We start from the raw sequence: 72,089 nt of genomic DNA, 5'->3' as shown, positions 1-72,089 counted from the left end.
GTCACCTCAACTCAGGAAGACCATCAGGCTCTGTTTCACTTCCCTTTCCTGAGCCACTGCCAAGAATTTGTTTCCAAAAGAAAGGGCAATTATACAGTTCATCTTATTTTATTCCCTTCTCTTAGACATCATAGTACTGCACTGCCTATTACCCAATATCTGAAAAAGGTGTTGCATTTTTTTTGGTCAAATTATCTGGTATTTTATTTATTTTTTTAATGGAAGACAAGGAGTAGTGTGGATCTGTAGTAGTTAGTCTTTTAAGGGCCACAGTCTTACTTTCAAACTCTCTTATCAGGAATTATATCCACCTGTATACTCTACATTTTGGCTGAGATTTAACAAATGAGTCCAAGATCTATAGCCCACTCTGAATCAGACTTAAATTCTCTAAACAGGTGCTATAAACAGTTTAGATTATAGTAAATTTGGCAAGGCTTATCTTCAGAGGCAACTGCCTTTTACTTCTAAATCCTTTTATGTTCAAATTCCTGCAGTCTCAAAATCCTTTCTATCAAAACCTTTTTCTCAGGAAGTCTAAAACATTTTAATAGTGATTAAACCTTAACTGAAGGAAATTAAGTTCCAGTGCTGATACATTTCAACAGATGGTGGAGACTTTGAGGCAGGCAGGAGAGCCACCTGGTGGGATCCTTCTACAGAGCTGCCTGTTTGTAAACGCAGGAGACAGTCCTGGTTTCAAATAATCATTTCCTTATTTGTCTCAAATAAAAACACACCTTTGTTTGAATTGAGATCTGCTCCACTGAGGGATTTTCTGCTTTGCGTTAAGAGTTCAAGTCCTTGAGTCTCTTCTTCACCCAGAAGGTGCGCCATACAAGTGTTGGATGCCATGTACAAAGCTCCAAAGTTAACTAGACTCTGTGTATGTTATGTGTGTGTGTGTGCGTGCGTGCGTGTGTGTGTGCACACGCATGCACACATGCGTAAGACAGAGAATTTCTCACTGCACTAATGTTCTCTCCTTCCAGAATGTCATACCAGCATCCATGTGTGGAACCATTAGGGCCACTTGCATAATTCAGTATTGCATTATTTGAACAAATGACCCCTTAGAATTGCAGCATTTAACTCACTGATTGAGCCAGACTATGGGTTTAAATAATCTTTCTGTGTGGAGCTAAGGATTAAATTAGGCAGTTTATACTCATGAAGAAAACTGTTACACCTTTGGCAATATGTGGCCAGATAATAAGCTTTAAAAAATCAGCCTAATGTAAGCCAAGTGCCCATTGAAATCTTATTGATTCTTCAAGGCTCAGCTCAATTACCACTTCTTATAAGAAGTTATGATGGTTTGTTTTACATGTTAACTTGGCTAGGCTATAGTTCTGAGTTATTAAGTCAAATACTAATCTAGATGTTGCCTTGGAGGTAGTTTGTAGATGTGATTAACATCTATAATCAATTGACTCTAAGTAAAGATAATGTAGGTAGACCTCATCTAACCAATGAAAGTCTTAAGAGTAAAAATTAAAGTTTATGGGAGAAGAGATTCTGGCTCAAGCCTGTATCATTAACTCCTGCCACCCTGCCCTAGGGATTTTAGACTTGCCTCCATATTGCATGAGCCAATCCCTTAAAAGTCTTCAAATACATATATTTATCATTTATATTCTATGTGTATAGTGTGTGTGTGTGTGTGTGTGTGTGTGTGCGCACACGCATTAGATTCTGTTTCTCTGGAGAACCTTGACTGAAATGGAAGTCTGTTTCATCTGTGACATCTCTAGCCCAAAGCCATTTTTCCTTCCTCTGACTTAGTGCTCATCATATATTATCTTTATTTTCAAAAATGCATGTCTTATCTCCTCCAGTACATTAACTGTATATATTTATAATATATCCAGGACAGACTAAATGGCTATAATTAAGACTCAAAAGTATAGTCGATTTAAAAATAAAAAAAGAATTTTTCTCTCTTTCAGTATTTAGTAGGGTGAGCATTCCAGGTTGATAGGTGACCTGTTCTCCACAAGGTCAGAAAGCACCCAAGGATCCATACTGTTTTTCTGTCACCTCCATGAGTGTTGTCCTTGTCTGATCATAGTTCCAAATTTATCTCTTGATATTTTGAAGGAAATTTCCAAAGCCCTGTAATTCTTAAGTCCACTGGGCTACTGCCAGGTCCCCATATTCCAGCTTTCAGCACACTTGGCAAAATATTTGAAAAGTACTTATGTTGCCTCACTTCCTTACCAACAATACTACAGTTATAATTGTTTCTCTTTCCACCACAGAATTTGCCAATACCACTTTATTGCACCTTTCAATGCATGGAAACTATCAAATGGAACCTGTTCTTATCTCTCAACTTCCAGCACCATGGACACTCTGGCAGCTAGTCAGTTGTTAAGAAAACTGTTCAATGGTTACCAGGAAAGACCTCCAGGAAACCCTCAGACTTGCTAAGGATTAGCGAAAAAGTAAAAGCATCAATTCAAGATCCTTCTCACTTTAGTCCCTTCTCTCCCATTGTTACTTACAGCTGCAGTAGTTATACTGAAACGCTTCTCCCTACACTCCAATTATCTCCCCAAAAGCCAAGTAAGATGAATATATAAGTCATATAAAAACAAGAAGAGTAGCTATGGCTAACTCTAGTACTAAATTCATCAGCAAGGGGTTTAACCCTAAAGGGAGTTGATAGTGGAAACCACCTCCCTTCTTCAGAATGTTTTCTGATGGGATAAAGCTGTTCACTAAGATAGAGGTTCTCTAAGTGCTGCCCCTTGACCAGCAGCATAAACATCACTGGGGAATTTGTTAGAAATACAAATTCTTGGGCCCTAGCACACTCCTGCTAAATTGTAAACTTGGGGAATGGGATCAGCAGTCTGTATTTTAACAGCCCTCTGGGTGACCGACTCAAACAAAAGATTGAGAACTATTGTACTGAAGAGATCTGGGAAAACTCCATCCCTTTTCCACCCTGAACAAAGGTTTTAGAGATAACACCCAAATTGGATACCCTAATACCTCAATTCAGACCCGTAGATGAAGCCATAGCCCTTTCTATGTCTTGGTTCTATATATCAATGTCTCAAGGAGTCTATTTAGATCAAACCCACTAATTTCCCTTCCTTACTGCCCTTGCTTCTCATTTCTGAGCCCTGCATAGCCTCTTTGGCTCTGACTTGTTTTGGGCCTTGCTAGCCAAGCCTTCTATATTGGTGCCTTGTCTGGTTTGTCTCTTTGGTTTCTGAACCAACCTCTTCCCTGGATCCTTTCTGTTTCCCCTTTGCTCCAAGCCCTGCAACTCCTGATCAGCTCTGGTCCACTCCAGACCTCAGAAGGGGAGTCAGAATGCCAAATTAACTCTCCCCCTTTTTTTTTTTTTTTTAAAAAAAATCAAGTTACTAGGCTAGTTAATTAGGGAAATGATTTAGATGACTGATAAAATTTAAGAAGGGCAAATGTTAAACATTTCTGTGGAAAACATTTCCTCAGAAAATTAGAGAGTTATTATATGACCCAGTAATCCATTCCCAGGCATATACTTGAGAGAATTGAATTATCCATTTGTAGAAAGACTTGTTTACAAGTGTTCAAATCAGTACCATTCACAATAGCCAAAAGGTAGGAAAAAACCTAAATGTTAATCAGCTGATGAATGAATAAGTAAAATGGGGCATATGCACACAAAGGAGTATTATTTGGCCATAAAAAGGAGTGAAGTACTATTACAGGCAACAACATGGATGAACCTTAAAAACATTATCCTAAGTGAAAGAATCCAGATGTATTGTGTGATTCCATTTATATGAAATATCCAGAATAGACAAATGCAGAGATAAAAAAAGATTAGTGGTTAACAACAGATGGAGAAAAGGGAAAGTAGGGACTAACTGCTAATAGGCATGAGGTTTTTTTGGGGGGGGTAATGGAAATATTCTAGAAATAGGTAGTGGTGATTTCTGTACAACATGGTAAACATACTGAAGTGTACATTATTAAATGGTGAATTTTATGTTACAAGTGTTATGAGTTATGAATGTTAAATGTTGTACTTGAGTCTCAAACATCATTTGGATCCTATCAATTGCTGAACAGCAGTATGTGTGAAAATGACTTGGGATTTTTTTTTGGCTATAGTCTAAAAGAGACAACTTTGCCATCTGACTGCTGAGAGAGCTAATGTGATTCTTTATTGCAATTATAGAAGACAAGCATTCCAATTGAAGAAGAAAGCAGTTATTGTTTTTGCTATGTTCATTGGAGTGGACAATTTCTAGGTCTTGGGTTCAGTTCTAGGCATTTAAGAACACTGACAAAATTCAAGAATAAAAAAGATCATCCTTATTGATGTGACAAAGTGGGTAAATCTCAAAAGCATTATGGTAATTAAAGACATATTAAAGCCTACACATTGATTCACTTTTTATGACGTCCTAGAAAAGACAAAACTACAGCAACAAAAATCATATGGTTGCAGATTGTTAGGAGACAGGATTGACTGTCTCAGGGGCACAACATTTTAGAGAGATGTAAATACCTTGATTGTGGTGGTGGTTTCGTGACTGTACATTTGGCAAACTCATTGAACTACACACTTCAACAGGTAAACTTCACTATATGTAAGTTGTACTTCAATAAGAAAAGAAGAAATGTGCTTTGGTGGCTCAGTTGGTTAAGCATCTGCTTTTGGCTCAGGTCATGATCTCAGGGTCATGGAATCAAGCCTGACATCAGGCTCCCTTTTCAGCAGGGAGTCTGCTTCTCTCTCCCTCTCCTTCTGCTTCTCCCCACTGCTTGGGCTCTCTCCCTCTCTCTAATAAATAAATAAATAAATAAATAAATAAATACTATCTTTACAAAAATAAGAAAGAAAAACTAACAAATTTAATTTGAGAGTGACCAACTTAGTCTGCATGTGACCAGTACTTTCTTAGTTTTAGCACTGAATGTTCAACATCTTGGGAAACCCTTCAGGCCTGGATTATATATATCTCAGTATGGGATTAGTGAGTCCAGGATAGTGGAGGAACTTGAAACTATACCTAATGGGAGAAATGAGGGATGAAGAGTTGGCCCAAAGAGAAGCCCTAGATCCAAAGTCTAGAACTTAAAGGGAGGCAGATTTGGGCTCAAGACTGAAAAGCATTCCTATACAATACTCTCCCCTGGTGGGATGGGCTGCCTTGCCCAGCTATGGGTCCATTCCCATGATAATATTTAAGTAGCTACCCAGGGATCACTTACAGGTATAATTTTGGAAAGAATCCATACATCAACAAGAAGCTAGGCTATATCAGTTGTTTTTAAATGGTAGTGTGCCCACTGTCAGGCTGGTGGTCCGAAAATAGTCAAGGAAGTTGTTAAAAGTACAGATTCTTGGGGCGCCTGGGTGGCTCAGTGGGTTAAGCCTCTGCCTTCTGCTCAGGTCATGATCCCAGGGTCCTGGGATTGAGCCATGCATTGGGCTTCTCTGCTCGGGGGGGATCTTGCTTCCCCCTCTCTTTCTGCCTCTCTGCCTACTTGTGATCTCTCTCTCTGTCAAATAAATAAAATCTTAAAAAAAAAAAAAAGTACAGGGCGCCTGGGTGGCTCAGTGGGTTAAAGCCGCTGCCTTCGGCTCAGGTAATGATCCCAGCGTCCTGGGATCGAGCCCCACATCGGGCTCTCTGCTCAGCGGGGAGCCTGCTTCCTCCTTTCTCTCTCTGCCTGCCTCTCTGCCTACTTGTGATCTGTCTGTCAAATAAATAAATAAAATCTTAAAAAAAAAAAAAAAAAGTACAGATTCTTGGGTCTTATTCCTGGGATCCTGACTGATCGGTTATAGATGGGGCCCAAGGACCAAAATTTCCTTTTTCTTTTTTTAATAAAATTTTTTTATTTTGTGATAATTATAGATTCACATGTGATTGTAAAAAATGATAGAGATCTTTGTACCCTGTACCCAGTTTCTCCCAATGGTAACGTCTTGCAAACTGTAGTACAAGATCACAACCAGGAGGTTGACATTGATAATAGTCAAGATACAGAAATTTTCATCACCACCATTTATAGTCACATTCTTTTCTCTCCCACTTATACTCCCTCCTTAACCCCTAGAAACCACTAACCTCTTCTTCTGGTCTATAATTTGTCATTTTAAGAATATTATATAAATGGAGTCATAAATAGAATACCTTTAGGTTTTTTTTTTTCACTCAACATCGTTCTCTGGAGATTAACCCAGGTTGTTGCATGTGCTAATAGTTGTTGTTGTTTGTTTGTTTTTTTTTGTGTTTTTTTTTTTTATTGCTGAGTAGTATTCCATATTGTGTACAATATGTTTATTCACCTGGTGAAGGACATCTAGGTTCTTTCTAAGAGTTTGGGACAATTATGAATAAAGCTACTATAAACACTCATGTGCACATTTCTATGTGAAAATTAAGTCTTGTTTTCTCTGAGATAAGTGCCCAGGAGTACGATTGCTGGGTCATATGGTAATTGCATGTTTAGTTTTTTTAAGAAGCTGCCATAGTGTTTTCCTTAATGACTGTACCATTCTATGTTCCCACCAGCAACGTATAAGTGATCTAGTTTCTCGGCAATCTTGCCAGCATTTGGCACAGCCACTATCTTTTAATTAAGCTATTTTGTTAAGTATGTAGTAATAACTCCTCATGGTTTTAATTTGTATTTCCCTAATGGCTAATGATGTTGAACATCTTTTTATGTGCTTACTTAATACCTGTATATCCTCTTTGGTTAAATATCTGTATAGGTCTTTGCCCATTTTCTAATTGAATTGTTGGTTTTTTGCTGTTGGGTTTTAAGAGATGTTTATATTCTAGATATTTCTCCTTTGTTAGATATGTGGTTTGCAAACATTTTCTCCTAGTTTGCAGCTTGTCCTTTCATCCTCTTAACAAGGTCTTTCTCAGTGAGAAATTTTTTTTCAATTGTGGTGCAATCCAATTTATCAGTTTTTGCTTTTATGGATCACAATTTTGAGGATTAAGTCTAAGGACACTTTGCCTAGCTCTAGATCCTGAAGATTTTCTCCTATTTTTTTCCTAAAAGTTTTGTAGTTTTATGTTTTACGTTTAAGCTTGTGATTTATTATGTGTTAATTTTTATATAAGGTGTACAGTTTAGGTTTAAGCTAATTTTGTGGCCAATCTAATTGTTTTAGTGCCATTTGTTAAAAAAGACTATCTTTCCTCCATTGAATTACTTTTGAAACTATAAAAAATTAGGTGCGCCGGGATGTCTGGCTGGCTCAGTCGGTAGAGCATGCAACTTTTGGTCTCGGGGTCCTAAGTTCGAGCCCCTCTTTGGGCATAGAGTTTACATGAATAAATGAATTAATACTTAAGAAAATTACGTGGGCACATTTGCATGGATATATTTCTGAGTTTTTTATTCTGTTCTGCTTATATATGTGTTTACTCCTTAGCAGTACTACTTAGTCTTGATTACTGTTACTATGTAAACATTTATATCACCTGTAAAGAGGGAGGTTTTATTTCTTCTTCTCAATCTGTATGCATTTGATTTCCTTTTCTTGCCTTGTTGCTCTGGCTAGAACTTTCAGTATATTAACAGTGGAGAGAACAGACATCCTTGCCTTATCCCTGATCCTAGCAGAAAAGTGTATTAGTTTGCTTGGGCTACCATTAACAAAATACCATAGAATGGCTTAAACAACATAATTTTATTTTCTCACATTCTGGAGGGTAGAAGTCCAAGACCAAAGTATAAGCAGGTTTGGTTTTTTTTAGGCCTCTCTTTTTGATTTGCAAATGGCTGGCCTGGCCTCTTGCTATCTCTTCACATGGCCATTCTCTGTGCATACATACCCCTGGTATATCTCTGAATGTCCTAATCTCCTCTACTTATAAGGATGCCTAATAGCCTATCTCCAAATACAGTCAAATTATGAAGTACTGGGGATTAGGACTTCAACATATGCATAATTCAGCCCATAACAGAAAATATTTTTTCACATTGAGTATATTAGCTTTAGATTTTATTTGCCTTTTACCAAATTAAGGAAGTTTCCCTTTATTTCCGTTTTCCCTGAGAGTTTTTAATCATGAATGAGTGCTGAATTTTGTCAAATGTTTTTTCTGTATCAATTAATATGATTATCTAGTTTTTCTTCTTTAGCTTGTTAATATGATAGAGTACATTGATGATTTTCAAATATTGAGCCACCTTTGTATCCCTGCAATAAACTCCACTTGGTCATAGTTGGTTCAAATACTGCTGAGTGTAATTTGTTAATATTTTGTGAAGTATATTTCCATCTTATTCAGGAGAGATGTTGGTCTGTAGTTTTCTTTTTGTCTTTGTCTAGCTTTGCTATCAGAGTAATACTCAATTCATAATACTCAATACTCCATTCATAAAATGAATTGAGAAGTATTTACTTCTAATTTCTGGAAGAGATTATGTAGAGAATTGGTGTTAATTCTTTTAAACATTTCTTAGAGTTCTTTAGTAAAATTATCTAGGCTTAGAGATTTCTATTTTGGAAGCTTTTAAATTATGAATCCCATTTCCTTAATAGTTATGGGGGGGTTCCAATTATCGAGTCCATATTGGATAAGTTGTGGTAGTTTATATTTTTTGAGGAATTGGTTCATTTCACCTGAGTTGCCAGCTTTCTGAATGTAGAGTTACTCATAGTATTCACTTGTTATTCTTTTAAAGTCTGCAGAGTCTATCATGATATCCTTGTTTTATTACTGATAATAGTAATCTGTGTTTTCTGTTTTTTCTTTGTCAGTCACACTAAAGGTCTGTCAGTTTCACTGATAGTTTCACAGAACCAGTTCTTGGTTCTTTGCTTTTCTCTATTGTTTTTCTATTTTTAATTTCACTGATTTATACTCTTACACTATTTTCTTTCTGATTTTTATCTTCTCTTCTTTTTCTAGGTTCTTGAGGTGGAAATTAAGAAAATTGATTTGAGGGACGCCTGGGTGGCTCAGTTGGTTAAGCAGCTGCCTTCGGCTCAGGTCATGATCCCAGCGTCCTGGGATCGAGTCCCACATCGGGCTCCTTGCTGGGCAGGGAGCCTGCTTCTCCCTCTGCCTCTGCCTCTGCTCGCTCACTCTCTCTCCCTCTCTCTCTCTCTCTCTCTGACAAATAAAAAAAAAAAAAGAAAATTGATTTGAGACTCTTTTTTTTCTAATGTATGCACTTAGAACTATAAATTTTCCTCTCAAGCACTGCTTCACCCAATTATTTTTGATATGTTGTCTTTTCATTTATTCTTGTTTCCAAGTGTTTGGAGATTTTCATTACCTTTCTTTTTTTTTTTTTAAGATTTTATTTATTTATTTGAGAGAGAAAGAGAGCATAAACGGGGGGAATAGGCAGAGGGAGAGGGAGAAGCAGACTTCCTTCTGAGCAGGGAACCCAATGCAGGGCTCAGTCTCAGGACCCTAAGATCATGACCTGAGCTGAAGGCAGACACTTAACTTATAGCTGAACCACCCAGGTTCCCCTCATTACCTTCTGTTACATTTGTTTATTTATTTATTTTAGAGAAAGAGAGCATGGGGGTAGGGGTAGAGGGAGAAGGGAGAGAGAATTTTAAGCAAACTCCACACTGATCACAGAGCCCTACACAGGGCTTGATCCCAGGATCCTGAGATCACCACCTGAAGCTGAAACCAAGAGTGACATTTAACCGACTGTACTGCCTAGGCATTCTGATTTTCATTACCTTTTAACTATTGATTTCTAATTTGATTCCATTGTGGTCAGAAAACATACTCTGTACGATCTCAATTTTTCTACATTTGGTTAGTTTTATTACGGTGTCCAAAATAGAGCATCTCTTGGAAATATTGTGTTTGAATGTGTTGAAAGAATGTGTTTCCTGCTGGTGTGGGGCGGAGTGCTCTATAAATGTCAGTTAGATACTGTAGTTTGATGTTGAGTTCTTCTGTATCCTGCTAATTTTATCCATGCTTTGTTTTGATTAATATTTGCATGGCATATGTTTTTCAATTTTCATTTTAAATTTTCAACCTGTTTCTCTCACTATATTTGAAGTGAGTTTCTTTTAGAGATTACATAGTTGGGTCCTGTTCTTTGTTTTTAAAATTTAAAAAATTTTTTATATTTTATTATTTATAAGTAATCTCTACACTCAATACAGAGCTTGAACTCACAAACCCAAGATCAAGAGTCACATGCTCTACTAACTGAGCCAGTCAGTCCTCCTGGGTTCTGTTTTTTAATCCTCAGTGTCAATCTCTGCTTTTAATTGGTTTATCTGACCATACTCATTTAATTTAGTTATTAGTAAAGTGTGGTTTAACTCTTCATTTTTTTCTGTTTTCTGTTTGTTCTGGGGTTTTTTGTTTATTTGTTTCTGTTTTCTTTTACCTGCCCTTCTATGAATTGTTTGAACATGTTTTAGAAAATTATCTTAATTTATAGATTTTGAGTGTATCTCTTTGTTACAGTTTTTTAGTGCTTACTAAAAACTTATACATATATATTTATATATTTACACATTTATATTTACATGTATTATATACATTTTTGTATATCATATATACATAACATGCTGAAACTTTTCTAATTTTTCACTTATTTCAAGCATGCTCATAATTGCTCATTGAAGCATTTTAATAATGATTGTCTTAAAATACTTATCAGATAATCCTAACATTTCTGTTACCTTGGTGTTGGCATCTCTTGATTATCTTTCTCATTCAATCTGAGATCTTTTTGACTCATGGTATAAGTGATTTTCAATTGAAGTCTGGATATTTTCATTATTATGTTATGAGATGTTAAATCTTACTCTAGATCTTGCTTATGTCTTTTGTTTTAGCTAACTTTCTATGCTATCACTCTGAAGGAAGAAGAGAGCAGTGCAGTACCACCTCTTTATTGCCAGCTGGAGGTAGACAACTAGATCTCTCCCTCAGCCTATGTTGATATCCAACCGGGTGTAGGGGAGACTCCTCAGTACCGCTGTGTGAAGATAGGAATTCCAACTCCCCAGTAAGCCTCCACTGATATTTCCTTGGCTGGAGAGGTAGGAGTGTTTCATCATTGCTTCCCATGTGGCCTCTACTGGCACCAAGGGGGGATTGGCTGTCTTAATAGTGACACAAGTCCTCCAGTAGCCCTCCTTGGACAACACCATAACACGAAGGTGAAAGAAGGGGTGGAAGTCCAGACTCCCCATGTAATTTCCACTGATATCATAGAGATGGCCTCAAACTGCCCATCCCTGTAGGGATGAAAGTCCTGGAAATCTACTCAGGCTTTTCTGACACTACCCAGTGGTGGGGTTAAGATGCCTCTTCACAGCATGGTCTGAGTGGAATTCCAGGATCCCCACTTGTCATTTACTGATATGGGTTAGTAAGTCCACAGTTCTTTTATATAGCATTTGGCTAGAGTAGAGCAGTTATTGCCTCGGTGGTTTTTCTCTTGCTAGGCTGCCTCTTTCCTTCTGTTTTGGTCAAAGAGACTAGGTTTATGTAGGAGTTTTCTTTTGTCTGCGGCCATTGACATTTCCAGATTGTTGGTTTCCGGGATATTTAAGACAAAAGAAAATCCCAGGAACTCACCACCATGTTGTTTCTTGAAATCCTGGCAAGTCTGCTTTCTTCTCTCAACTTTTCAGAGCCTTCTTGTGTTTATTTATATATAATGTCCAGGAATTTAAGTTATAATTAGGGAGGGGGATAGAGAAAATATTTCCACTTTTCTGGAAGGAGAAGTCCTGAGGGTTTTTCTTTTTTTGACACTTGTAGCTGAGTCCACGTGTGGAACCACTGGATTAGGTAATGGTGAGGCTCATTCCAGCTCTAAGATGCAGTGTTCTTTATTCTGGTCTTGGATCTGGGACATTAGAAGAGATCTTACAGGCAATTAGATATTCTCCAACTTACCCAATTGGTTACTAAACCACATAGGATGTGCTTTCCTCCCAGACCCCCATGACTTTGTTTCAAAAAGGTGGGAGTTGGGGCACCTGGGTGGCTCAATTGGTTAAGTGTCTGCCTTCCCCCCAGGTCATGATCTCAGGGTTCTGAGATCAAGCACCAGGTCAGGCTCCCTGCTCAGTGGGGCGTCTGCTTCTCCCTTTCCTTCTGTTCCTCCCACTGCTTGTGCTCTCTTTTGCTCACTCTCTCTCTCCCAAATAAATAAATAAAACCATTAAAAAAAAAAAAAAGGTGGACAGCTGTTGAAAATGGCAGTTATCAAGTTCCTTCAGCCATGTACCAAGGTGTTAAATTGGGAGCTGCTCCTCCGTATGAAAAATCTGAATTTCCCTAAACCATATGAAGAATAAACTTACAGCTCAGAATTCCCTAACAGAAGTTTAGCAATCTTTTTTGAATCTTAGACTGAAATCTCCGTAATTTTAACATCCTATTCTTAGTTTTTTCTCAGTAGATATTTATACCTTTTAAATAGATATTTAAGATGAGATCTATTGTTGTTATGCTTATAAAGTCATCAATAGAACTGTCAGAAGTGGTGTTCACTATCAAAATTTTGGTTTTAATATCAATATGTATGTATAGAAGAAGAAAATTCTTCTCTACCCTTTAAGGTTGTCTGGCTGAGTATGAGCAGTAAACTGAGAACAGGAGATTAACAGGAGGAAAGGCATACAAATTTATTTGATTCCAGGTGCAGTAGAGTGGAGGGAGCTGTGGTCATGAAGAAGGGTAAAAGAGAGGAGCACACAGGGGAATACCCAGGGAGAACATTTCCTGAAAGCCACTGGCTTGGAAAATGAGAGGGGCTGAATTTCAAGAGTTCTTGCAACCAGTGGGGCTTAAAGCCTGGAGCTTTTAAGTTCAGCAGACTTGGCTGGGATAGAGCCCTAAGGGCACTGCCCTACTCCTGGAGAGAAGGCAGGCAAACAACTCAAAGGAGGGGTGGGGCAGACAGCAGGGAAACAGTGATCTGAAGAACACCTGGGGCACACAGGGGGATTGTTGCTCTTCTTGGAGGGAATCCCTGAAAGCCATTTTTCACAGAGACACCTCTCTGGGAACAAAAAAGCTGGCTGGCAACATTTTCCTCTTCTGCCCCTCAGCATACACACAGAGCCACCTGCAGGAAACAGTGTAGTACCAACACTGGCTGCCTAACTTACTTACACTAAGCCCCACCCACTTTGTGCTCTGGTGGGAAGGCTCCTCTCAGTTAAGTTGCTTCATCACCAGTGAAGAAGAGCCCTCCCCCTGAAGACCAGCACAAACCCTTGCCCACACTATGTCCCCCAACCAGAAAGTTCTACAGGGCCTCAGTTCTGGTAGAAGTTGTGTCAGGCCCCATTTCAAAAGCAGACCAGAGTGCACCTAGTTAAACTCACCACATTCAGGCCAGGGCCCAAACATTGCCCACAGAAGTCACGGAGAGCTCTGCAGATGACAGGCCTGAAGGATAGAGCAGCCAAAACATTATAGCCGAGTGCACACAGTACACATTGGAGAGACTCTCTAAAGTGCCAGACCCCAAGCACCACATGGCCTCATTTTCATAAGGCCATTACTTTCAGATGTAGGAGACATAACTGGATTTTCTAACACAGAGAAGGAGGCAGAGACTTAGACAAAATGCCAAGACAGAGGAATTTATCCCAAATGAAAGAACAAGATAAGGCCATTGCCAAAGATCTAAGTGCCACAGATATAAATAACATGCCTGATGGGGAGTTTAAAGCAACAATCATAAGGATACTCACTGGGCTTGAAAAAAGAATAGACAACATCAGTGAGACTCTTATTACAGAGATAAAAAAGATTTTAAAAAATCAGAGATGAGTGTAATAAATGAGATTGGAAACAGGTTTGATGCAATGAACAGCAGGCTGGAAAAAGCAGAGGAATGAATTAGTGATCTGGAAGACAAAATAATAGAAAGTAATGAAGCTGAACAAAAGAAAGAAAGAAGAATTATGCAACATAAGAACAGACATAGGGAACTCAGTGACTCCTTCAAGCATAATAACAGCTATCTTATAGGAGTTTGAAAAGAAGAAGAGAGAAAAGAAGACATAGTTTAAGTAAAGAGAAACTAGCAGAAAACTAATCTGGGGAAGGAAACAGACATTCACGTACAGGAGGCACAGAGAACCGCTATCAAAATCAATAAAAGCAGGCTAACACCAAGATATATTGTAACTAATTTTGTAAAATATAGTGACAAAGGAAAAAATCTTAAAAGTGGCAAGACAAAAGAAGTCTTTAACTTACAAGGGAAAACCCATGAGGCTACCTGGAAATTTCTCAATAGAAACTTGGCAAGCCAGAAGGAAGTCGCATGATATATTCAATGTGCTGAATGGGAAAAGTCTGCAGCCAAAAATACTCTATCCAGAAAGGGTATTGTTCAGAATAGAAGGACAGATAAAAATTTTCCCAGTTCGTGACCCACTAAACAAGCCCTGTAAGAAATATTAAAGGGGACTCTTTGAATGGAAAGGTCAAAAGTGACAAAGATAAGAAAGGATCAGAGAAAATCACTAGAAACAATGATGAAACAAGTAATAAAATATATATCTATCAATAATTACTTTGAATGTAAATGGACTAAACACTCCAAGACATAGAGTGTCAGAATGGTTAAAAAAACAAGAACTATCTATATGCTGCCTATAAGAGACTCATTTTAGACCTAAAGATGTCTTTAGTTTGAAAATGAAGAGACAGAGAAACATTTATCATGCAAATGGATATGAAAAGAAAGCCAGAATAGCAATACTTATACTGGACATACTAGACTTTAAATCACAGCCTGTAACAAGAGATGAAGAAGTGGATTATATAATCATAAGGGGGACAATCCAACAAGAAGATGTAACAGTTATAAATATTTATGCACCCAAAGTGAGAGTACCAAAATGGAGCATCCAAATATATAAAACAATAACAACATAAAGGAACTGATAAAAACACAATAATTGTAGGGGACTTAAACACCTCCTACTTATATCAAGGAACAGATCATCTAACCAAAAAATAAGGAAACAATGGCTTTGAATGACATACTAGACCAGATGGACTTAGTAGATATATTCAGAACATTCTATCCTAAAATAGCAGCATATACATTCTTTTCAAGTGAACACGGAACATTCTCCAGAATAGATTACATATTAGGTCACAAAACAGGCCTCAACAAATACAAAAAGATTGAAATCACACAATGTACCTTTTATGTCCACAATGCTGTGAATTTAGAAGTCAACCACAAGAAAAAATTTGGAAAGACCACAAATACCTGGAGGTTAAACAACATACTACTAAACACTGAATGGGAGAACCAGGAAATCAGAGAAGAAATTTAAAAATACATGGAAACAAAAGAAAATGAAAACATAGTGGTCCAAAGCCTTTTGGATGCAGAAAAGTAGTCCTGAGAGGGAAGTAGATAGCAATACAGGTCTGCCTCAAGAAGCAAGGAAAATGTCAAACAATCTAATCTTACATCTAAAGGAGCTAGAAAAAGAACAATAAACAAAGTCCAAAGGCAACAAAAAGAAGGAAATAATAAAGATTAGAGCAGAAGTAAATGGTATAGAAACTAAAAAGCAGTAGAACAGGTCAATGAAACCAGGAGGTAGTTCTTCACAAAAGTTAATAAAATTGATAACTCCCAATCCACTTACCAAAAGGAAAAGTGACCCAAATAAATAAAACCACAAGTGAGAGAGGAGAAATAACAACCAGGATCACAGGAATACAAACAACTATAAGAAAATATTATGAAAAACTATATGCCAATAAATTGGACAACTGGAAGAAATTGATAAATTCCTAGAAACACATAAACTACCAACACTGAAGCAGGAAGAAACAGAAAACTTGAACAGACCCATAACTGGCAAAGAAATTGAATCAATAATCAAAATACTCCCAATAAACAAAGTCCAGGGCCAGATGGCTTAATCGGCGAAATCTATCAAACATTTAAAGAAGAGTTCATACGTATTCTCAAACTATTAAAAAAAAAAATAGAAAAGGAAGTACACTTCCAAATTCATTCTATGGAGCCAGCATTACCTTGATTCCAAAACCAGATAAAGGGTCCACTAAAAAAGAGAATTACAGGCCAATATCTTTAATGAAGATGGATGAAAAAATTATCAATAAAATACTAGCAAACTGAATGCATTAAAAAAAATCTTCATCACAATAAAGTGGAATTTATTCCCAGGATGCAAGGGTGGTTCAATATTTGCAAATCAAACAATGTGATATGCCACATTAATAAAAGAAAGGATAAGAACCATATAATCATTTCAGTAGATGCAGAAAAAGCATTTGGCAAAGTAAAACATTCATTCATGATAAAAACCCTCAACAAAGTAGGTTTGGAGAGAACATACCTCAACATAATAAAAGCCATCGGTGAAAAATCTGCAGCTAATATCATCCTTAATGGGGGAAAATGAGAATTTTTCCTCTAGGGTCAGGAACAAGACAGAGATATCCACCTTCAGTACTGTTATTCGTCATAGTACTGGAAGTCCTAGCCACAGCAATCAAACAATAAAAAGAAATAAAAGGCACCCAAATTGGCAAGGAAGAAGTCAAGCTTCAGTATTTGCAAATGACATGATACTCTATACAGAAAACATGAAAGACTCCACCCAAAATGGCTAGAACTGATAAACAAATTCAGTAAAGTCACAGGATACAAAATCAACTTACAGAAATCTGTTGTATTTCCATACACTAATAATGAAGAATTAGAAAAATAAACTAAGGAATCAATCCCATGTACCATGCACTAAAAACCATAAGATAACTAGGAATAAGCCTAATCAAAGAGGTGAAAGACCTGTACTCTGAAAACTATAAAACAATGGTGAAAGAAACTGAAGATGATATGAAGAAATGAAAAGACATTCCATGCTCATAGATTAGAAGAAAAAATATTGTTAAAATGTCTGTACTACCCAAAGAAATCTACACATTTAATACATTCCCTATCAAAATACCACCAGCATTTTTCACAGAGCTAGGGCTAACAATCCTAAAATTTGTATGGAGCCACGAATGACCCCTAATAGCCAAAGCAAACTTGAAAAAGAAAAGTAAAGCTGGGGGCATCAGAATTCCAGATATTAAGTTATACTACAAAGCTGTGGTGATCAAAACAGTATGGTAGTGACAGAGAAATAGACACACAGATCAATAGAACAGAATAGAAAGCTGATAAATGAACCCACAACTATATGGTCAATCTTTAATGAACCAGGAAATAATAGGTAATGGGAAAAAGAGTCTCTTCAACAAATGGTGTTGGGAAAACTGGACAGCTACGTGAAAAAGGATAAAACTGGGCCACTTCCTTATGTCATACACAAAAATAAATCCAAAATGGATTAAGGACATAAATATGAAAACAAATCATAAAAATTCTTTTTTTTTTTAAAGATTTTATTTATCTGACAGATCACAAGTAGGCAGAGAGGCAGGCAGAGAGAGAGGGAGAAAGCAGGCTCCCTGCTGAGCAGAGAGCCCAATGTGGGGCTCGATCTCAGGACCCTGAGATCATGACCTGAGCCGAAGGCAGAGGATTAACCCACTGAGCCACCCAGGTGCCCCATGAAATCATAAAAATTCTAGAAGAGAACAAAGACATTAACTTCTTTGACATTGGTTATAGCGACTTTTTAGATATGTCTCCTGAGGCAAGGGAAACAAACACAAAAACAAAAATAAGCTATTGGTACATCATCAAAATAAAAAGCTTCTACACAGCAAAGGGAACAACCAACAAAACTAAAAGGCAACCTATGGACTGGAAGAAAATATTTGCAAATGACATATCGGATAAAGGGAGTATCCCAAATACCAAAGAACTGATACAATACCCAAAAAACAAATACTCTAATTAAAAAGTGGGCAGAAATCATGAATAGACATTTCTATTGCATTATGTGTGTGTGTGTGTGTGTGTGTACACACACACACACACACACTGAAATATTATTCAGCCATAAAAAAGAATGAAGTCTTACTATTTGCAATACCATGGATGGATCTAGAAAGTAACTAGACTGGAATTAAATTTTTTTTTGAAGTATATTTTAAAACACTGCCTCCCAAAAGAAGAAAAACAAAAAGACAACTACAACAGAAAAATACAAAAAGCATTTAACTGATGATTTTTTGAAACTTTTATTTAAATTTCAGTTAGTTAGCACAATGTAATATTACTTTCAGGTGTGCAATATAGTGATTCAACACTCCAATACAATACCTGGTGCTCATCATAAACACACTTCTTTCTCCCCATCACCTATTTCACTCATGTCTCACCCACTTCCCTTCTGGTAACCAGTTTGTTCTCTATCGTTAAAAGTCTGTTTCTTGGTTTGCCCCTTTTTGTTTGTTTGTTTGTTTCATTTCTTAAGTTCCACATATGAGTGAAATCATGTTATTTGTCTTTCTCTGACTACCTTATTTCACTTAGCATACTCTCTAGCTCCATTCATGTCATTGCAAATGGTAGGACTTCATTCTTTTTTATGACTGAAAAATATCCCATTGTTTGTATATACACACATATGCACACGCATACATATACACACATACATACCACCTCTTCTTTATCCATTCATCTATCAGTGGACACTTGGGCTGTTTCCATAATTTGGCTGTAGATAATGCTGCAATAAATGTAGGGGAGCATGTATCCCTTTGTATTAGTGTTTTTGTATTTTTGTGTTTTGGGGGTAAATACCCAGTAGTGTATTTACTAGATCATAGGTTATTTCTATTTCTATTTTTAATTTTTTTGAGGAACCTCCATTCTGTCTTCCATAGTGGATGCAGTAGTTTGCATTCCCACCAACAGTACACAGAGTTTTCTTTTTCTCCACATCCTCACCAACAGTTGTTATTTCTTGTTTTTATTTTAGCCATTCTGACAGGTGTGAGGTGATACCTCATTGTGGTTTTGATTTGCATTTTTCTTTTTTCTTTTCTTTTTTTTTTCTAAGATTTTATTTATTTATTTGACAGACAAAGATCACAAGTAGGCAGAGAGGCAGGCAGAGAGAGATGGAGAAGCAGACTCCCTGCTGAACAGAGAGCACGATGCGGTGCTCCATCCCAGGACCCTGAGATCATGATCTGAGCCGAAGGCAGAGGCTTAAACCCACTGAGCCACCCAGGTGCCCCATACATTTTATTTTTTTTCAAAGATTTTATTTATTCATTTGACAGACAGAGCTCACAAGCAGGCAGAGAGGTAGGCAGAGAGAGAGGAAGGAAAGCAGGCTCCCTGCTGAGCAGAGAGCCCAATGCGGGGCTCGATCCCAGGACCCTGAGATCATGACCTGAGCCGAAGGCAGAGGCTTTAACCCACTGAGCCACTCAGGCTCCCCTCAAGTCAACAGTAATTATTAATAGTCCATTAGGTCTCAGGCATGGTGTTAGGCTGTTGGAGAATATAAAACATTGATCCTGCTCTTCAAGGTGCCTACAGTTACTGAAATAACGCGCACATCCTTGGGAAAGTAAACAATGATAGCAGTTTAGGTTCAAAGATAGATGATATGAGCCAGCATATGCTAAGTGTCTGAACGAGTTAATTACAAAGAAAATCTCTATGGGAGTTTTGAGGAAGAAGAATAACTTCAGACTGGAGTTTTCAGAGATAGTGATAATTGAACCAAATCTTGAAGGGTGGGAGGAATGTGGATAGATGGAGGTGAATGAGAATGGGCATTTCAAGCCTTGAAATTCCTTCTGATAGTCTTTTTAAAGGAAACTGGGTAATTTTTGTGGATAATTTGAGTTACTCATGACCCAGCATACTGATACCAGTTTAAAACCCTTCTCTGCCCTTCATTCTTTTTTCTTGTTCCCCTATGGTGGGTTGATTGACATGGTTGGGAAAAGAGTCAGTGGTCAAGAAATGAAAGAGGATCGGAGAATAAGAAAATCCTCCTGGGAAACCTGCTTGTGGTTTCCTTTAATTTTATATCTTAATGTGGATCAGTGCCAAAATAGATCCTTCACACAACATACAATTTATAGCCAATTTAAAACCAAATGGTTATCCTTGTTCTATCCAGAGTTACAGGTTTTAGGGGCTGTGATCCTTATGCTTCCAAAAGTGAACCAAGGGCATGCAAATTGTGTCAACCAGAGCTCAAGGTTATTGAAAGAGAAATTGCTCCAGCATGCCTGGTGATCAGCATCTAAAGGACGAAGATGGGAGATGATCACTTATCATTTGACAATTGCAGTACACAGAGTCAGAAAAAAAAAAATAGGTCTGACACCTGGGCAATTAAATTCTTAATAAGTTAGTGATTACACTCAACTGTGCTGGATGTGTTGCAGGAAGACAATGAAGTCCATTTCTACCTAAGTTGCTGATTGTACCTCCCCCCCTTAAGCTATTAAGTTCAAAGATGTGGCTCCCCCCAGGAAATAAAGCATGCTCCCTGCCTTCCCAGTCCTCTACTCCATGCTGGCTGAGTTTTCATTCTAAGTACTTGCTTGAGCATTTTGGAGAATCTTCTTCTCAACAGGACGTTGGTATCTGAGCAGAAAAGAAAATTGTTTCTATTTCCGACTCAAAGGTGGTTGTATTTACATAAGCTCCTCTTTCATTTAAATCTGTCTTAATCCTCAAGGATTTAGCAGTTTAAATGCAAAATGCATTTTTTTTAATAAATGAAAAAACCATAAGAGAAAACAAACAGTACAGAGAAAGAATTTTAACAAATCACCTTTCTCTTTTATTTTCATTTGTCTTGCCTAAAAGCCATGGGCTTTCAAGATATTTGCTTGTATTTTCCCAGTAAAAGGTTGAAATAAAAATATATATGTATATACATATGAAATGAAGGAATGAGGTCATTATTTCATCTGAAAGTACAATGTAATCATTTTAATCTTACTTCCAACCCATCTTTAAGGTAATTCTGTGAAATTTCATTTTGAGTTGGGTAGCTGAATTGAAAGGCAGCCCATCTACATCATCACTCCAACAGTTACATTAAAACATGTTTAATTATTAGCTCTTCTGATTGCAAAAGCATGGCCAATGTAGCCTCCCTCCTCCCCCCGCCCCCGCCCGCCCGGAGTAATGTGCAAGAATTTATTCTGTGTCATGAATGGCTTAGTTGAGAGTTCTTAAAAATTTCTTGCCTGATGAGGTGCTAATGGTGAGAGCCCAGTTCTGCACTAAAGGACCTGCCAGCAGGGTAGAGACATGACAAAAGCTCCTGGTTTGCGTTCATTTCTGAACTTACTCTTCCATTTAATCGAGTCTACTTTCACTCTTGGCTATGTTGTAGAAAGGCATTTTGTTTTTTACAAACAAAAGTACTTAGCCTCTAAAGATCCTTTTTCTTTTTCTTTTTTTAAAAATAAGTGCAAAGGTTTCTTTCAGCTTTAAAATCCTTCTATGGATTGTAATTTTATTTAGGTCTTTTCACATTATCATTACAATCCTTATTTGCATATACTTTTTCTTTCATAATTTTTTCTTTTATGCATGAGATGCTGTGTTGAAGTAATTCTACAATATTTGCATTTTAATACTAAAGGAAGGTAGTAGAGTAATATGACCTCCTTCCAGTCAGTATAAACAGAACTGTCCACTAATCAACATTATTGGCAATTCTAATACTAAAGCCACTAGAAGCTTAAAATTATCTTTATTTTTTTTATTTCATATTTCTTATTACAAACTAAACAAAGGATATATAAAGGACTCAAATTTGTGTGGTAGACTTTCTTTTTCATATTAAAAAAAAATCCAGCCTGTATAATTTTCCAGATTAGTCTGGTACCTTAGCAATGGAGTGAGTGATATCTTTCTATCACTAAGCATGGTGTATGTAATGAAGAGAAGTAACATTTATTTTTCACCTACTGAGTGTCAACAACCTATATAAACATTATCTAATTTAATCCTGTTTCGTGAACATTATTAACCTTATGAAAATTCAGGATGGCTACTACTGTCAGTACAACCCACAAAAAAGTACCAGTCACCAGTTAGGTGACACTAATAGGTAGATACCTCAAAGCCTATATCCTCCTGGTGAGTCAATAGCCCATGTAGTAACCAATCAATATGCAGAAACCAAAACGTGGATAGGTTTCCAGTTTTGTTAAGGTTGTTTACAAGCCGTAAAGATCATGAGTTCTTATTCCAGTTTCTTCCTTCCAACCTACTTCTGTTGCTTTTTGTTTTTCATAGCAACCTTCTTCAGTTTACATACCAAAAGGTACCTTCTAATAGACTGTCCCTGGTCAACATTTCTTGAGAAATATTGTGGCTGGTTTAATCAAGGTCTCATTAAAAGAAAAAAAAAGGAGTTTAAAAGAAAGCCAATTAAAATGTACTATTAAATATAATACTATAGGACCCAGAGGGCTATTGCTTTTAAAATAAATCAGATTCATCAGTATTAAAAAAAAATCCACTATGCTTTCATTAATTTATCCCATGTATATACTTACGTGTGTGTGAAATAGCCTACTTACATAATTAGTGCAGTTTCTTTACAGTAGTAAAAGACTAGAAAGAACCTAAAAGTTTATCAACAGGTAACTGACTATATAAAGTTAACATATCCATTTAATGGACTACTACACAGCTGCTCAAATGAATGAGGCAGCTCTATAGGTATAATAGAGCTCTAAAATATATTAGAGGGACAAAAAAAACAAAGTGCAGAAGAATGTACTTAGTATAATTTATGTACAGAAAGGGGAACATAAACACATACCCACATATATACTTGAGTTATGTATTAAATGTTTCTGTATTACAGACAAGAAGACAAATATGGGCTTTAGGTGGGTAGGAGGAGTAGGTGAGTAAAATAAGTTCTTTTCACTATATAGCCCTCACTCTAGAAAAAAAAAACAAAACACCACTTGAAGTAAATCTATGGGTTTGTATTTTTTTCTTCCTGGAAGTTTAGGCCATTCCACCCCACCTTTTTAAGTAGGCTCCTTGCCCAGCATGCGGGTTTTAAACTCATGACCAGATCAAGACCAGACCAAGAGTCAGATGCTTATCTAACTGAGCCACCCAGCAGGCACCCCCCCCCATAAAGAAACCCCCTTTTCCAAGCATTTATCCATGGGAGCTGCCCCCCACCAAAACTCTTTTTTCAAGCTCTTATCTATGAGAGAAGGGGCTTTTGGTATTCATTTAATGCCATTTCACTGATTTTGACAAGTATCTATTACTTTTATGAAAAATGTGATTTAACTGGTAGAGTTTTTGCATCCCTTTCTTTATGCTTTCTTAACAATTAAAAAGTTTTTTTTTTTCTTTAAATTTTTCTGAAAAAGCTGTTGCTATGGGGTGCCTGGGTGGCTCAGTGGGTTAAAGCCTCTGCTTTCGGCTGAGGTCATGATCTCAGGGTCCTGGGATCGAGCCCCGCATCGGGCTCTCTGCTCAGCAGGGAGCCTGCTTCCCTTCCTCTCTGCCTACTTGTGATCTCTGTCAAATGAATAAATAAAATCTTAAAAAAAAAAAAAGCTGTTGCTGTTGCTATTTCTGTTGATTAGTAAATATTACCAGGGTCATGATCTGCAGAGGCCAGTTCTCTTCCAAGGTTTATTCAGATTGTACCTTTTCTGGAGCATTTTTGAATTCAGCTTTATTGCGTTAACATGTAATGTCTTTTGCCCTATAATTCACCCATGTGTCATCTCCTCAAGTTCTCATAAAGTTCTAGTAAAATCCTTACAAAAGGCCTGGGCTTTTCACAAATTATCATGCTTCTTAAGGGCACAATTTCCTGTGCCTAGGAAGTCCATTGAGAGGACTCAATAAAATGCTTTGCTCTCTTGGTTAAGGTGACAGAGTGAATAGCATAAAGAAATGGCATATGGAGGTGATCAGCTTCCCAATGTGAATATTCAAACAAAAAGTCATGCTTCAGAAGCAGTTGGTAAGAAACTGTTTCTACAAGTAATCTACCAGATCTCTTCAAAGCCTTGTTACTATTTGATTATGTGACCTCTGATTTTGGGGAAGTTGTTGATGTTAATTTATAGAATCAAGTAATAGGCCAGTTCACACAAATGGATGACAAAATAGATGTGGGCACATTATCCAGTTAATTTTATTTATACGTCTTCCAGTTCTATCATGTGTTCTAGCTCTTGTAACTTGTGTACATTTTTTCTTCATATGACATTTAAAAAATGTACATTAAATTATTTGCCTTCATGTTTCCCATTAATTGTTCTTTTAAAGATAAGTTTGACTTGTTTTCTTGTTTTCTGGCTTATTTATCAAGTGGAGTGAAGGTGATGATAAAAGAAGCAAACAAGGAGGAGCAAGACTATGTTCCTTCTTCCTCCTCAGCCTGCTGGGCTCCTTTTAGTACCCTTTCTTGGCAGGTTTTTAACTCAAGGAGCAGCTGGTAAAGACATGTTTGCAGAGTCCCAAACCAGTATCATAAGCAAGTATAGAAGGGTGTGTTTGGAACTGAGAGAAAATAATTTAATAAATGGAACACATTCATGCTTCCTTTATATAAAACCTAAATGGATTCATATGAAATTTTGTTTTTATGTATCTGATTAACAATAGTTCTAAAACCACTTTTTACTCACTGGTTTCTCTTTATCTACATCTGAAATATGAAATGGTTAGGTAGTTTTTTTTTTTTTTTTAAGATTTTGACAGAGAGAGACACAGCGAGAGAGGGAACACAAGCAGGAGTGGGAGAGGGAGGGAAAAGCCCACCCAAGCAGAGAACCTGATGACCCTGGACCCTGGGATCGTGACCTGAGCCAAAGGCACACGCTTATCAACTGAGCCACCCAGGTGCCCTGATATGGGTAGTTTTATGTTACAAATCCAACTAAGTATTTGAGTACCTATGAAGAGCACTAGACTAGGCCCTGAGAGATTTAGGATATTGTCTATTATGTACAACGAATTAAGTACAAGAATGAAAAGATAGAGGTCTCTGTCCTGATGAATTTTGGGAAAAAAAGACTAATTTTTTGAACAATACTGTTTCTAGTTATAAGCTTAGATCAAGAACATTCCCACTAGCATACATTTCTGTGGCATTTACCAGTTATGAAATGTAAATTATTCCTTATCTGCTATATGGTAATACATCAAGGGAAGATTACCTTTTCCTTCCATCATGAAAAATGATTGTTATAATTTCATCAAATGGCTTTAAACTGGTCTAACAGTATTTCTGCAACCTACTTAACAGATAATGTTAAAATCACATTATCCACAAAGCATGAACCTTCAAGATTTAAAAACCATTGAGTATTTAATAGCCTAATGTAGGTAATGTTTAAAAATATATTCTCGAGTAGATTGATTCATTATCAAGGCGATTTTCCTATCCTATTTAAATAGAAGAGAGGGGTGCCTGGGTGGCTCAGTCAGTTAAGATCCTGACTCTTGATTTTGGCTCAGGTCATGACCTCAGGGTTGTGAGATCCAGCCCTGTGAGGAGCTCCGTACCAGGCGTGGAGCCTGCTTCTTGAGTTTCTCTCCCTCTCCTTCTGCCCTTCATCCTGCTCCCTCTTTAAAAAAAAAAAAAAATTGAATAGAAGAGAAGTATCCTTTACTTTTTAACATTTTCTGTCTTTACTACCTTCCTCTAGTTTAAAAAAAAAATAACCCCAAGCTGGGAAACATGCAAGTTTGTTTTCTGAAGAGCAATGAAATGTTAGCTGGAAATAAGAGTCTGAGTCAACTTCATTTGAATATATATTTTATTTAGGATGCGGCACTAACAGCATGATGATAAACTGTCACAAATTTATACCAAGAAGCACACAATCTTTCAAATGTGGTGTTTTTCACAAGTAATTTAAGTTTAGCATTATTGTTATTTGAATCAAAGACGACATTTAGATTCTTCAGCTTTAGAGCTTTTAGTAACATCAAAATGATTGTCTAGTCAGGCAGAAGAAAGAAATTCAAAAGCAGTTTCTTTTTCTTCTGCCAGTTCCTTTGCAGTTAGGTCCATCTTCTCACGTGAGAAGTCATTAATAGTGAGACCTTCAACAATCTTCCAGGTCTTATTCTGTTTGAAAATAATTGCAAATAAAAGATTTACAATTAAACTAGAATTGATCTTCCAGCAAGCAACAACTCAGACTGAACTTAAAGCTACAGGAGTATCTGTTTTTAAAGACTGATTCTAAAGAAATCAAAATCCAGATCTTAACAGATAATTCTGATAAAAGTTCAACACTTAAATTTAAAACTCACTGAACCTAGAAAAAAATCTTTAAAAGAGGATTTTATCAGCAAACATTAAAAAAACCCTAATGCCTTTAGTATGGCTATAATAAAAGTAAGGTACTATTGGTAGATATCCAGTATTAGAGTCATAATAACAAAGTGTCTAATATCAAGAGTTGAATCTTGCTTTCCAGATTAATTTCAATCTTTTAGTAACCCGAAGTTGTGCTTTGCAGAATTTTAAAGTTGAGAAAAATGTCTCATTTAGTAAAGGAACAACTTCCTAAATTATACCAGTATTAATAAAAACATGCAACTACTTTCTCAGAATGGGACAGAGGGAAATAACCCCAAAATACTTTACCTTGATCGTAACAGGGAATGAGTACAGCAAATCATCAGGAACACCATAGGAATTGCCATCAGAGATAATGCCCATGGACACAAATTCTCCCTGAAAATAACAATCAATGTTTTACATTCTTGGGGGTGCTTAGGGATTAGTTTATGCAACCAAATGACACATGAATTAACAAAACTTTCTTACTATGTGCGTAACTTCAATACTGTATAGGGAAGCATCACCAGGCACATCCCTGACAGGGTAACTTTTATGGGTATTATCTCACTTCACTCTCCTAATCCCTGTGAAGTAGGCCAGAGAAACACAATCCTCATTTTATAAATGAGGAAGCTCTGGCCCAATATAAGTTTTAAGAAGGAAAAAAAAAAAAAAAAAAAAAGAGAGATCACGTCCACCAAGTGTGCTAGGTGTTTTCTAGTTCTCTCATCTAATCCTTAACAACCCTAAGGTAAATGCCACATAAGATAACCAAAGGTTAATTAACTTTCCCAAGATTATTCAGCTCATAGGCAGCTGATCTGGGATATAAACCTAACCTGCCTAACTGCAAGGTTATGTTCTTTTCATATCACAGCATCAGAGGACAAAGATCAAAGAGTGGCCTGTGCAAATCATGGAGTCCTCACCTCTGGGGTTCCAAACCAGATGTCTCTGACGTGGTCACAGATGGCTTTTGCAGCAGACATCGCACTGGAGAGCTTTCGAGCTTTGATGACAGCAGCACCACGCTGCTGCACAGTCTGGTTGGGGACAGGCAGAGATAGCATTACTTGATCATGAAAGCACAATTTTCATTACTACCAAACTAACCCTGGAGTGAGAGACCGCAGCCACAGTTTAATGTATTCCCCTCCCAAAATCATACAATTACCCAGCATGGGCCTTACCAACCTATTTCAGTTATAAGCGTGTCTTTTTGAAAAAAGAAAACTACAAATCCACATAGAAAGTTTACTACACTCCACACAGAGAAATGGATCTCTTTATAAAGATTAACTGGAGGACTACAAGGAACTCTAGTTTTCCCCCACTTTAGCAATCAATCTTGACTACCACACAGCAGATCACATAGGATCACGACTGGCTCTGTATGCAGTCATCAGAAAAACTGCGAAAGGCCTGCTCTCCTTGAGAACCACGCCACCAAATGGAGAGACACTTGGAGACGGTCTTGGAGAGACAGTTGGGGTCAGCAATGTGGTGTCTCTCTCCAGAGTTCTCTATGCTTGGCTGTTAAGAGATTTTTCTTACGGTGATGAATTCTCCCTTGAGCCAGCTGTCATCTTTCAGAGCATCATAAACACCAACTTCCTTTCCTTGCAGTTTCACCTTGGCGTGGCTGACATCTGGGTACTGAGTTGAGGAATGGTTTCCCCAGATAATGACATTCTTTACATCATCAGAAGTCACACCAAGTTTAAGAGCAATCTAGTTAAAGAGAAAACAAATGCATTACTAAGATAAATGCTTTTTATTTCAAACTGTGCCTGTGTGACAAACATCTTTAAGGCCTCTGAAACTTCAAGAGAATCCACAAGTTTTATCTATCTGTATTATAAAAAAAAAGAAAGAAAGAAATATTGCTTGGTAATTTCGTAAAAGCTTAGCAGTATAAACAAAATGTGAACCTGAAACATTACAGGCTAGAATATTTAAGAGTAGAGAGCATCCTACAGTTTATGATTAACTTATCAGTACAGGGGGTTTATTAAGCACAAAATGCCAACATAAAACACCAAGCAAGAGGTTAAGAATATACAGATGTGACCTTTGTTTTGTTGTATTTACTTGGAGATGTCTCCTCAGCACTTCTGAGCAATCAGGTTAGAGTATGGGAATTTCTCCATATTTAGGTGAATTTTTTTTTATATACCACGTATCTAAATTAGCTAATTTTCAAGTAATCTTAAATATGAAATTTTGGAGTTGGAAGAGGCTCAGATTACTAAAAAGTATGGTTGTCTTCAATTTACAGATTAGGAAACCAAAGGAAAGAGCTTAAATAAAATACTAAAATGATACCAAATATGACAATTTCTAGCTATAGGTTTAAAAAGCATTTAAGAAGACAAGTGGCTGGCTCAGTTGGGGGAGCATGTGACGCTTGACCTCGGAGTCCTGAGTTTGAGCCCCATGATGGGTGTAGAGATTGCTTAAAAATAAATTTAAAAAATGTAAAAAGCAAACAAATAAAAATCACTTTAAGATCCTGCATGCCGGGGTGCCTGGGTGGCTCAGTGGGTTAAGCCTCTGCCTTCGGCTTGGGTCATGATCTCAGGGTCCTGGGATCGAGTCCCACATTGGGCTCTCTGCTCAGCAGGGAGCCTGCTTCCCCCGCCCTTCTCTGTCTACTTGTGATCTCTGTCAAGTAAATAAACAAAATCTTAAAAAAAAAAAAAAAAAAATCCTGCATGCCTTGTAGTCACATGACTATCGTTTATATCGTGTAGTACACTAGCCACAGATAAGGTTCGAAAATTATGCTTTGAAAGATATCAATAGGGCGCCTGGGTGGCTCAGTGGGTTGAGCCTCTGCCTTCAGCTCAGGTCATGGTCTCGGAGTCCTGGGATCAAGCCCCGCATCAGGCTTCCTGCTCAGTGGAGAGCCTGCGTCCCCCTCTCTCTCTGCCTACTTGTGATCTCTCTCTGTCAAATATATAAATAAAGCATTTTTAAAAAAAAGATACAAATAAACAGAATCAGTTCACTTATTTTGTTATTCACCTAAAAAGGGAATGTGCAAAAAGAAATTATGGTTAGTTTTATGCATAATTTGTTCTTAGATAGCAGAATTGTGATGAACCAGAAGGGAATGTTTTAGAAAAAAATTTTTATGATTTTATGAGCTGATGTGTTAGGGTATTGTTGTGGGTGATTTTTCCTTCTTTTATATTATGGTAAAAATGGGAGAAAAAAATAGCTGCACCAGAGTTCACTGTTTTTGCATGAAAAAAGTCAGTCTCAAAAGGTCTCTTACTCACTACATGATTCTATGTTTGTGACATTCTCAAAATGACCAAATTAATTGAGATGAAGAACAGATAAATGGTTGTCAGAGCTTAGGAATGGAGAGGGAGTACATAACTATAATGAGGCAGCATGAGGAGGTTCTCTTATGGGTCATCAAAAAGTTCTGTATCTTCACTGTGGTGATTATAGTAATCTATGTATGTGATTAAAGACAAAGAAATGAATGTAAACACTGCAGAAATCTGAGTGAATCTATTAATAGTGTTGTGTGTAGTTTAGTCAATTTCCTAGTTTTAAAAAAGTTCTATAGACATGGAACATGTTACTGATGGAGGAAGTGAGTTGATGGGGATGTGGGATTCTCTGTACTATTTAACTTCTTCTGAGTCTATAATTACACCAAAATAAAAAGTAAAAACAAAATAGCAACCAACCAAACAAAAAGGATACTGATGAAAAAGGCCAATACCTGAAATGTTTGCAGTGACCTGAGTCATCTTTATACCAGTTTACTCAGTCAAGTCAATCCAATTGTGTTTACTTTCACTATGACCCTAACGTTGAGACTTCTTAAATCCTAGAATAAATGATTTTAATTCTCTTAAAATTCTGTTTTTGATATTTAAAATCACTTCTCAGCTAAACCCTGCTTCATCTAGAGTTCTGGAAGTATTAGGACTATTTAACATTTAGTCTTCACAAATTAGCTGGACAGTTGGTTTCTAGAGAATCCAGCAACCCATCTGCTTAGTGGTGCAGGCACAATGGTGTATTGTGCAGTAAGTACCATTTTCTGTGTGTGCCATGACCTTCAAGGACTTGGGAAGAACTGCCCTTACTTCTATTTAGCTAGTATCTATTTAGCTAGTATCACAGAGAAAAAGGAAAATTTACCTGAGGAAAGTAACCCAAGATGTCTATTACCAAGAACTTAGAACCTGTAATTTTGCTGAATGTCAGCCCCAACTGCTCCAAAGTATGATGAAGCTACAGGAAACTCCTTACTTATTTTGTCCTGCTGCCTACTTCCTCTTTTTATTTTTTCTTGAGCTAATTCACTTCTGAGTGGATAGCAAAGTCAATACTTTGCAGATGCAGTCTCTGAATTTCATTCATGTTAGAGCTAGTCTAAATTAACATGTATCCAGGATTCCACTTCCTTGCTCCCTTAGACCTTTCATGTCTAACATGTCATTCTGTTAAACAGTTTTGGACTAATTCTCCAGCCCAGTAATTCCTCCTGCTCCTCCACACCCCCATACCAGCTATTAGTTTTATTGCCAAAATACCCTGTCGGCATTCATATGCAGCTCTGATTTGCAAATACACAGGGGAATTCTGCAGGTGATGAACAGTCACTAGGGAGGTAGGTCTTCTGATTTCCAAAATGAATTATGTAAGGCTAGCAACATTCATGTAAGAAATTAAGTCTTTGAGCCTGTTATTTTTCTCACTGGATGAACAACTCCTACGGGAAGAAGAAACTGCTTTTTCAAAAACTTGCCAGAAGTTCTCACTATGCCAGACTGACATATTGGAACATATGCCAAAAGTTAAAGTCTAACAAGACTACTACTTCTCTCTTTCCTCACTCAGACTTTTGCCCCTACAGGGAGAACTGTTTTGGGCACTGGGACAAAGTATCACTTAGTAGCACCTCTGGAAGCAGAATTTTCCAGTGCCTGCCTCCACCAATGCCTCAGTTGAAACAGCAAAAACCAAGTTTTTCAGTGGAGTCATTTTACCTCTTTTCCCCTGTTGCAAGTAAGTTACCATCTGGCCATCTAGAACCTACAAATGTACCACCTAAAACCATCTTCTCCTTCATGACTGTTTTGTAGTATACAATCTCCTGCCTCCACTTATTCAAATGAACTCCCATTCTACCCACTTCGACTTTAGCTAAAAAGTAAGGAAAAAGACCCAATTCACAGCCTAAAACCCCACAGGAAATATTTGCAACCTAACAGATTATCTAACAACCTTCTAAATTAATGGAATTTTCAAGGAGATATATGAGGTGTGGTTCTTCTCAACTCTTAGCTATAGGCCTCTTAATAATTAACACTGCTAATAAAAATCATTACTACTAAATAAAGCCAATCTTTATTGAGTTTTATTATGTGACAGGTACCATAAAAGAACTTAACATAGATCTTATCTCATTTAATCCACATAACCTTCCCTTGAGGTAGAATTATTATCCCATTTTATACCTTGAATACACTTCCTCAAGGTCACAGAGCCAGTAAGTGGACTTGGGCCACATAATCTCTTTATGTAAGAACACACCTAAGGGTTTGGGAGTCAGGCAAATCTAGCTGGCTTCATCATTTACTAGCTATAATGACTATGATCCCAGACCATTCTGGGCTTCAGGTTTCTGTGTATAAAACAGAGATAATGACATATCTCATATAGGTATTAGAAAAATGAAATGATAAATTACACACACAGCATTCAGCTTAGGGTAGAGGCTTAACAAATGTCAATTCTTTTTTCTGTTACTGGGTAACTCCAAAGCTGGAAGATGATCAATTCTCAGTTTAAAGCAATGGTTTTTCAACTTAGACCTCACACCATCTTTTGATAAAATGTTTTCTTCAAACTAAACTGTCTTCTTTAGAAGAAAAAGGACTGAATTCATAGACCTATCTAACAGTGATGACCTGTGGATGAGGTATGGCCAGAAAGTTGCTAGGGAAAAAGGAAAGAGGTTGTGTCCAAGAAACTAGAACTCTGTTATGGCTTTGAAGGGCACTGGGATCATCTAGACCCAAGAAAGCCTAGGAAACCAGCACAAATGATCAGAGGTGGCGCCTCATTTTTCGAAGAGCTACTGGTCACTGACCCCTTGGCACATTTATCTAAAACTCCAAGGGGTAAGGAAACTTGTGAACAATTAAAATTTAGTTTCTAAATGGTTCAAAGTAGAACGTTTTATGGAAACATGTAGAATATTAAAAAGATACAAAAATAAAATTAAATATAAAATTAAACATTAAAAAATCTGAATCTGATGGGTTAGCTATAGGGAAAAAGGAAGCAGAACCACACAAAACACAAGAAGCTCAAATCTTTTTTATAATGTTCTATATATCTGGCAAAAATAAACTATGTATTGTCCTGTTAATTATACTAATAACCGATTTTTTTTTTTTTAAGGTAGGCTCTATGCCCAGCATGGAGCCCCAGGGAGGGCCTAAACTCATGACCCTGATGAGATCAAGACCTGAGCTAAAATCAAGAGTTGGAGACCTAAATGACTGAGCCATCCAGGTGCCCCTAATGACTGGTTTTTTTAACCCCTGTAGCAAGAGGACATTAGGAACAGTATTTTGGCATAGTTAGCAAATGAACTATAGTTGAGAAAATTAAGTACAAGTTCAGCCTCCTTAAGAGTCTAGATGCAAAGACTCCCTAACAAATTAGAATAGCTTCCTACTTGGGGGCGCTTGGGTGGCTCAGTAGGTTAAACCTCTGCCTTCGGCTTGGGTCATGATCCCAGGGTCCCTGAATTGGGCTCTCTGCTCAGCTGGGAGCCTGCTTCCCCCTCTCTCTCTGCCTGCCTCTCTGCCTGCTTGTGATCTCTCTCTGTCAAATAAATAAATAAAAATCTTAAAAAAAAAAAAAAAGAATAGCTTCCTACTAAACAAAAACAAAAAAGTAAGCTTTAGCTATTTCAAAAGTGTGAGAAAAGGGTTTTCAAGTTGAACATTCAAGATTTTAAAAGGTGTTTTTCTACCTGAGCTTTAGCTCGGTTGTGATCCAGACGAGTCAAACAACTGAAGTTCTCCTTGGGAATGGACGGTGCCGACTTGGCAGCAGTCAGGCAGTTGGTATTGGCTGGGTTCCCCACCACGATAACCTAGGATATATGGGAGGCACAATGAAGTTACACATCATATATTGATGAACTAAACTATCTTAGAATATGACTGATAAATGTGTAACACGTAGCCTTTGTATCAAGTGTTTATGAGCTAAGTATAGTTACCACTATAGTTTCTATAGTATTTCCACCCACTGCCGGTGTCTGGTGTGATTACTGAAAATATGTCTTTCTTTAATAAAGCTACCAACATGTATACAAGTTGCTTTCCAGGTGGCAGCATCTAAGACCACAGGTACATGTCTATCCACTTTGTTTTGTGCCAGAAGAGAGACAGAGCATTTATCTCTTTACCACACATGACACACAAACACACAATCAAAGGCTCTGAGAGAACAATTTCATTCATAACATTTTCCTTCTTATAAAACTAGTCCAAGAAAGAAATTCTACTTGAGCAGTTTAACTTTAGGACAATGATTTTTTTTTATTAATTAAAGGAATTTTTTAATCTTGCCTAATGCTAAGAATTAACTGGGGTTTGCTAGAATACAGATTACCAAGTCCTATCCACTCTATACCTGTTGAATCAATCCTTAGCAGAAAGCACTTCAAGCTACTTATTTTTTTAAACTGGGGAAGTACAGGATATACTATATTATAATACAGTATAGGAAGATGTCCACATGTACTTAACCTTTTTAGATTCTTTAATAAAACTATAAACTTACTGGGAGAGTTACAGAGACAAGATGGCGGGGAAGTAGGAGGAGGCGCCTTTTCAACCTGCACCCTAAAGTGAGCTGATTACCTACCAAAGAACTCCGATCACCCATGAAATCAGCCTGAGATCAGAATTATACACGTCTGGATCTCTACGGGGGCCAGAAGACGCCAGTGGGCAGGTAAAGTGGAGTGGGAACGTCGGACTGATATCGGAAGATAAACAAAAGGGGGAGGGAGCCACCAGAGGCGACCGACTGGAAAATAATACCCCAATACGAGAGTGCCCGGCATCTGGGGACCAGCATTAACTTGGAGTCTTGTTGAAAGCACTCAAAAGAGCAAAGACTCGAGCGGGGAAATTGTGGGAATCGGGGCGGATAGGGATAGGGGCTTAAGTCCCCAGACCCAGGGCAGCTTCCCCTGGCGCTGAGCCAGAGAGTGCGGCAGAGAAACCTGGTCTTTGTCCCGGAGCTGCCAGTGCGCCCGAGAACGGGTGGAGTCCAGCTCCCGTGAGGGGCTGGGAGCCACACCAGACGGCAGAACGCGCACCTTACTGGAGATGCGCGCGTGCCTCAACCTCCCCTGAGAGAGGTGCACGAACGCCCAGCCTGGTGTTCTGGGACCCACGCGGCGATACACCCACGTGGCGATAGAGCCGATAGAGCTGGAGGCGCCACGCCCCAAACCATCCCCTGGGAGAGGTGCGCGCAAGCACTGAGCTCTCAGCCCCAGCCAGCGGGAAAATCTCAGTGTGCGATCGCTGCTTGGAACCTCTCTGGCGGTCTGGAGCTGCCCAGACAGCCACAGCTGCCTTGGTTTTGCGTACAAGCAGGAGATCCTGCGTCCCCAGGGACCGTGACTCAGAACCTGCTCTGCCAGCGGCCCAGCGGCTGCAGCACCTGCAGGGGAGCAGACTGAGGCTTCTCTCTGAGAGGGAGGTTGGGGTGCAGTTTTCTTTCCTCTAAACCTCCAAAAACCATCAAAAGCTGTCAAGGCGAGAGAAAAGAAGTGAACAAACATAAAAACCTCCAGAGAACAAAAACCTGAAAAAAAACGTTTTTCTCAGAGCCCACCCCCTTGAGGGGGTCGGGAGGACTTAACTCAGGGAACATCATGGACTGAAAACCCACGTGGCAGCCCCCTCCCCCAGAAAACAAATCAGGAAAAAAAAAAAAAAAAAAAGACTACAAGAGAACAACCACCACTACTTCATAGATACAACTTTTATTTTTAATTCTTTCCCACTATTCTGGTTCATTTTTTTTCTTTTTTTATATAGATAATTTTTTAACCTATTTACCATCACAGTGAGATGTCCAGTACATCAAATTCCATGATAAACTTCTAACCTGAATTTTTTGATACATACACATGTGTTTTTCTTTTGCTTTTCTATTTTCTTAATTTTTAAAAAAAAAAATTTTTAATTTAGTTTAGTCCAGTTTATTCCTTTTTTATTTTTATATTCTAATATTCATATAGAGTTAAACTTCAAGGTAACCCCCTTTCTCCAAGCAATGCTACCCCTATAGGTGAACCAATTTTTAATCCCCCTTTTTCTTAGGAAAGTTGAGTCTTTTAACAAAGATATCAAGATACATCCAGGAAGAATCAAAATAACCTTCCTCGCCCACACCGAGAATCTATAACCATGCTCCCATCTTTTTCTTCTGCCAGTGTCTCTGTGTATTTATGTTTGTCCGGATAGTATATAAATCTTATACTTGGGGTTCTTCTTGACGAGGCTCCTCCCTTTTTTTTGCTTATATATATATATATATATTTTCTCTCGTCATATACTTTTATCAGTCTTTTTGTTTGCCTGTTTTTGTTTATATACGTCATAAACCTTACCCTGGGGCCCATTTGGGCTGAACCTTCACTTTTATCTTCCCTTTTTTTCCTGTCTCTCTCTCTCCCTCTTTTTTCTTTTTCTTTTCTTTTTTCTCTCATTTGGGTGGGGAATCCTGAGTGCTCAGAAGCGTTCCAGGGTGCACCTTGACTGCACCACGGTCAATACATCCAGCTACATCTGTCCAGTCATCTCTCACCAAAATGACTAGGAGGAGGAATCCCCAACAGAAGAAAAATACAGAGGATGGGCCTTCTGCAACAGAGCTAATGGCTATCAACATAGACAATATGTCAGAAAGAGAATTCAGGCTAACAATTATCCAGGCAATAGCTAGGTTGGAGAAAGCCATGGATGACCAAACAGAATTGATTAGGGCAGAATTGAAAGCGACCAGAGAGGAGGTTCATAATGTTAGGGCAGAGCTGAAGGCCACCAGGGATGAGGTTCACAACGCTCTCAATGAGTTCCAATCTAATCTAAATTCTCTAAAAGCTAGGGTAACTGAGACAGAAGATAGAATTAGTGATCTGGAGGACAAACAAATAGAGAGAAAGGATCAGGAGGAAGCCTGGAACAAACAGCTTAGAAGCCACGAAAACAGAATCAGGGAAATAAATGATGCCATGAAACGTTCCAACGTCAGAATTATTGGAATCCCTGAAGGGGAAGAGAAAGAAAGAAGTCTAGAAGATATAGTGGAACAAGTTTTTCATGAAAATTTTCCCAATCTTGCAAATGGAACAAGTGTTCATGTACTAGAAGTAGAAAGGTCCCCCCCCAAGATTATAAATTCAAAAAAAACATCCAGGCACCTCATAGTAAAATTGAGGAATCATAATTGTAGATACAATCTCTTGAAGGCAGCTAGGACAAAGAAGCTCCTTACGTACAGAGGAAAGCCCATCAGAATAACGTCAGACCTGTCCACAGAGACCTGGCAAGCCAGAAAGGGCTGGCAAGATATATTCAGGGCACTAAATGAGAAGAACATGCAGCCAAGAATACTTTATCCAGCAAGACTGACATTCAAAATGGATGGAGAGATAAAGAGTTTCCAAGACCGGCAAGGCTTGAAAGACTATGCAACCACCAAGCCGACACTGCAGGAAATATTAAGGGGGGTTCTATAAAAGAGGAAAAATCCTAAGAATAGCATTGAACAGAAATATAGAGACAATCGACAGAAAGAAAGACTTCAAAGATAACACAATGTCAATAAAAACGTATCTCTCAATAATCTCTCTCAATGTGAATGGCCTAAATGCACCCATAAAACGACACAGGGTTGCAGATTGGATAAAACGACAGGACCCATCCATATGTTGTCTACAAGAGACCCATTTTGAACCTAAAGATACACCCAGACTGAAAGTGAAGGGATGGAGAAGCATCTTTCACGCCAATGGGCCTCAAAAGAAGGCCGGGGTAGCGATTCTCATATCAGATAAATTAGATTTTAAACTAAAGACGGTAGTCAGGGATACAGAAGGACACTACATCATTCTTAAAGGGACTATCCACCAAGATGATCTAACAATTATAAATATCTATGCCCCCAATATGGGAGCAGCCAATTACATAAAAAAACTATTAATCAAGATAAAGAGTCATATTGATATGAATACATTAATAGTAGGAGATCTTAACACGCCTCTCTCAGAAATAGACAGATCATCGAAGCAGAAAATCAATAAAGAAATAAGAGCATTGAATGATACATTGGACCAGATGGACCTCATAGATATATACAGAACATTCCACCCTAAAACAACAGAATACTCATTCTTCTCAAGTGCACATGGAACCTTCTCCAGAATAGACCACATACTGGGTCACAAATCAGGGCTCAACCGATACCAAAAGACTGAGATTATTCCCTGCATATTCTCAGATCACAATGCTTTGAAACTGGAGCTCAATCACAAGGAAAAGTTCAGAAGGAACTCAAATACCTGGAAGCTAAAGACCACCTTGCTTAAGAATGCTTGGATCAACCAGGAGATCAAAGAAGAACTTAAACAATTTATGGAAACCAATGAGAACGAAGACACTTCACTCCAAAACCTATGGGATACAGCAAAGGCGGTCCTAAGGGGGAAATTCATAGCCATCCAAGCCTCCCTCAAAAAAATTGAAAAATCCAGAATACACCAGCTGTCTCTACACCTTAAAGAACTGGAGAATCAACAACAAATCAAACCAACTCCACACGTAAGAAGGGAAATAATCAAGATTAGAGCAGAGATCAACGAGGTAGAAACCAGAGATACAGTAGAACGTATCAACGAAACTAGAAGCTGGTTTTTTGAAAGAATCAATAAGATCGATAAACCATTGGCCACACTAATCCAAAAGAAAAGAGAGAAAGCCCAAATTAATAAAATTATGAATGAAAAGGGAGAGATCACAACTAACACCAAGGAAGTAGAAACAATCATCAGAAGCTATTATCAACAGTTATATGCCAATAAGCTAAGCAACCTAGATGAAATGGATGCATTCCTGGAAAACTATAAACTCCCAAAATTGAACCAGGAAGAAATTGACAACCTGAATAGACCGATATCTAGTAACGAGATTGAAGCAGTGATCAAAAACCTCCCAAAAAACAAGAGCCCAGGACCTGACGGATTCCCTGGGGAATTCTATCAAACTTTCAAAGAAGAAATAATACCTATTCTCCTGAAGCTGTTTCAAAAAATTGAAGCAGAAGGAAAACTTCCAGACTCTTTTTATGAAGCCAGCATTACCCTGATCCCCAAACCAGGCAAAGACCCTACCAAAAAGGAGAATTTCAGACCGATATCACTGATGAATATGGATGCTAAGATTCTCAACAAGATCCTAGCAAACAGGATCCAACAGCACATTAAAAAGATTATCCACCATGACCAGGTAGGATTCATCCCTGGGTTACAAGGATGGTTCAACATTCGCAAATCAATCAATGTGACAGAACAAATCAATAAGAGAAGAGAGAAGAACCACATGATCCTCTCCATTGATGCAGAAAAAGCTTTTGACAAAATCCAGCATCCGTTCCTGATTAAAACGCTTCAAAGTATAGGGATAGAGGGAACATTCCTGAACTTCATCAAATCTATCTATGAAAAACCCACAGCAAATATCATCCTCAATGGGAAAAAGCTTGCAGCCTTCCCATTGAGATCAGGAACACGACAAGGATGCCCACTCTCACCACTCTTGTTCAACATAGTATTAGAAGTCCTAGCAACAGCAATCAGACAACAAAGAGAAATAAAAGGTATCCAAATTGGCAAGGAAGAAGTCAAACTCTCTCTCTTCGCAGATGACATGATTCTTTATATGGAAAACCCGAAAGACTCCACCTCCAAACTACTAGAACTCATACAGCAATTCAGTAATGTAGCAGGATACAAAGTCAATGTCCAGAAATCAGTGGCTTTCTTATACACTAACAATGAAAATACAGAAAGACAAATTAGAGAATCGATTCCATTTACTATAGCACCAAAAACCATAAGATACCTCGGAATAAACCTAACCAAAGAGGTTAAAGATCTGTACTCGAGGAACTACAGAACACTCCTAAAAGAAATTGAAGAAGACACAAAAAGATGGAAGACCATTCCATGCTCTTGGATGGGAAGAATAAACATCGTTAAAATGTCTATACTGCCCAGAGCAATCTATACTTTTAATGCCATTCCAATCAAAATTCCACCAGTATTTTTCAAAGAGCTGGAGCAAATAATACTAAAATTTGTATGGAATCAGAAGAGACCCCAAATTGCTAAGGAAATGTTGAAAAACAAAAATAAAACTGGTGGCATCACATTACCTGATTTCAAGCTTTACTACAAAGCTGTGATCACCAAGACAGCATGGTACTGGCATAAAAACAGACACATGGACCAGTGGAACAGAGTAGAGAGCCCAGATATGGACCCTCAACTCTATGGTCAAATAATCTTTGACAAAACAGGAAAAAATATCCAGTGGAAAAAAGACAGTCTCTTCAATAAATGGTGCTGGGAAAACTGGACAGCTATATGTAGAAGAATGAAACTTGACCATTCTCTTACACCGTACACAAAGATAAACTCGAAATGGATAAAAGACCTCAACGTGAGACAGGAATCCATCAGAATCCTCGAGGAGAACATAGGGAGTAACCTCTTTGATATCAGCCACAGCAACTTCTTTCAAGATATGTCTCCAAAGGCGAAGGAAACAAAGGCAAAGATGAACTTCTGAGACTTCATCAAGATAAAAAGCTTCTGCACAGCAAAAGAAACAGTCATCAAAACAAAGAGGCAACCCACGGAATGGGAGAAGATATTTGCAAATGACAGTACAGATAAAAGGTTGATATCCAGGATCTATAAAGAACTCCTCAAACTCAACACACACAAAACAGATAATCATATTAAAAAATGGGCAGAAGATATGAACAGACACTTCTCCAATGAAGACATACAAATGGCTACCAGACACATGAAAAATTGTTCATCATCACTAGCCATCAGGGAGATTCAAATCAAAACCACATTGAGATACCACCTTACACCAGTTAGAATGGCCAAAATTAGCAAGACAGGAAACAACGTGTGTTGGAGAGGATGTGGAGAAAGGGGAACCCTCTTACACTGTTGGTGGGAATGCAAACTGGTGCAGCCACTTTGGAGAACAGTGTGGAGATTCCTCAGGAAATTAAAAATAGATCTTCCCTATGACCCTGCAATTGCACTGCTGGGTATTTACCCCAAAGATACCGATGTAGTGAAAAGAAGGGCCATCTGTACCCCAATGTTTATAGCAGCAATGGCCACGGTCGCCAAACTGTGGAAAGAACCAAGATGCCCTTCAACGGATGAATGGATAAGGAAGATGTGGTCCATATACACTATGGAGTATTATGCCTCCATCAGAAAGGACGAATACTCAACTTTTGTAGCAACATGGACAGGACTGGAAGAGATTATGCTGAGTGAAATAAGTCAAACAGAGAAAGTCAAGTATCATATGGTTTCACTTATTGGTGGAGCATAACAAATAATATAGAGGACAAGGGTAGATGGAGAGGAGAAGAGAGTTGAGGGAAATTGGAAGGGGAGGTGAACCATGAGAGACTATGGACTCTGAAAAACAACCTGAGGGTTTTGAAGGGGCGGGGTGGGAGGGTGGGGGAACCAGGTGGTGGGTATTAGGGAGGGCACAGATTGCATGGAGCACTGGGTGTGGTGAAAAAACAATGAATACTGTTACGCTGAAAATAAATAAAAAATTGGAAAAAAAAAAAAAACTTACTGGGAAATAATGTCAAACTTATTGAAAAGCTGTGAGTTTATTACAAAGACTATCTCCCACATGCTCTTTACCCAGATTTCCTAATTTTTTTCCATTTCTCTCCCTCTACACACAAACACACACACACACACACACACAGTACCCTTAGTCTTTCTGGCCCATTGGAGAACAAGCTAAAGATCTGATACTCTAATGCCCCTAGTACTCCAGTATCAGTAAATATTTTTCCAAAAAGGACACTTAGCTGAGGGGTGATTATAGGGCAAGCAGCACAGCTCTAAGCAACCTGGATCAGTTCAAACAATGCTGTCATTTTTTATTAAGAGATCCATGAATTTCTACTCATTTCTACTATTTTCTGTTAATGATTACAGAAAATAAAAGTACACTACTTAAGATGAATTCTACAGAAAGCAAAAATTCAGGTATGTATAAAATATTGTGATAGAATATTGTAACTGACAACTTTAAAATCTTAAACATTTTCTTTTACCTTTGTTTAAAGTCAGGACTGGGAAGAACAAGTCTAACAAAATCAGTAAAACCTCTAACCAACAAGCCTTTCTGCTTACTTATTTGGTAAAAGGAGGCCTTATTGTAATATTAAGTAAGGCAAATTCAGAAACTAAAGTAGCTTGCACACAAAGAGAAGAGGAAGTAATACCAACCAATTCCTCAAAAGACAAGTTTATCAAATTTCTCTGGATTAAGAAAAATCTGAGCATTTCAGAAGCTACCATCTCACTGCTGAGAACACAGCTTACAGCCATCTCTCCCTACCATCATACACACAAATCCAAACGTCTGAACAAATATTCCCATGCATCAAAAAGGCACTCTGTGCCTTCTCTACAGGTCTGTAAATTAACAGTAAATTTCCGTATCACAGTAATGGACAAAATATTTTTGAGCACCTCTAAATAAAGATTTCTACATTATAAGAAAAAAAACTCAGAAAAGGAGAGCTTATCAAGTAAAACTCTATCTGTATTTACTGACCACTGCAGAAAAGTAGTGGGGGAGAAAGCAAATAATTTTGTCTTTACTTAAATGCTAAAAGAAGAAATTTCAAATGCTGATAATAGAAACCCCATAAAATACTGTATTGGTCACCTTAACTGACTTCTTGGCATACTTCTCCAAGGCTGCACCCTGGCATTTGAAGATTTTCACATTTGCTTTAAGTAAATCTTTCCTCTCCATGCCATCCCTTCTTGGCATGGAGCCCACAAGAATGGCCACATCCAGGTCTTTGAAGGCAACATCTTCTTTATCTGTTGCAATGACATCTGTGAACAGGGCAATAAATATGCAGAGATACTGAAACACCAAAGTCTGAGGTTTTCTTTTTCACACTGAACCTAGCCAGTAATTCTTTCACTTTGTAGCATATGTTTACTTTATATATCACAATGATAAAAGTTTTAGGGGCCTAAGAAAGGAAAAGTTATATAATCAACAAACATAGTAAAATGTAAATTAATTTTGCTTTTCCTATTTCAGTAATCATTTCAAGTTTGAAAACTCTACAGATTTTGTTCTATGATCAGGTATGATGCAAAACACAGTATGATAACTTTCAACTCTGTGCAACATTTGTTATTCAAACCAATTACCAAAGATAACATGGAGAAATTAATTTACCTAACCTTTAAGTTGTGATTACTTTAAGATCTAAGATATCAATCACAGATTCAAAATAATGTTTATTGAGGAGCTTCATGCCAGGAATAACACTACAAATTTTGTTGTATCAATTTAATCTTAGTATTTTATGAAGACAGAGGTTTAAGGAGGTTAATTTGCCATCAAAAAGCAGTGAACCTGTAATTCCAGCCTAGGCTGGTCAAGAGGTCAACCACTATTCCTTGTGCTAGTCCAGTAAACATATACTACTTACTCTTTGATTAAAGAACATACATCATCACTCTCCTTTACTGACAGTATTAAAAAGGCCATGATCAGTACTATAGACTGAATGTTTCTGTTCCTCACAAAATTCAGGTTGAAACCAATCCCCAATGTGATGGTATTAAAAGGCAGGGCCTGTGGAAGATGATTAGGTTATAAAGGTAGATCCCTCATGAATGGGATTAATGGCCTTCTAGAAGAGGTCTCAGAGAGATTCTTCACCCCTTCTGCCTTGAGGACAGAGGAAGAAGATGGAACCAGGAAATAGCCTCTCACCAGAATGTGAATATGCTGGTACCTTAATCTTGATTTCCCAACTTCCAGAACCATGAGAATTAAATTTTTGTGGTTTATAAGCAACTCAGTTTATGGTATTTTTGTTATAGTAGCCCAAATGGACTAAGCCATCCAGGATTCAGCACTGTCACTGGTAAGTTTTTAGGGGAGTCAAACTGTGTTACAATAAGGCTACTGTAGAGCCCCCAACAGGTATACAAAGAAACACCAGTTGGTGAGGGGAATCTTCTTCCCAGCCATGCATACTTATTTGCAGACTCTACACTCCCTGTCATATTCACAGCTGACTGAGGACAAGCTGACTGTAACCTGGACCCATTAGAGAGCAGAAGAACTCAGCCGAGAAAGGAATAAAACTGTGACAATGCAATAAAGCTGATTCGGAAATAGAGGGTGAGTTGTGTGTCAACTATACTTCAGTTTAAAAAAAGAAAGAGAGCATGAGGAAAGGGAGCCAGCAGAATAGCTTGGCAGGGCAATGCACTCTCTTATATAACTATGCAACCAAATGATTCAGACAAGAGAGTACCCCTTTGTAAATGTTTATTGAATGGACATATGAATTCTGAGCATGATTTTTTTTTTTTTAGATTTATTCACCTATTATCTTAGAAAGAGAGAAAGTGAGATCCACAAACATGCAATATGTGGGTGGAGGATAGAGGGAGAGGGAGAGATTGAGAGACTCCTGCTGAGGGTGCAACCCGATGTAGAACTCCAGACCATGACCCAAGCTGAAATCAAGAAGAGCAGGACACTTGACCCACTGTGTCACCCAGGTACCCCTCTGAGCATGACTTCCATTGGGTGTGTATATATTTTGCTCTGTGCAAACTTGGGAGAGTATTATTAATTAATCCTTACTTTAAAAAATGATAATAATGAAAAAAAATGATAATAATGAAGGGATACCTAAAGAAAAATATTCAAATTAACTTACAAGTTGACCTAACATTTTAATGAAGCCATCAATCAAATTTAAGACTTCTATCTTACATTTGTGTAATATTTCAATGATTCCTAAAGGCTCTTAGCAGAACTCTCATGGGCTTTTTCAAACTATGCAGCATATGATTAGAACAACTTATGCTGTATCTCAATCTGATGACTGGCTGTGGGTTAGGACTACATGTGAGGGACCAAACAATTTCTAGCCTCAGGGTAACGTATAAGTCTGGAAGACATCATTTAGAGCTGCATAATTTAGGCATTACTACTGCTTTTTAAATATATTTCAAATAACAACACAATGCAGACAATCTCAAGTGTATAACCCTTGTGCAATATTATGCTTAATTAGTAAGGTAAATTATAAGCATGTTGGAAAAAAGCATTGTCTCTTAACTGACATTGGTTACTTCTTGCTTTTACCCTTACTTATTCTTGGTATACATCTTACCAAATAGCTGTAGCTCAAAAAACAGTAAGAAACACTTTTCTGAAATAGTTTCTAATTGAGAGGCTAGTTAAAAATCTAAACCTGTTTTTTGAAAGACATAAAATACTATAAAATCCTTTTATCCCCCACCCCCCCAACTCACCTTTCAGGAGGGGAAGGGCACAGTCTTGCAGTTCCATTAGGACACCATCTAGGACACCCATCATGGGCGTGATATCCAACAGCACAAGAATTATTGGCTGCCAAATAAATAGTAAGGACAACATCTGTCAGTGTAGGTTATATTTTTTAGTCACAAAAAAGTCCTCTTGTAAATTTTAGTTCATGAAAAGCTAAATATTATCTGACCTGAGGGATGAACTTGATATCTATGGGTGAAGAGAAGGAATAAATGCACACTTTAGAAAGGATATTAGTGGAATAAGGGAGTAAGAAAAGGGGGTGTCATTATACTTAAAAAAAAAAAAAAAGAATAGGGGGTATCTCTTTAAAATAGAAAGCAGATCTGCCTTCTGACTATTTTGGGTCTAAAGACCATTTATCAGTAAGTTAGTGCTAATTCAGCGACTTTCTCTCCCAGATGACTCTCCGTAATAGTTACTGTTACTAGTGAAAATCTTCCAGAGACCATTATCTGCTGGCTGAACCAAGTCAACTAAATAAAGTATGCAGAACAGTTAATACGCAAAGCATTTTCAATGGCTGGAGGGGTACATATAAGTAAGATACCAGCTTACATTTATAGCAGTGTGCCCTGTATAATTATTGGGATAACCCATCCCTTTTATCATTAAAATATTTCTTTGAAACTAAATACAGGGTTATTGACAATATTCTTATTTTGACTTGCAGTTCATAGATAGTTCCCCTACCTGGTCTTTACCAAAGACAGATCCATTTCCAATACTGTACAGCAGGGAATATGCAATTTGGCCAGCTGCTCCAGTCACAAGGACTCTGATTGGCTCAGACTGTAATGAAAGAGACCCATTAATTAACATCTTATTTAAAAATGCTATTTTGCCCTAAAGACATTCAGGATTTTCTCTGTAATAAGACAACCACATACTTCAGAAGTTTATGTAAAATTTTAAAGTCTCTTCACATTTGGCTTAGTGGAAGATAAACTTATTCCAGGCTTGCCCCAGTAAATATAGCATGCACAAATCAGCTGAGCAACTTCTGGAACATGTGTCCTTTGGCTAGATATTTATGCAGTGTTACTTAACTTTCACCATTATCCTGGAGTTACTTACAAAATCTTATCCATCTCTTTAAGGCTATTTTGCCACTGAAATAGGCCCAAAAGAGTTGATGTGCCTTTATATGGTGATACAAACTCTGGCAGCAACTAGAACCTCAGAAATCCTCTTAATGCAAATCCCCCACTCCCCATCTGCTAGAATAGAATCCCTCACACCAGCAAGACAAGTGACAGTGGTTAAAATTTTCCACTTACAGTGAGTCAGAAGTTTTAATAAAACTACTAATCATGATTCAACTTGACTACCTGAAGGAGGAAAAATAAGTCTTTATTTTTTATTTAAGAAGAAAGATAAGCAAGTGAATACTGGATTATTATAAAATTTACCATTAATTAACTATTATCACAATATAGTGACATTTGACAACCTGATTCCAAAGGAAAAGTAATTTTAAAAGAGGGGAAGTACAAAGAGCATAATAGTTGTAACAGAAGTTGCCTTATAGGCCTCAACAGACCCTGAACAAAATACAGACATATGGACACAAATAATAACTAATATTCAAAGTGATGATCCTGAGTCACTAAAAAAAGAAGATCAGATAATTAAAAAGACAGAAATATTTATGTTAAAAAGAGCTGAACAAAAATGTTTGGAAACTTAATGGATACACTAGATGTACAAATCTGATCAAGGTGGACTCTTCCTTTCCTTGACAATACTGTGTAAATGGACTTTCACTGAGTCACCTCTATTGTTACCTGTATGAGAGAAGTGGTCCACTGAAATGAATGGGGCAGAAGTCTTTGATTTCTTTATATTTAGAATTTCCTTTTCCAGGTGAGTCATGTCTTTGGGATGCAAGGAGACTATGTGCTATGACCTTCCAATCCTAACCTCTGAAGGTCAGAAGTATTTAGCAATTTGACACCCAGAGAAATCAAAGGAAAAAACTCTAAGGAAAGAAGTGTCAATCGCTGTAGAGAAATGAATCTGTATGTAGCAGACTATGTATGCACTTCTTCCTCACAGATGTGTGACCAGGATGTGAGTGCAAAAAAGGAGAAAACTACGGAGAGTTTACTCCCTGACCTTCTGAGTCTCTTCCCCATTTTCTTTTCCAACTTTTCCCCTAGGCCTTCATACCCCTAAAAAGACAAAATACGGTATTTTCCCAAATAAACCTTTTTTTTTTTTTCAAGATGTTCTTATGTTTCCAAACAGATGTCAGGTTTATAAGGAATGCTAAAGTTATCATATATGGTTATTTTTTATCATATGGCCTTTACATGTTTTTAATTCTGTCATTTTCCCCTCTTCCCTTGGAGTAGGTGAGAAAAAGGGAACAGAGGAATAATTTCTAAATTCTAAATTTTTAAATTCTAATTTCTAAATTCTAAAGAATTTCTCTTTAGAATGCAAGCTCCTTAAGGACAGGGGCTTTGTCTGTTTTATTTACTACTGTATTCCAACTGCCTACAACAATGCCTGGCACATAGTTGGAGCTCAAATACTTGATGAAGGAATGGCTGGATCTTGTAAAATCACTACCCTAAACTTGGAAATGTAAAAGAGTTGTTTGGAAGCAAACCTAACATGCTCTAAAAAACTGTTTAAGGTAATTTATTCATATAAACTTGCACTGAGAGGGTTGGAAACTTAGTGATCACAATAATTCCAGCTATAGTTAGGAAAATTACATCCTAGTTCTAATGATATAGTTTTACTAATCAATTGATAAATTGTTATCTTACTTCATTCATTAAACAATACACTACTGGATCTCTATTATGTACCTGGTACTATTTCAGGCCAGATAATCCATTAGTGAACCAAATGCAGGAAACAAGAGGATAACCAAATTTTCTAAAACAGGGGTCTAGAGAGGTGGCAGAGTATAGTAGAGAGACAGCCTCTAGAGCTGGATGTTCTGGGTTCAAATCCTGACTTTACAACTCATCAGCTGTGTGCTTTTGACAAGTTACTTAACCTCTGCATTCAGTTTCCCAACAGTAAAATGGAGATGACAGCAGCTACCTAACAAATAAGGTAGTTGTACAGACTGAGAGTTAACATAAAAAGCATTAAAAACAGTATGTCACCAATACTAGAATTATAGATCTCTGTCACCACAGAATTTTCCTCTAAGGATTCTTCTACCCTGTGGTGTTCTACTTATATGTCCGTTACTCTCTACGAGACTGTGAACCACCACCGCCTTGCTGTGAGGGCAGTCTGCCTTTGCCTCAAATTTGTGCTCCATTACAGTGTTCTACAAGTATTTGCTGAATTAATAAAAGGGTTAAGAAAAATATAAACACATGCTACTTCAATGTAAAGCAAGCCAAGATAAGAAATAAGGGGGAAAGTAAGTATCACAATCTGTAAAGATTACAGGTAGATGGTTAGAACACCATAATGTAGTCAATCTTAGGTATTAATTTTAGCTGCTAAAAAAAATATGCTCCCAGTATCACAGTCCTCAGTGAAGTGCTTGTGGCCAGCTAATGAAGAGCTGCTAATTCCATCTCAGCACTTTCCTTCTTCTAGGTCTATGAACAAGTTATTTTCACAGATAGGTAATTCTATCTTACTAAAAGTAGGATGAAGCCTAGTAAATGCCTGAATGTTTTATTATGAAATGGGAAAGGATGTGCCTATTTGGTTCTTTTTGCTCTTTGCAACACTGCAGTAGAATAGCAGGAGGGTGGGAGATTCCTGCTGACTTTCTACAATGTTACAGTGTGAAGACAGGTTACTATTCTTTGTTTAGATATCTGGGCAGTCTGCCAAGATCCAAAGGAGGAATGTCTTTGCTCTTGGCAGGGCTCTAATGACCTTCCTGCAGATTCAGACTGCCTTGCTCAAGTCTCAGTTGTAAAGCTTGAATATAAGTGTTCTTTCTGTTATTCTACAGAAAAACCCCACATATTCCTTTTTTTACTTTATAATTTACATATATTTCTGTAATACAAAAAAGAAACTATCATTCAGATTCCTTCATACAGTTAATCCCTGGTGTCCTTCCCTATTTCCCCTTAAAAAAACAAAAAAACAAAAAAACCCTGCTTTGAACAGCTTACAAAAGATTACTCTTTTTTTTTAATTTTTTTTTTTTTGTTTTAGATTTTATTTATTTGACAGACAGAGATCACAAGTAGGCAGAGAGGCAGGCAGAGAGAGAGAGAGAAGGGAAAGCAGGCTTCCCGCCGAGCAGAGAGCCTGATATGGGGTCCTGGGATCATGACCCGAGCCGAAGGCAGAGGCTTTAACCCACTGAGCCACCCAGGCACCCCCAAAAGATTACTCTTTTTAAACTCAGTGATTGTTCACATGGTCTCCTGAGGAGGCAAGGAGATTCTGAGTCACCTGAGAGGGCTGTCAGTTTCAGTAAACTGACAGGTGTGTTCTTTCTTAGGGACATCTCTGTTATCTGGTGCCCAAGTGACCTTCCATGGGTGAGACCTGTCTTTATCTACTGTGTTGCAAAACAACAAAAGAATGGGGGCCCAGGATTCTCCCTGTGACCTTGGGAAAATCATTTAATGTCACTGGACTAACTTTTAAAATTAGAGTAAATAATTCCCAAATTCCCTTCTAATTCTAGAATTCCAATATAATGAATTGCAGGGAATAAAGCTATCAGGTAATATAAATGCTGATAAAATACTTTAGTTTGTATTTGCAATATGAATTTGTATGTTCCTCCAGAACCTCAGCTACAGAAAATAAAATTTCAAAATGACCTGGTAATTGTCTGTATTGTACAATATGGTATGACGGAAAGAGCTGTAAGCCTCTTGGGAGCAAACTGCTGTATGACCTTGAGTAAATCATTCTCTTTGGGTTTCAATAAAGTCAATTTTAAGATATGAAGTAGGGGGAAATTTATCAAAATGATCTTTAAAGATCCCATTCAGTTCCAATTATGAAGTCTCAGGTTCTCTGTTACCTCTGCATTCTTGCTAAGCTTCTTAAGTCAGAGACCACTGAAATCATCATTTAAATTATAAGTAGGAAACTGAGGTTTAATATTTACTGAGAATTAGTAGCTGTCCCCACTGGCCCCTTATAAAGGTGGAGGAGGCAGTGATACTCCTGTCTTAAAAATATGTCTTTCCAGGTTCTGGAAAATTTCTAATTCATTCAAACATTTCCCCATAATCCCCACCTATGTCAGTATTTTGAGGTAACGGGGGAAGAATAACTTCAACTATAAATAAAATTACTAGAGAAATTTGTCTGATGTCAAATGTCACCTTCAAACACCATGCAGATTATTCATACGTCAGAGTTCCCTCACCAGCCTCCCCCCCTTTCAGGAGAGACAAGATGTGATGATCTAGGTATCCTGACCTTCACAAGATGGTTACATTGTGTAACATTAAGAGTAGTGGCTCTAGAATTCATAACCTACAAATCAACAAAGAACATCTGCACTAGTTATTTGGCTAGTGATGCCATTACTGCAACACGTTCTGTCATTACAAAAGGACATCAATGAGCAGGTTTTAAATAACATTTTATGAAATCAGATATGGCGGAAACACGGCTCTCAAAAATGTCGATCGTAATCTGAAGTACCTGGTAAGCACAATCTACAACTAAGGGCTTTCTGCTTTCAAGGGGTTTGTGACAAAAGCCCTTAAAAATACTGTTTACTCAATTAAAAGTAAAAAGTCAGGACCCAACACCCCCGCCTCCCCAGTCAAACGTTATCATCCTTATCAAACCCTGTATTGTGCTTTGGAGAAAACCTGCAGCTTATTTTGCACCCACGCTATGCAGCAGGACTGAGATCAAGCCTCTCCAAGGACAAATTTCTCCAGAGCCCTTTTAAGAGCTCCCCAGGTGGAAACCAACCCCTTCCCAATTACTGGGTCACTGCGACAGTCCCCAAAAGATGAGTCGGGTTTTTCCAAAAGGCTCGAAAGACAGTGCTTTGCACAGCCGCCCCCCGCCCCACAAGTCCTTCAAATGCAAGAAACCCCACACAGGGGCGCTTAGGTCGGGGGTAAGCAGGATCCAGGGGCTAACACTCACCATGATTAAGAACTGCGCGAACAATTCCAGCACCTGTAAAATGCGCCTGAGGGAATCGGGTCACCTCTACTGCGGAATTGACTTGGGGAGGGCGAACGCTCTTAGAAAGAAAATGTTCGTCTCCCAACCTCAGCGCCCTCTGGGAACTGTAGTTTATGCAGCCGGATTATGGCGCATTCTTCAACGCATTTCCTTCAAGTGTTGAACTACACTTCCCGAGGTCAGAGGTACGATCACGCCTTTCTCCCTGCGCTCTTCGCCGATTGCAAAGTAGTCCCCGAGGGCGGGCCGCTGTGATTGGAGAACAGCTATGAGCTGAAGATTTGTGCTTAGGAGGAAGGACCCGCCTGTTGGCGCCCAATAATTGGTGGGAGGGGAGGCACGTGGAAGTCGAGGGAGGAGATACAGACCCCTTAGCTACAGGACCCATTCGTGCGCGAGTGAGACTTATCTCACCCCAAGGGTAAAAGTGGGAGGTAAAGAGACCTTCCGCTGCGTAAAATCTGCTCGACCCGGAAACAGAGTCTCTTTAAAACTATTCACACTCTGTAGGGGCGAGCGGAATTGACGTGTAGCGAAGGCTGGAAGGCTTCGCAAGTTGCTAAGCGACGGGGCGGGAGAGCGCGCGCACGCACTGGCCGCTGGCGAGTACCTGAGGGATTTGTGGCTCTCGCAGCTCAGAGACCGAAGACTCCGAGCGAGTGCGCCGCGGCCTGCCGGGTCCTCCTTCCCTAGTTGCCAGGTGACCCTCCGCTCTAGGTAGTGTCCGGTGACGAGTTAAGCAGCTTGCAGGGACGCCCCTGTGAGGCGGCCAGCTGCCGCGCGTCTTCCCGACTCCAGAGGCAGGTGAGCCCGGGCCCAAGGGCAAGGGGTTTTCTGTTAACATTAGGGTCCGAAATGTGGTTGTGCGTCGTTCCGCGTTGTTTTTATCTACCCAGGTGCTGACCAGCTGACCCGCAGGCTCGCCGGTCCCTACTCAGCGCTGTTAGGGTAATAGCCTTCTGGAGGGTGTAGTGCCTTGAAGTTCTCGCCCCCTCCTTTCTGTAAGATGCAGCTCTTTCAAAATTAAATAAAAAATAGTGAGCGTTTGCCTTGTGAGAAATGAAATGGGCCCTTCCCTTCCTGGAGCTCACAGTTCACGGATCTAACTTTTTCTTAAGTCCTCCGTGAGTGTTGACAGTTTTGCCCGTTCGTTTTTGGAGATTGGCTGCTGTATAAACCATCTTGACCTTGAAATGATGCCAAACCTGCATTTCTAAGTAAAGTGTGGCAGATGTATGGGAAACACTGGTTGTTTCAGGCAGAATCTCACTTGGTAAAACAACTTAAGAGGTTTTCATTTAAAATTAATGCTGCCCAAGAGAGTTGTAGTGCTCCTTGAAACCTAGTTTGATGTAGATATTGAAAGGAAGATGTGGTGTTCTGGAATAGCATAACTGTAAGCAAATCAGTGCAGTATCTGTATGAGATAACGTTATTGTAACTTCTAGTTTTTCTCTATCAACTGGTAATTGAAAGCCAACTGGTACCTTTCAGTTTTACTCTCTTCATTTTGGAGGGTTTGCTATTGTGGGAAAGAATATAACATTTCCAATTTTTTTTATCAGTAGTATTTATTATAACTGAGTGATTCTGTCTTCCTTTAATGCCTTTATTCACTTCTTATTCATATACGTTACTGGTTTCCCTCTTATGTCATTGGTTGCCCCTCTTTTTTACCTCTGACTTCTTCATATTGGAGTGCTTTTGTGCTTCTGTCTACACTTAATCCCTATGTGATATAAATTATGAGTTGTTTGGTTACAGATGTCAAATGTCTGTTACATCTATATCAGAAAACTCCCAAATTTGTGTCTTGTCCTGAATTCCAGATTCTGTGTCAAACTACTTCCTTGTTATTTCCACTTGATTTTCTAAATGCATCATTTTCACTATTTTACAGTGTTTTCTACTGAACAATCATAGATAGAGGTACAACACCACACCCTTTGATATAGATAAAAATGACCTGGAATTTTCCATTTCTAAGATGTTTGTTGTGGACGGGATTAGGAGATTTCAAATGGTAGAGTGGTAAAGAGCTGTGATTGGTTAGATGAAGACTGGCTTAATAAATTGGCCAGGAAAATGTAGGGAAAGGATCTTAGGATGTGGCACCCTAGTAGGCTGTGGGAATCTAGAGATTAATATACACAATTGCTGCCTTTTTAGAGCCCCCATAATAGCAGGGAATACAGCTATGTAAACCCATAATGACAATATGGTATGACCTGGTTAGTAGTAATAAAGAGTTAGTAACTCTGGAGTGCCAGGGCTTTGCAAAGGAGTTGCTGCCTGAATGAAGACAAATTGATGTTTTGGCCAAGCAGCTAAGGTAAGAGGTAGACCACATTTGCAGTGTTGTAGTAGGGTTTTGGGTTGGCAGTAAGACAATTTGCAACCATACATGCTTTAAGTTCCTGTTTGTTTGTTTTGTTTTGTTTTGTTTTTAAGACTCTAGAACTGTATTACCCAAGACTGTAGCTATGAATCCTGTGGCTCCTAAATTTAAATTAATTAAAATTAAATAAAAATAAATAAAAATCCAGTTCCTCAGTCATACCTATATTTCAAGTGTTCTAATCATATGGGACAGAATATCAGACATTTCCATTATCACAGAAAGTTCTTTTGCACAGCTGCTAGAACTTAGTGGAATCAAGGCATCACCAAGAGCAGGCACAGCTGCAACATATCTTTGTAAGGACATCTCTTTGGCCTGTGGTATACAATGGCGTGCATAGCTGTTTGTGAAACTGACTACACACACAGGAAGAGCTCTGTCAGAGGCAAGAAAGAAACCCAATTCTAGTCTTGACCATTACTTTTGTGTTTTGGAGGAACTTACTTTAACCGTCTTGGTGTGTCTGTTTGAACGAATATTTCCGAACATTGCATTGTCCTGGATCTTGAGCCACACTTTGCATCAGGGAACCCAGAAAGGGTTGAGAAAGCAGAGGTCATTGCCTGGATGATACCACACAACATCTTTCAGCTGCTATCTACTGTTTTGGGATGCCTGTGTTCCTGCCGCATTCTAAATAGATGGAAGAGCATGTAACACAAAAGCTTGAAGTAAAATGTCAGGTTCGGACCTTACCAATAATGGGGATTATGAGGGAAAGGAGCCCAGTTGGGGTATCTGTATACTTTAATGTGTACAACAAGTCTATGTTCTTATGTACTTCTAATGAATTGTCATATGTTTTGTTTGGATGTATTTTCTTTATCTCTTTTAGGAGTTCTTCCTATTAAATATCTAACTGGTTTTATAATTTTTAATATTTTCAGTTTGGATGAAACAAACATGTTTTTTGTAAATCAAATTTCACTATAGTTGTCATTTCTAAGGAAGGGAAAAGTGGAGAGATGTAACTGGACACTGGCCTAAGGGTGCTTTAAATATATGGGTGGGTGGAGAAAATATTGAGTATTCATTTTATTATTTGTCCAACTGTACTCAACATCCAGTTTAACAAAGAATATTACCAGTCTATTCCCAGAGATCTCAGGTTGACACACATGCACATATTCTCACTCTTGTGTATATAGACACATTTTGTAATTACAAAAAAGTCACATGCGTTGTTACTAATGCTTTTTCTTATGCCCTACTAACTAGATATTATGGGAACTTGTTTTATGCTACTGCTGCTGGCTTTAAATGTAAAAAAAAATGCTGGTGTATAAGCACAGACACATCTGTGTTTTGTCATAAATATGTCCAAAGACATATCATTATGCCCATGTTTGAAGAAATTAAGATACAAAAAGATGCTATAGATCAATTTATGGCTCATGAGAAGTGAGGAAGAGTGGGAAGAGCTAGATCTTGGACTGTATGTATAAGTATGGGTAGAGCAGAGACCGGAGAGTGACCAAAAAAAAAAAAAAAAAAAAATTGAGTGTGAAGAAGTAATACAGAAGTGAGAGTGGGAAAATATCTTACCATGCACATTCATTTGCGTTTTCCGTCTTAGACATTAGCCAACCTACTTGCTTTTGCTAAAACACGTCCTTTGGCTTTCTGCCTCCATATTTTATATGTGCTTTTTCCTTGATTGGAGTCTTTTTTTTTTAATTTTTTAAGATTTTATTTATTTATTTGACAGAGAGAGATCACAAGTAGGCAGAGAGGCAGGCAGAGAGAGAGGAGGAAGTAGGCTCTCTGCTGAGCAGAGAGCCCAATGCGGGGATCGATCCTAGACCCTGGGATCATGACCTGAGCCGAAGGCAGAGGCTTAACCCACTGAGCCACCCAGGTGCCCCCTTGATTGGAGTCTTACCCTCTGTTTCTGCCTGTTAAAATTCCATTCCACCAGGTTCCTCATAAATGCTTTGGCCATTTTGAAGCCTTTCTCCCCCCAACCCTGAATCTCCTTTTAAAAAGTATTACAGGAAATTTAAAACATAAACAAATGAAGAGATAGTGGTATAATTTTCTCAATCCATCATCCAGCTTTAACAATTAGTAACAGTTGGTCTATCTTCTTAAATATGCCTTTTTGCTTCTCCCCTCCCCCCAACATTTTCAAACATACAGAAAAGCTGTGCAGTGACTAACCCTTTATAGTAGTCTGAGTTTAGTTAGGAGACAGATCTCTACCGGTTATTTGAAAATTTAATGATGAAATGTTAACTAGAACAAGGAGGGGTGGTTATACTAAAAGGCATAAAAGAGCTCTGAGTTTAAGGGTCCCAGAAGTAGAAGATGTTAAAGAGCAGCTAATATTTCTAGGAGGAAGAAGAAGAGGGCCCTTTTCCCAGAGCTTTTATGCAGACCTGTTCACAAAAGGCATGTGTACTATTGCTACATGGTCTATTAAAGTGCCTAGTGTCATTGGGAAGGCTGGAGCCGCAGCCACAGCAGGAACTTGTCTCCCCTGCAAGGCTCTTGGGCTCTCATGCCGAATGGTATAAATATTTGTAAAATCTGCTGTTGAGACACTTAAGATTTGTACATTTCATATTTATAAATTTCCTCTAAAAAACTAAAAATTATTAAGTTCCAGCTAGTGATAGGTATGCTGAAGTGTTTGGGTGTGATACATACTTACACCGGCAACTTTCTTTGAAATGCACCTGGCTGACTCAGTTGGTGGAACAGGTGACTCTTGATCTTTTGGTTGTTTGAGCCCCATGTTGGGTGTAGACATTACTTAAAATTAAAATCTTAAAAAAAAAGATTGATTAATGGATGTATTGAGGGATGAATAGTTTTGTCCACAAAAAAATTAAAATATAAAAGCAAATATAGTTACAAGAAATGCTGTGTTATAGAATTTAGGTGGTATTCACTGTGTGATGCTCTCAACTTTTATATATCAGTTATTAGAGTGATAATTTCTTTGGGTTCAGAGACTGCATCTTATACATCTATGTATGCCTCATAGAACAGGACATGTTGTCTTCCTCATAATAGGTACAAGAGAAATATCTCTAAAATTGCTGTTGTGGAAGCTGGAAGACTAAGAATCTTGGCTTAATGAAACTAATCAGTTTCAGACTTTTCTAGCTAAGCAGAAATTTTGTAAGTGCAAATTATATTGGGAAATGATTGGAAGAACTTGTGAAATACTGAGCGTATCTGAGATTTCACAGATGTAATTTGGTACTTTAATAAAAATTTATATATTTTTGGTAAATAGCTTATTCATTTGAGTACCAAATCATTTAGCCAAATTATCAGGCTTAACCTAGAGGCAGAATTAAGAACAGTTTTCATTATAAAATTTGTATGTTGGAAAATTATTTTTTATTTCAGTATGATGTATTTATTATCTAGTATGCTTGGTTTGCCTGGGGAATATACTTGGCTCCGTCTAAGTGAAACTACTGAGAACTGTAGTTGGAGGCCCAGAAAATGGGGATATGTTACTCCTAACTGTTTCATAACCTTGCTGCAGACCTAAGAATTTATGTTACAAATTGCTGATTTTAAGGTAGAAAGTTGCAAACGCCCCAAAAGATGGGATTGACTGAGTAAGGATGGCCCTCCATAACATTGTTTCTAAATCTCCATCCCCTGTTCCCTTTTTACATTTCAGTGTCTTAGTTCCCAAGTCTGGTTTTGTAATACCCTCCTCTTATATTTGGCTAAATTTAATTTTAAAGAATCGTAGCACATAGGAATTTAGTTATTTATAGATCAATTTAATATATGGCTCCTGGAAAAGAATCAAGTTTTCATGCCTTACAGGTGGGATTTGTCATGGGCTGTCTTCTTGGTCTACTTCATATGAAAAGGACACAAAATCAAGGGAGTTATTACTTTCCTAGGCCCTCATTAATTTAATCATATTGTTTTGCATTTTACAAAAACATATAGTGAATATGTGTAATATTACATAATCTGAGGTAGAGTGAATATGATTCTCATTTTATAGTTTAAGAAACTCAATTTCAAAGGTTGTGATTTGTTCAAGTTCTTCTAGCCATGTCTAGAAAACTAAGACCTTCTTACACGAAGAAAACAAATTACATATTCCCTTGTACGTTTAAAAATGAACACTTAAAATGTGTCATGTTTATACAGTTTTAAAGATTGTAATTTCCAATGTATTATGAGTATTGAATTTTTTAAAAAAACCATTAGATCATTCTTTCAAAAATATGCAGTGGAATCTAACTATCTTTCTACCCTCATCCAGTTAAAAAATAGGTAAATATCTCTTTTTTTTTTTTTTAAAGATTTTATTTATTTGACAGAGATCACAAGTAGGCAGAGAGGCAGGCAGAGAGAGAGGAGGAAGCAGGCTCCCCGCTGAGCAGAGAGCCCGATGCGGGGCTTGATCCCAGGACCCTGAGATCATGACCCGAGCCGAAGGCAGAGGCTTTAACCCACTGAGCCACCCAGACGCCCCTAACTATCTCTTTTTTGACAGTCAGAAGTTGAGGTTTCTATACATTGCTAATCTCAAACTTCCAATACACTTTACTGACATAATTTTATCTTACTTTAATGTATTTTAATGCTAAAAAGTCCTTCTATGATCATACTGTCAGTTTTTTTCACAAAAATATGAATATAAATTGTCATTTGTGCCTGCAAGTATAATAAACCTATTATTACAGTCCTTAAAAGCATAAAATTTATCAAAATGAATGTTACAAATTTAGATACTAAAAATGAAAAGTAAAAATTTAATGGAATGTATCTCAATGGATGGGACTTTTCCTCCCTGGTTAGTTTATATACATGTGGATGAATATTACTTGTGGTTAAAATGAGACTGGATTCTGTTTCAAATTTATTCCTTTTTCCAGAGTTATAGATCTAAGTGCTTAGAAACCTATTCACATAAATAAGATGGGAATTATTTGAACTCCTCCCATGTTATTTACAAAACAAAATCACATGGTGGCCTATTATCAGAAATTGTTTTCAATGGTGTAACTCATTTAGGCCATTTCTTTAATTTGGATGCGAACAAAAGATTGAAAACCACCTGACTTCCGAAAGGATTAATTACCCATTAGTCATTCAAAGCTTTACTAAAATTTGCCTAAAACTATACAGTCCTCTTTCATTTAGAATTACCTTGATTAATTCAATATGCTCTGAAAATGTTAGGAAATTTGAAATAGGATTTCATTGTGACCTTTCCCAAACAATATTTTTAATTAAATGCTTTCATCTTACCATATGCTTTAAATAGGTTTAAGTATGTCAGAACCTTGAGGTGGTTTATTTGCCTGTTGAATTTTTAATTTTGGATAAAATAATGCCATGTAACCTAATTGGTGAAGCCAGTCAAATAAGATTGACTTACTTTCAAAAAAAAAAAAAAGACTTCATTTTAAATTAAATTAATGTGTTAATACCCATTTTGAGGAATACTGTAAAAACCACTGAGAAATAAATTATGGAATGCATTTGAGAGAGATTATTAAACCAAGAAAGTCAAGGTTAAAGTGATGCAGAGATAAAATATTGTTTGTTTTATTTTATTTATTTTTTGTTTATTTTATTTTTTAAGTTTTATTTATTTGACGGAGACATAGTGAGAGAGAGAACACAAGCAGGGGGAGTGGGAGGAGAACCAGGCTTCCCGCCAAGCAGGGAGCCTGATGCGGGGCTCAGTCCCAGGACCCTGGGATCATGACCTGAGCAGGAGGCAGACATTTAACGACTGAGCCACCCAGGTGCCCCAAAGTATTGTTTAAAATGACTTTTTAAAATCACAAGAATGCTATTTCTCATTGCTTAATTTATAAAAGTGATGTAAAATGGACCTAAAATTATGAATGATTTATGAAATGAGGAATATGATAAAAGGTATGATATTCCTTCAGTAAATGGGTATCAAAGGTTTTGAGTACTTGAGTACTTAAGAATCATGTACACAAGTTAGAAGTAAATACAGAAATTTTGTTAGACTTCTTACATCTCAACCATTCACTTCATAGTCAGACTTTTCTGATGTATTTAATGAAGAAAGAGTGAATTACTTAAAATGAGTTGGTCTGGCAACTAACATATAATTTTACATTTTGGTAACAGAAACTAGAAAATAATGTTTTCTAAGATCAAAATTGACTAATTCAAATAAATATTTCATTATGTAATTTGCTTAAAAAATGTGATTTGCATTAAGTTCCTACTAAAGATTGGGCATAGAGTGCCAGGACGGCTCTCATGGCATGGGACATAGCATGCTCCCTCTGGCTCTCTGACTTTCCTCCTCTTGGGGGTGGGGGTGGAAGTGGGGGTGAGTGGGTGGGTGGGGAGGGAACAGATTGATCTCCTTTTCTCTTACAGAGTAGGTGTGCATTATTCTCCAAACCTAGCTTCTAAGTTTATAAAAAATTTCTTCTGTGATCCTACTACATGAATACTACTAACTGCTAAGAGGAAAAGGTTTTCCCTATTGTTGTTCTTAGAATCTCATGATTTCTGTCCTTGATTTATAGTGAATTTTTGAAGGGAGAGTTTTCAAAATGAGAAATCTCACTGTAGTCCTACAGCAGAATAGGACATATCCATACTCCCAAGTAGGCCATAGACATGGATCCTAACACTCCTCCCACTGCTGTAGTCCAAATACACACAAAGTCAGCTCTATGGTAGTTCCTGGGCCTTGTTCTCTTTATAGTTCCTTCTTCTCTAAGTCAGATTAAGGAACATATTTGCACTGATTGTTTATAGATTACCTTTCACAGGTAAGGTAATATGCTGCAAGAGAGGATTTTTGTTCTGGTGGACATTTTAGCACATTTCTTTTTTCTTTTTTTCTTTTTTTTTTTTTTTTTAGCACATTTCCAATTACACTAATAATAAGGTTGTTTTTTACTTGTATTGTAAAGTAAGGTTGTAAAGTAAGGTTGTATTTATTTTCTTAAAGAGCCATCTCTGGTAGTAATATTGAGCACAATATATCATTGCAATTTCGTTGTGAGTTTGAATCTTCAGGTGGTTTCTGAATTCCTCATAAGCTTTCACTTTTGTTTTTTTTAGTTTTTTTTTAAGACTTTATTTATTTATTTGACAGACAGAGGATCACAAGTAGGCAGAGGGGCAGGCAGAGAGAGGGGAAGCAGGCTCTCTGCGGAGCAGAGAGCCCGATGTGGGGCTCGATCCCAGGATGCCGGGTTCATGACCCGAGCGGAAGGCAGAGGCTTTAACCCACTGAGCCACCCAGGCGCCCCGCTTTCACTTTTGTTAAGGCAACAAACACTGGTGCATTAATCTGTTATGTTAGATTTGGAGATGTTTTTAACGTTTTTTACCCCAGCTCAGCATTATTTAGGTAATGTTTAATTCAAACGATAGAAAATATTTGAAATGCTATTCTAACAACATCCAGCAGAGCTGAAGGAGAATGAAGTTTCAAATCCCTAAAATTGAACATTGGCTCTTGATATTCTAGGTATTTTGGAGCTTACAAGATTTTATACTTACACAGTATGAAATTATTTAACCTCATTAATTATATTTATAGCATACATAAAATTGGTATGATTCTGGTTAAAACTCATTCATTTTAATGTTTTCTTTAATGAATTATGAGGTGAAGTTCTTTATATAACAATTTTGTTATAATCTGATTCTGTTTCATTGAAACCAGTGAAGTAATATTTAGGGAGTAATCTTTTTTTTTTTTTAAATTAACATATAATGTATTATTTGCCCCAGGGGTACAGGTCTGTGAATCATCAGACTTACACATTTCATAGCACTCACCATAGCACATACCCTCCCCAATGTCTGTGACCCAGCCACCCTATCCCTACTCCCCAACCCCCAGCAACCCTCAGTTTGTTTCATGAGATTAAGAGTCTCTTATGGTTTTTCTCCCTTCTCGGTCCCATCTTGTTTCATTTTTTCCTTCTCTACCCCCTGCAGCCTGCTACCCTGCCTCTCAAATTCCTCACATCAGAGAGATCATATGGCAGTTGTCTTTCTCTGCTTGACTTATTTCACACAGCATAATAACCTCTAGTTCCATCCACGTAGTCGCAAATGGCAAGATTTCATTTCTTTTGATGGCTGCATAGTATTCCATTGTGTATATATACCAAATCTTCTTTATCCATTCATCTGTTGATGGACATCTAGGTTCTTTCCATAGTTGGCTATTGTGGACATTGCTGCTATAAACATTCAGGTGCGTGTGCCCCTTCGGATCACTACCTTTGTATCTTTAGGGTAAATACCCAGTAGTGCGATTGCTGGGTCATAGGGTAGCTCTATTTTCAACTTTTTGAGGAACCTCCGTACTGTTTTCCAGAGTGGTTGCACCAGCTTGCCTTCCCACCAACAGTGTAGGAGGGTTCCCTTTTCTCTGCATCCTCGCCAACATCTGCCATTTCCTGACTTGTTAATTTTAGCCATTCTGACTGGTGTGAGGTGGTATCTCATTGTGGTTTTGATTTGTATTTACCTGATGCCAAGTGAAGTTGAGCATTTTTTCATGTGTCTGTTGGCCATGTGGATGTCTTCTTTGCAGAAATGTCTTTTCATGTCTTCTGCCCATTTCTTGATTGGATTCTTTGTTCTTTAGGTGTTGAGTTTGATAAGTTCTTTATAGATTTTTGGGTACTAGCCTTTTATTTGACATGTCATTTGCAAATATCTTTTCTGATTCTGTCGGTTATCTTTTGGTTTTGTTGACTGTTTCCTTTGCTGTGCAAAAGCTTTTGATCTTGATGAAATCCCAATAGTTCGTTTTTGCCCTTGCTTCCCTTGCCGTTGTGATGTTTCTAGGAAGAAGTTCTGTGGCTGAAGTTGAAGAGGTTGCTGCCTATGTTCTCCTCAAGGATTTTGAGGGATTCCTATCTCACATTGAGGTCTTTTATCCATTTTGAGTCTATTTTTGTGTGTGGTGTAAGTAAAGGATCCAGTTTCATTTTTCTGCATGTGGCCGTCCAGTTTTCCCAACACCATTTGTTGAAGAGGCTGTCTTTTTTCCATTGGACATTCTTTCCTGCTTTGTCAGAGATTACTTGACCATAGAGTTGAGGGTATATTTCTGGGTTCTCTATTCTGTTACACTGATCTATGTGTCTGTTTTTGTGTCAGTACCATACTGTCTTGATGATGACCGCTTTGTAATAGAGCTTTGAAGTCTGGAATTGTGATGCCACCAACTTTGGCTTTCTTTTTCAATATTCCTCTGGCTATTCGGGATCTCTTCTGGTTCCATATAAATTTTAGGATTGTTTGTTCCATTTCTTTGAAGAAATTGGTTGGGATTTTGATAGGGATTGCATTAAATGTGTATATTGTTTTAGGTAGCATACACATTTTCATAATATTTGTTCTTCTAATCCACGAGCATGTAAAGTTTTTCCATTTCATTGTGTCTTCCTCAATTTCTTTCATGAGTACCTTATACTTTTCTGAGTAGAGATTCTTTGCCTCTTTCATTAGGTTTATTGGTAGTTATCTTATGGTTTGGGGTGCAATTGTAAATGGGATCAACTCCTTAATTTCTCTTTCTTCTGTTTTGCTCTTGGTGTATAGAAATGCAACTGATTTCTGTGCATTGATTTTATATCCTGACACTTTGCTGAATTCCTGTATGAGTTCTAGCAGTTTTGGAGTGGAGTCTTTTGGGTTTTCCGAATAAAATATCATTTTATCTGCAAAGAGTGAGAGTTTGACGACTTCTTTGCCAATTCAGATGCGTTTAATTTATTTTTGTTGTCCAATTGCCGAGCCTAGGAATTCTAGTACTGTGTTGAATAGCAGAGGTGATAGTGGACATCCCTGCCGTGTTCCTGACCTTAGCGGAAAAGCTCTCAGTTTTTCTCCATTGAGAATGATATTTGCTGTGTGTTTTTCATAGATGGCTTTGATGATATTGAGGTATGTACCCTCTATGCTTACACTGTGAAGAGTTTTGATCAAGAAAGGAAGCTGTACTTTGTCAAATGCTTTTTCAGTATCTATTGAGAGTATCATATGGTTCTTGTTCTTCCTTTAATGTATTGTATCACATTGATTGATTTGTGGATGTTGAACCAGTCTTGCAGCCCAGGAATAAATCCCACTTGGTCATGGTGCATAATCCTTTTAATGTATTGTTGGATCCTATTGACTAGTATTTTGGTGAGAAATTTTGCATCCATGTTCATCAAGGATATTGGTCTGTAATTCTCCTTTTTGTCTGGTTTTGGGATCAAGGTAATGTTGGCCTCGTATAATGAGTTTGGAAGTTTTTCTTCCATTTCTATTTTTGGAATAGTTTTAGGAGAATAGGTATTAATTCTTCTTTAAATGTTTGGTAGAATTCCCCTGGGAAGCCATCTGGCCCTGGGCCTCTTGATTGTTGGGAGATTTTTGTTCACTGCTTTAATCTGCTTACTGGTTATGGGTCTGTTCAGGTTTTCTATTTCTTCCTGGTTCTGTTTTGGTAGTTTATATGTCTCTAGGAATGCATCCATTTCTTCCTGATTATCAAATTTGCTGGTGTATAGTTCCTTATAATATGTTCTTATAATTGTTTGTATTTCTTTGATGTTGGTTATGATCTCTCCTCTTTCATTATTTTATTAATTTGGGTCCTTTCTCTTTTCTTTTTGATAAGTCTGGCCGGGGGGGGGGGGTTGTCAATCTTATTTATTCTTTCAAAGAACCAGCTCCTAGTTTTGTTGATTTGTTCTATTCTTTTGGTTTCTATTTCATTGATTTCTGCTCTGATCTTTATTATTTCATTTCTCCTGCTGGGTTTAGGCTTTATTTATTCTTCTTTCTCCAACTCCTTTAGGTGTAGGGTTAGGTTGTGTATTTGAGACCTTTCTTGTTTCTTGAGAAAGGCTTGTATTGCTATATACTTTCCTCTCAGGACCACCTTTGCTGTGTCCCAAATACTGTGTTTTCATTTTCATTTGTTTCAATGATTTTTAAAAATTCTTCTTTAATTTCCTGGTTGACCCATTCATTCTTTCTTCTTCTTCTTCTTTTTTTTTAAGATTTTATTTATTTATTTGACAGAGAGAGAGATCACAAGTAGACAGAGAGGCAAGCAAAGAGAGAGGAGGAGGCAGGCTTCCCGCCTAGCAGAGAGCCCGATGTGGGCCTCGATCCCAGGACCCCGAGACCATGACCCGAGTTGAAGGCAGAGTCTTAACCCACTGAGCCACCCAGGAGCCCCAACCCATTCATTCTTTAGTAGGATGCCCTTTAGCCTCCATGTATATGAGTTCTTTCTAGCTTTTCTCTTGTGACTGAGTTCTAGTTTCACAACATTGTGGTCTGAAAATATGCAGGGAATGATCCCAATCTTTTGGTACCAGTTGAGTCCTGATGTGTGACCCAGGATATGATCTATTCTAGAGAATGTTCCATGTGTACTAGAGAAGTGTGTGTATTCTGTTGTTTTTGGATGGAATGTTCTGCATGTATCTGTGATGTCCATCTGGTCCAGTGTGTCATTTAAAGCCTTTATTTCCTTGTTAATCTTTTGCTTAGATGATCTGTCCATTTCAGTGAAGGGGGGTGTTAAACTCCCCTACTATTATTGTATTATTGTTGATGTGTTTCTTTGATTTTGTTATTAATTGGTTTATATAGTTGGCTGCTCCCATGTTAGGGGCATAGATATTTAAGATTGTTAGGTCTTCTTGTTGGACAGACCGTTTGAGTATGATATAGTGTCCATCCTCATCTCTTATTATAGTCTTTGGCTTAAAATCTAATTGGTCTGATATAAGGATTGCCACCTCAGCTTTCTTTTGATGTCCATTAGCATGGTAAATTGTTTTCTACCCCCTCACTTTAAATCTTGAGGTGACTTTGCGTCTAAAGTCAGTTTCTTGCATACAGTGTATCAGTGGGTCTTGTTTTTTTTTAATCCATTCTGATGCCGTTTATCTTTTGATTGAGCATTAGCTTGTTTTTACATTCAGGGTAACTATTGAGAGATATGAATTTAGTGCCATTGTATTGCCTGTAAGGTGACTGTTACTGTATATTGTCTCTGTTCTTTTCTGGTCTGTTACTTTTAGGCTCTCTGTTTGCTTAGAGGACCCCTTTCAATATTTCCTGTAGGGCTGGTTTGGTGTTTGCAAATTCTTTTAATTTTTGTTTGTACTGGAAGCTTTTTTTTTTTTTAAGATTTTATTTATTTATTTGACATAGAGAGAGAGCTCACAAGTAGGCAGTGAGGCAGGCAGAGAGAAAGGGGGAAACAGGCTCCCTGCTAAGCAGAGAGCCTGATGTGGGACTCGATCCCAGGACCCTGATATCATGATCTGAGCTGAAGGCAGAGGCTTAACCCATTCAGCCACCCGGGCGTCCTGTCCTGGAAGTTTTTTATGTCTCCTTCTATTTTCAATGACAGCCTAGCTGGATATAATATGGCTGCCTATTTTTCTCATTTAGTGCTCAGAATATATCATGCCAGCCCTTTCTGGCCTGCCAGGTCTCTGTGGAGACCTCTGTGCTGCCAATCTAATATTTCTACTGTTGTGTGTTACAGACCTCTTGTCCTGAGCTGCTTACAGGATTTTCTCTTTGTTGCTGATACTTCCAAGTTTTTTTTTTTTTTTTAAAGATTTTATTTATTTGACAGACAGAGATCACAAGTAGGGAGAGAGGCAGGCAGAGAGAGGAGGAAGCAGGATCTCCGCCGAACAGAGAGCCCAATGCGGGGCTCGATCCCAGGACCCCGGGATCATGACCCGAGCCAAAGACAGAGGCTTTAACCCACTGAGCCACCCAGGTGCCCCGAGACTTCCAAGTTTTATTATTAGATGATGGGGTGTGGACCTATTTGTATTAATTTTGAGGGTGTTTTTCTGTGCCTCCTGGATTTTGATGCTTCTTCTCTTTTCCATATTAGGGAAATACTCTAATTTGCTTCAGTACACCTTCTGCCCCTTCTCTCTTTCTTTTTCTTCTGTGATCCCAATTATTCTAATATTGTTTTGTCTTATGGTATCACTTATTTCTCAGATTCTCCCCTCGTGGTCCAGTTGTTGTTTGTCTCTCTTTTACTCAGCTTATTCATTCTCCATCATTTGGTCTTCTATATCACTAATTTTCTCTTCTGCCTCATTTATCCTAGCAGTAAGAGCCTACATTTTTTATTGCACTTCTTTAACATGTTTTTTGATTTCAACTTAGATTGTAGTTCTTTTATTTCTCCAGAAAGGGATTCTCTGATATCTTCCACACTTTTTTCGAGCCCAGCTAGCATCTTGATAATCATCATTCTGAACTCTAGTTCTGACATATTACTAATATCCGTATTGATTAGATCCCTAGCTGTCAGTGCTGCTGCTTTTCTTTTTTTTTGTGGTGAGTTTTTCCACCTTGTCATTTTATACAGATAAGAATAGATGAATGAGAGAACAAAATACTAGAAGGCTGGCATAGACCCCGGAAAAATATATGCTAACTAAATCAGAAGAGACCTGAAACTGGGGGGGAGATGAAAGGGGAAGAAATTTAAAAAATAAAATTAAAAAAAATATATATATATTAGACTGGTGTATAGAACAAAGTCACCCACTTGATTTTGGGGGTATTCTGGTCTCTTAGAAGAAACTACCTTCCAAAATTTTAAAGAAAGAAAAATTTACATATACAAAAATAAGGGCAAACACGATGAAGGGGTGGTATAGGACTATAAAGATGAAAATTAAAAGTGATTCTTAAAATGTTTATTGATTGGGGCGCCTGGGTGGCTCAGTGGATTAAGACTTTGCCTTCAGCTTGGGTCATGATCCCAGGGTCCTGGGATCGAGCCCTGCATCGGGCTCTCTGCTCAGCGGGGAGCCTGCTTCCACTTCTCTCTCTCTCTGCCTGCCTCTCTGCCTACTTGTGATCTCTGCCTGTCAAATAAATAAATGTAAAAAAATGTTATTGATAAATTGGTTGGGGGGGGAAATAAAAAGAAAAGAATGTGATCAGGCCAGAGACTAGAACAAAGCCATGTGCTAGATTTATAATATATTTTGATCTGTTAGAAGAAGTTGTATCCCAAAACTTTAAAGAAAAAAAACCTATATGTATACAAAAAGTGAGGTTAAATACAATGAAGGGATAAAATATGAGTATAACAATGAAAATTTAAAAAGATTTTTTTCCAGTGGTATTGATAAGATAAAATAGTTAAAAAACGTTAAAATAGGAAAGAAGAAACATTAGAAAGTAGAATAAGAAAAAAATAAAATTAAACAAATTTAATTTTGAAAGACTAAAGCGTCATGGGAAAAAGGCCATGAATTCTCTGGAGTTCCATAGTTCTCATTGATTGGTGAACTTGGTCTTGGCTGGATGTTCTTCCTGATCTTCTGGGTGAGGGGCCTTTTTCAGTGATTCTCAAATGTCTTTGCTGGAAGCGGTATTGCACCATCCTTGCCAGGGGCCAGGCCATGTAATCTGTTCAGGTTTGCTCTCAGTAGCTTTTGTTCCCCGAGCACTTTCCGTAGAGCTTTGGAGGACGGGAATCAGGATGGCAGCCTCCCAATCTCCAGCCAGAGGAACGGAGAGCTGGGGGCCCCACTCCTCAATGTGTCCTCAGAGAAAAGCAGCCAATCCCTCCCATTTCCCTGGTCTATGGCTGCACTCCATGCTCACCGGGTTTGTGACAGAGCGTTTCTATTTCTGGTGCATGGCCCTGTTTGGAGTCTCCAAACTGAGTAGATTCCTGGGTGTGCTTCCATGCTGCTCCTCCTGGAGGTGGGAGGTGAGTCTCCCCGGATCTGCCTCTTGTGGTGTTCCTGCTCGAAGTGCAGTGGTCTGCCTGTGCCTTGGATCATGGTTTAAGGTAACCCTGAGCTGAGAGCGCACTCCTGGGCTCCATCTCTGTAGCTGGCTTCCCTGTTCTTATACCTGGTAGCTCTGACATTCAGGCACCTCTGGTCTTTCTGTTGACCCTGCAGGTCCTGAGACCACACTGTCCCTGCAGGGGCTCCACCCCTCCTTCTCCGGAGTGAGGTCCCTCAGTGCAGCAGACTTCTAAAAGTTCCAGTTTTGTGCTCTGTGGCTCTCTTACTTGCCAGGACCCAGCCCCTCCCCCTGCGGCCTATCTTCCGGTGGCTTCGGATTCACTTCTCTGCATGTCCTACCTTCTGGAAAGTGGTGGATTTTCTGTTCTTAGAATTGCTGCTCTTCTTTTCTTCTATCTTCTGTTGAGTTTGTAGGTGTTCAGAATGTTTTGATAACTATCTAGCTGAACTCCTGGGTCTCCTACTCCTTTGCCATCTTGCTTTAGGGAGTAATCTTACAATAACATTACTTTTGGCTTAAGTATATGCGTATTTAGAAATATGTGTTTTACATACCATCTGTGTAATTAATAAAGAGCCATGGTATATAATAGTGTAATTAAAAACAGGATCTTTATTTTTATTTGTTTTTTAAAGATATTATTTCTTTGGGAGACAGAGCGAGAGAGCACAAGGGGGGTAGTGGCAGAGGGAAAGGGAGAATTAGGCTCCCAGCTGAGCGGATCCCAGAACCCTGGGATCATGACCAAACCTAAGGCAGACACTTAACCAACTGAGCCATCCAGGCACCCCCAAAACAGGATCTTTTAAAAACCAAGATTTAGACTTGTTAAATAAATCAGAGACCAAATTATTATAAAGTTTTCTTTTCTTTTCTTTTTTTTTTACTATGGTAAAATACATATAAGATTTACCATCTTAGCTATTTTTAAGTATAGAGTTCAGTGGTATTAAATGTCATAATTTTGGGCAGTCACCACCATCATCCATCCCCATAACACTTTTCATCTTGTAAAGCTGAAATTCTATGCCTATTAAACAATAATTCTCCATTTTCCCCTCCCTCCAGCCCATGGCAACCACTATTACAGTTTCTGTCTTTGTGATTTTGACTGCTCCACGTACCTGTATAAGTGGAATCAGATAGTTTTTGACTTTTTGTTACTGGTTTATTTCACTAAGCATAATGTCCTCAAGGCTTATTCATGTTGTAGCATATTGCAGAGTTTTCTTCTTTTTAAAGGTAGACTGATTTACCACTCACTATGTGCATATGCCACATTGTCCTTATCCATTCATTTGATGGCTACTTGGGTTGCTTCCATGGTTGTGAATGGTGTTGCTATAAACATGGGTGTACAAATACCTTTTTGAGACCCCGCTTTCAATTCTTTTAGGTAAATACTCAGATGTGGAATTGTTGGATCATATGGTAATTATTTTTAATTTTTTAAGAAACCATCATTTTGCTTTCCATTTACTGCTGTTCCATTTTATATTCCTATCAACATTGCATGAGGGTTCTGATTTCTCTGCATCATTGCCAACATATATTTTCTGGGTTTTTTTTGTTGTTGTTGTTTGTTTTGTTTTGTTTTGATAGTAGGCCATTCTAATGGGTATGAGATTATACTTTATTGTAGTTGTGATTTGCATTTCCCAAATGACTAGTGATTTGAGCATCTTTTCATGTGCTTATTGACCATTCATATATTTTTTTTTGGAGAAATTTCTACTAAAGTCTCTGCCCACTTTTTGAATTGGATTTTTTTTTTCCTAAGATCTTATTTTCTTAAGTAAGCATTATGCCCATCATAGGCCTTGAACTTACAACCCCAAGACCAAGAGTCACATGCTCTATCAGTTTAGCCAGTGAGGTGCCTCATTTGTTTTTGTTTTTGTTGAGCTTTAGAATTTATAGATTCTAGATGGTAGTGTCTTACCAGATATTTGATTTGTAAGTATTTTCACACATTTTGTGGGTTGTCATTTACTCTCTGGATAGTATCTTTTTTCTTATAATTTTTTTTTCTTATAACGCTTTTCAGGTATTTGTGATTATTCATCTTTAATACTAAATTAAAATTACACCAGTGGTAGTTCCTCAAAGGTTATTTGCAAAATGGAACTTGAAACAGTATCATTGAATATTTCCTATTTGATTACATAAAAAAATCTATAGACATTTCTTGCACATGAAATGGCTCTTGTACCAATGCATGACTTTTTAGGTAATTCATTATTTCACTAGGGATAGTGTCTTTTGGATATGTAAGATTTTAAAATTTTCATGTTGTCCCATTTGTCTATTTTTTCTTTTGTTACTTGAACCTGGTGTCATATCCAAGAAATCATAACCAAATCTAATGTCACTAAGCTTTTGTCCTATATATTCTTTTAAGAATTTTATTGTCAGTGTGCCTGGGTCGCTTGGTCAGTTAAGCACCTGCCTTCAGCTCAGGTCATGATCCCAGGGTCCCACATCAGCCTCCCTGCTCAGTAGGGAGTCTGCTCATCCCTCTCTCTCTTTGCCCCTCCCCTGGCTTATGCTCTCTCTCACTCATTCTCTCAAATAAATAAATAAAATCTTAATAAAAAGAATTTTATTGTTGTAGGTCTTATACTTAGATCCTTGATCCATTTTGAGTTAATTTTTATATGTGATGTTAGGTAAAGGTCCAGCTTCATTTTTTTGCCTGAGCATATCCAGTTTTGCTGGCATCATTTGTTGAAAAGACTCCTTTACCCATTGAATGATCTTATCACCCCTGTCAAAAGTCATTTGACCATATATGTCAGTGTTTATTTCTGGGCTTTCTATTCTATCCATTGGTCTATATATCTGTCTTTATGCCATTACCACACTATTTTAATTACTGTAGCTTTGTTGTAAGTTTTGAAATGAAGTGTGAGGCCTCCAGTTTTATGTTCTCTGTCTCTCCAATTTTGGCTCTTTGGAGGCCCTAGATATTGCATATGAATTTTAAGGTGAATTTTTGTTTTGGCGCAATATGTCATTGGGATTGCATTGAATCTGTAGATTATTTTGGGATGTATTGACATTTTAACTAAATTAAATCTTTCAGTCTGTGAACATGGGGTGTGTTTCCTTTTATTTATGTCATATTTAGTTTCTTTTAGCGCTGTTTTGTAGTTTTCATTGAACAAGTCTTTCACCTCGTTTAAGTTAATTCCTAAGTATTTTATTGTTTTTGATGCTGTTGTAAATGGAATTGATTTTATAATTTCCTTTTTAGATTTTTCATTGCTGGTGTATAGAAATGCAACTGATGTTTATTTGTTGACTTTGTATCCTGCTAATTTGTTATAAGTTGTGGCAGCTGTTTTGCAGAGTCTTTAGGGTTTTCTAAGTATAAAATCATTGTACTTTTTCCTTTCCCATTTGTATGCCTTCTTTTTCTTTTTTCTTTTTCTTTCTTTCTTTCTTTTTTTGCCTAATTGTTCTAAGTAGAACTTCTTGTACTATGTCAAATAGAAATGGTGAAAAGTCGGCATGTTGCCTTGTTCCTGAAGTTAGAGGGAAAGCTCTAAGATCTTCTAAGCTTCTAATTCTAAGTCTTTCACCATTGAGTATGATGTTTACTATGGGTTTTTCATATATTTTTATATTATGTTGAGGTAGTTTTCTTCTATTTTTAATTTTTTGAGTGTTGTTATAAAAAGAATGTTGAATTTTGTAAATTCTTTTTTTCTTCATCAATTGAGATGATCATGTGCTTTTTCTTTCATCTTGTTGATGTTTGTATTAAAATAATTGATTTGTTGAACCAACC

General features: G+C 37.8%; 1 protein-coding gene across 1 annotated transcript; it reads right to left on the bottom strand.

The window, feature by feature from the left end:
• Positions 1 to 25,684: 25,684 nt before the first annotated feature.
• Positions 25,685 to 51,262, bottom strand: MDH1 (malate dehydrogenase 1). The gene is made up of 9 exons (XM_080831457.1): positions 51,076 to 51,262; positions 45,700 to 45,798; positions 44,970 to 45,066; positions 42,334 to 42,509; positions 33,261 to 33,383; positions 27,797 to 27,973; positions 27,172 to 27,285; positions 26,546 to 26,635; positions 25,685 to 26,020 (listed from the first exon to the last, which is right to left on the bottom strand). The coding sequence occupies exons 1-9, from the start codon at positions 51,076 to 51,078 to the stop codon at positions 25,895 to 25,897; spliced, it is 1,005 nt and encodes a 334-aa protein (XP_080687583.1). The 5' UTR covers positions 51,079 to 51,262; the 3' UTR covers positions 25,685 to 25,894.
• Between the last annotated feature and the right edge of the window lie 20,827 nt (positions 51,263 to 72,089).

Source organism: Martes martes (assembly GCF_963455335.1).
Source record: "Martes martes genome assembly, contig: scaffold_192, whole genome shotgun sequence".
NCBI classification, from domain to species: Eukaryota; Metazoa; Chordata; class Mammalia; order Carnivora; family Mustelidae; genus Martes; species Martes martes.
Note: the sequence above shows the minus strand (reverse complement) of the source record. Positions and strands in the feature narration are given on the sequence as shown.

Excerpts from the sequence above, each read along its gene's own strand:
- MDH1 (XM_080831457.1), bottom strand. Across the intron at positions 27,286-27,796 it reads TCAAGGGAGAATTCATCACC|ACTGTGCAGCAGCGTGGTGC; the intron begins GTAAGAAAAATC and ends GTCCCCAACCAG. Across the intron at positions 26,636-27,171 it reads TCTGGTTTGGAACCCCAGAG|GGAGAATTTGTGTCCATGGG; the intron begins GTGAGGACTCCA and ends TGTTATTTTCAG.